This window comes from Chinchilla lanigera, unplaced genomic scaffold (assembly GCF_000276665.1).
Source record: "Chinchilla lanigera isolate Chin_1 unplaced genomic scaffold, ChiLan1.0 scaffold00114, whole genome shotgun sequence".
In the NCBI taxonomy this organism is placed as follows: Eukaryota; Metazoa; Chordata; class Mammalia; order Rodentia; family Chinchillidae; genus Chinchilla; species Chinchilla lanigera.
In genome coordinates this window covers 4,964,860-5,029,308 of record NW_004955515.1, presented here as the reverse complement: position 1 = coordinate 5,029,308, position 64,449 = coordinate 4,964,860, and the positions used below count along the sequence as shown (strand labels likewise).

At 51.0% G+C, this 64,449-nt stretch overlaps 1 protein-coding gene across 7 annotated transcripts; it reads left to right on the top strand.

The window, feature by feature from the left end:
- The first annotated feature begins 3,704 nt into the window (after window positions 1-3,704).
- Fgd3 (FYVE, RhoGEF and PH domain containing 3) lies at window positions 3,705-61,447 on the top strand. 7 transcript variants are annotated; one of them, XM_013506894.1, is made up of 19 exons: window positions 3,705-3,978; window positions 20,321-20,477; window positions 22,108-22,606; window positions 32,725-32,814; window positions 33,498-33,634; window positions 36,037-36,193; window positions 40,234-40,372; window positions 41,155-41,213; window positions 42,761-42,907; window positions 43,813-43,905; window positions 45,647-45,726; window positions 46,611-46,641; window positions 47,218-47,325; window positions 48,457-48,555; window positions 48,923-48,985; window positions 56,127-56,249; window positions 58,448-58,588; window positions 59,833-59,970; window positions 60,554-61,447. In XM_013506894.1, the coding sequence occupies exons 3-19, from the start codon at window positions 22,157-22,159 to the stop codon at window positions 60,803-60,805; spliced, it is 2,307 nt and encodes a 768-aa protein (XP_013362348.1). In that variant the 5' UTR covers window positions 3,705-3,978; window positions 20,321-20,477; window positions 22,108-22,156; the 3' UTR covers window positions 60,806-61,447. The 7 variants fall into 7 exon arrangements, with proteins under 7 accessions (XP_013362348.1, XP_013362346.1, XP_013362353.1 ...); XM_013506892.1 differs by lacking the exon at window positions 3,705-3,978 and adding an exon at window positions 11,729-11,858; XM_013506898.1 differs by lacking the exon at window positions 3,705-3,978 and adding an exon at window positions 13,305-13,673.
- The last annotated feature ends 3,002 nt before the right edge of the window (window positions 61,448-64,449 follow it).

Sequence of the window (64,449 nt, the reverse complement as noted above, 5' to 3'; positions counted from 1 at the left end):
TTTTTGGTTTTTCTCCGGTACCGGGAACCAAACTCATGACTTTGCGCTTGCCAGGCTGGCGCTTTGCCACTGAGCTAAATCCCCAGCCCTACCACCTTCTTTTTCTCCAGGAATCAGATCTGAGGATGGGGACCAGCAGACAAGGGCTTGAGACTCCATGTGCTGGGGCCACAGAAAATTCCCATGTATGCTATAACATCATGTCAAAAGCATTTGGGCAACTGCTATGGAGAAAGGAGAGTGTGTCTGGCTTTTGGCATGAGGTATTTTGGCCTTTGTTCCCCTCTGTAGTAAAGGAGAACCATCCCATGGTAGCCACTGGGACATCTTTAAATCGTTATAAAGCTTGCAGTTTAAGTGTTTCTGACATTTTTGTGTGTGTGGTAGGGAAACACACACTGCTCATATCTCAAGCAGAGACACTTTTCTTTGTTGGGGTTTCAGAATAGAAAGTCCACTATGGCTGAGCGTGATGGTGCAGGCCTGTAATTCCAGCACTTGGGAAGCTGAGGCGGGAGGATCGTTGTGAGTTTGAGACCAGCCTGGGCTACAAGGTGAGCTCAAGGCCAGCCTGAACTGCATAGCGAGACCTTGTCTCAAAAAAAACCAAAACAAAACAACAACAACAACAACAACAAAAGTCCACTATGGAGCTGAGTTCCTTGTGGCAGTGTAGCCAGGCTCACACGTGGCTGGCACCTCAGGGGGAAGCTTCCTTTGGGATGAACTGTGGAAATGCGGAGGTGCTCCCTTCCCCTTGGTGTTTTAGGAGATGAAGTGACCTTTTTCTGAGGGAACGTTAAATGTTTGTTGTAGGTAAAAGGGCTGGATTTGGACAGTTAAATGAAGGTGCCTATGGACACAGTGTAGAATGTAATAAACGCTCTGAAAAATGAAGGAAATTCCCCTCTTTCTTCATTTTAGTATACTACACGTTTCATCCCAAGGGGAAAAAAGTGGACATTTGTACACAGCCCGGCATATGCTCTGTCCCTGCCCCCACACTTGCAGAGATCCTTTTTGCCAAGTGGTAACCACAGCTTCTAAGATCCTGTCTTTTTTCTCTCTCAATGTTTCCCCTGCATAACCCTCCTGGCTGTTTTGGAGGCCACATAACCCTTGGTGCCTCAGCTCTTCAGGAGCAGAAGGGCTCTTCAGGAGACAAAGGCATTTATCCCAGACCACAAGTCCATGCTTTTATTTGCAGAGATTTTCCTGGCACAGCAAAGGCCAGATGGGGACATTTAGAACTATGAACTAGCTGTCTCTAGGGAAAGGAATGAGAAGCAAGCGTTTCCCTGGTGCCAGGCGCCTCCCCTGGGGGTGGCCTCTCTCTCCTGATTCTGTTGCCTACAGTGACTGTGACAGCAGCCCTAGGGGGTTGGCACCATGGCAATCAAGGCACAGGCCACTGGGCCACACTGTCCCTGCTTCAGCAGCACAAGGCTCCAGAACAAGTCAGAAATGTGGGCCTGCCGGGGGTCTCCAGCTCTGTGCACCACTCTAGGGGTCTAAAGAACATGGAACCTGGGGGCTGGGGATTTAGCTCAGCAGCAAAGCACCTGCCTGGCAAGCTCAAGGTTGTGAGTTTGGTTCCCGGTACCGGAGAAAAACCAAAAAACAAAAACAAACAAACAAACAAACAAGAACATGGAACCTGGAGGGGGCTATGAGGCATAATTTTTAACATGGGGTGTAACTATAAAAATGAGCCCAGGGCAGAAGCTAGGTGGGTAGGGTCCACGGCCCAGTGCTGAAGAAGAGAGAGGTGCCCCTTTGAGAAGGGAGAAAGTGCTTAATCGTTAGCTTTCACCCATTTTCACCTCTTGTCAGGGGCTGAAGGTTCGAAGGGTGGAGAAGCCCTAGGACAGGAGTGGGAGCCAGGACTGGGAGAAGGACTGGGTGAGATCGATCTCCTGGCTGAAGCAGAATAGCTGTCTTACTTTTCTCTTGTTGCTGAGACAAAGTACCAGACACCCAAAGTTAAAAGGGAAAAGATTTATTTAACTCGCAGTTTGTGGAGATCTCAGTCCGTAGTTGGCTGGCTCCAAGGCAGGGTGGCACATGGCAGTGGGGCAACTCTTCATGGGGGGGTAGGCAGTAAAAAGCAATGAGAGAGAGAGGGAGGGGGCAAGCCTCTTTCTGTCCCTTATATTGTATGCAGATGTCCCACCCTAGGGCGGGTGTAGCACTCACACCCTTATGCTCAGCCTTGAACCATAAATTAATCACAAACTCTAGATTCAGCCACCTCTAAAAAAAAGCCTGCCCCTCATAACCGCCTGAGGTTTTGTGGGGGACATCCAGACACAAACCATAACAGTTACTAATTGGGGAAAGTTTGCAGTAGGGTGCAGAGTAAGGGAAATGTGTCTAAAACAACACGTATGGTACATTCTGTACCATAAATAAAGAGCACATGTGGATGTGGAATCCTACAGCAATGGCAGCTAGTGTTAACTGGGCAGTGAACTGGGCCTGCACCAGAACCAGGTACCTTAGTATCCCACAGAATCCTTCAGCAACAAGGGAGTCCCCGCCTGGAGATCTCTGCTTCCCAGAGGAGGATGAGGACCCTTGCTGAAGGTGGAGGCTGAGGTTCAGACCCCTGCTTTTCCTGCACTTAGGGAAATCCTTTTTCTTTAAAGTGTTTTCCCTCCATTGCACTTACTTTTAACTTTGCAGGTAACGTATTAGCCGTGCCTTGGTGTTTTGGAGACAGGATCTTGCTGTGCAGCCCAGGCTGGGTTAGGACCTTCAATTCTCCTTCGTCAGCCACCTGAGTGCTGGGATTACAGGTGACTGCCACCATGCCCAGCTAGTGCATTCTCTTCAAAACCCTCTGTCTCTCTCTCTGTCTCTGTCTCTCTGTCTCTCTCTCTCTGTCTCTCCGTGTGTGTGTGTGTGTGTGTGTGTGTGTGTGTGTGTGTGTGTGTGTGTCTCTCTCTCTCTCTCTCTCTCTCTCTCTCTCTCTCTCCATAAGCCAGCGTAAGAAGCGAAGATTTGGAGTTTCTCACCTCCTCTATGTCCTGTCAGCAACCTTGTGGAGGGCACTACATTGCTGTTGTTAGTCTTTGGGCATTTCCTTAATAAATTTCAGATGTTCAGTGAGTTGGTGGGTGTCTGGATGAATGGATGATAACCTGAAGCTCTGGGCTTGGCTGGACAGTGCTGGCTACCACAGCTGACATTTCCTGTTGACGTCCCATCAGCTGGCAAGCCCCAGGGGATGTGGGTCCCTGTGGGGGGACTAAGCCCACAGTAGTGGTAGAACCATCTGGGCTGTTCACACATCCTCTTCCATACACGCGTACACACACACACACACACACACAGTTTTCACACAAAGATCTCCTTCAGCAAACACACATTTCCCACTATAGTCTCCCTGTGTATGGAGTAAGTGTCCACGCACCATAAAAAAGGGTGTCCTGCAGTATTAGAGTATTTAAAGGTCCTTGAAGCCAGAGGTGATGGGTGGGACACTGATGTCCAGAAAAATAAGTAGCCTTCCCTCCTGGGCCCTCCCTGAGCCCAAAGCTGCAGGGACCCCATCTGCTGCCCCAGACACCCGGCTCTGAGCTCACCACCAGCCCAGTGCCTGCCGGGTTGCCATGGGGACCAGTCTATGGCATCCCAGATTGAGCCCGGTCCCTCCTCCTTCGCACTCCACGTGCAGGCTTTGTCAGAGTGCAGTGTGTCCCTGCAGCTGTAGCCAGCAGAAGGCAAAAGGCTGCCAGGGAGCCAGGACCACTCTGCAGGACCCCAGTTGGCTTCCGCCCTGGGCTGACTGGCGCCGGCATGCACGGCTCTGCTTGTTGTGTCCCTGAGGAGACCTCCCTGTGAACCACCCAGGGCTCCTCCAGAAGCTGGCCCTGGATAGGAGCCCTCGAAAGCCTCAAGTTTGCCTACTTGGGGCTGTGCAGAGCCACTGACTCTTCCTGTTCTCAAAATGGTTTTTGTCCTCTAGGGAAGATGGTGAGTACGTGGGGTTTCAGGTGGCTTTGGGGTCCTGTGGGGATGATTTTCCCTGCTGCTGCCTGCTGATTTTCCAGGGGGTGGAGCCAGCTGGACCCTTCCCTAGGAGGAGGATGCCGTCTGGTTTGCAACTAGACGAGGGGATTTAATCAGCCCCCTGCCCCTTCCTAAGCACATCTGAGTGAGGCTAGGCTGTTAGGAGACTGCTGTAGCTGTCTGTAATACAGTTCTGGGGGTTTCTGGTTCTTAAACAGAATTGTCTGGGTATTTTTTTTGGTTGTTTTTTTGGTTGTTTTTTTTGAGACAGGGTCGAGTAATATAGTTCAGGCTGGTCTTGAACTTGCTTATGTAGCCCAGGCTGGCCTCAGACTCAAGGCAATCCTCCTGCCTCAGCCTCCCCAGTGCTGGGATTACCGGTGTGCGCTACCACAGCCCACTTGTCTGGGTATTTATTCAACAATCTCTACTAGGTTGAATGCTATGATGAGACCTGGTTTATTTCCAGATTTCCCCACCTTCTCCCTACTTTTTCTTTTTTGTTTTTTCTTTCAAATGCTTGGGAAGGCAAAAGAGTACGCTTTAAAAAAATATTGCCTTTGAGATTTCCCATGACAATGGGACCCCGTGTCAGATGCTAGGATTTTCTTTTCTTTTCTTTGTTTCTTCTTGCTAGTGTTATAGTTGCTGTTCAACATCTCCCCTAAATGTCACCACTTTTAAGGGAGAAAAGAAGCCAGAGTGAAAGGGATCTTTGGTGTGGCTTTGGGGAAATTTGAGGTTCATTAAAGAAACCAGCGTTTTGGATGAACGCAGATGAGAACTTTATAGAAAGGCTGTATGGCCTTGGCACTCCAGGCTGTCCTGGGCTCCTGGTGTTTCTTTCTTTTTCTTTTTCCTTTTGTCTTTTTGAGACAGGGTCTTGCTATGCAGTTCAGGCTGGCTTTGAACTCACGTGGTAGCCCAGGCTGGACTCAAACTCACAGTGATCCTCCTGCCCCGGCCTCTCAAGTGCTGGGATTACAGGTGTGTACCACCACACCTGGCCTTCCTGGTATGTTTCTTAGGCTCCATGTCCATCCATGAATTAGGAGAGCTAGACTGTGGTCATTTTTCCAACAGTTGGGAATACAGGCTTGGTAGCCTGAAATCAGTTTGAAGTATAAAAAAACGATGCGTGTGCTCATCGGTGCTGGTGTGGGTAGAATCTGTGTGGACTCCGAAGACAGGAACAAACTGCAGCCCCAGTGAGTTTGCCACAGGTTTGACCTTGGACAGAAAAGCTAAGGGTCTTCTTTTTTGTATAATTTAATTTTTTAGTACAAGTTTGTAATGTATAGTGTTTCATTCATTGTGGGGACTAGGTACATGTGCCTAACATATCTTAATTGTTTTTATTCCCCTTCCCCCACAACCCCACTCCATCTCTAGAACCCCTTCCCATTTCTGAAGGATCTTCCCCTGTTTCCTGTTGTCTATCTTTTCTTTTGCTCTTTAAATTATTTGTGCTTTGGGCTTCTCACATGAGAGAAACCGTGAGATATTTAAGCTTGTGTGTCTAAAATTAAGTGTCTTCCTCCTGGCAGTGACCCCTGGCTACCGTCTGGCCATGGCCTGTGGCTCTTCCTTCTCAGGCCCATGTGCTGGGGCAGGGGTGAGCCACAGGAGGTCAGCTGGCTTGGGGGCCCAAGGCCTAGAGCTCCTGCCTCTCACCCAGAGCCGGGGACTCACTCCCACTCTGTGTGCTCCAGGGTCAGTCTGGGTCTCAGAGGTGCCTCCTCATCTTCAGGCCTCCAGAAACTGGGCCCGGGCCAGAAACCTCTGTGTGCTCACAGGTAAGGGGCTCATCACTCTAGTCTCGTGAGGTTCCCGGATAACTGCTGGCTTCGTCAAGGTTGTCATGAGCCCGGCACAGATCTGGGGGCCCACGGGACAGAATCACACGTGATATGGAGGGTCAGTGAAATGCCTACCTGCCACTGTGGGCACGGATCACGGAGGGTGAGGGCTGTCCCGGGAAAAGGGAGAGCTGTGAAGAGAAGTCTGGCTTCACCCTGCCACGGGATCACATTCCCTCAGCTGTAAAGGGGGTCTCCTATGACACCCATTGGCAGCTTTCTGTGGGGTGGAGGGGCTGAGGGTGCATTTGTGCCATGAATGGCTGGCAGCAGAAACCTCCCCTCCATAGCAACCCCCCACTGTGGGGGAGACCGTGTCCCCTCCCCAAGCTGGTGGGCAGAGTCGTCTAGTCCTATATCTTTAGGTCAGCTCTGGGGGCATCCACATTCTCCAGAGCATCCCAAGCATGGGACACCCCAGGGACTGTGTGGGGACCTCAGGGATGAGACGGCTTGGGGTGGAGCCTTGGCTCAACATTTCCGAGCTGCCTGTGCCACCAGGGTGCACCCCCAGTCCAGCATATGTCTGTGTGGCCAGTGGTCCCGGGACAGGCTAGGTACTCACATGCAGAGATGTGCCCGGGAAGGCAGATGCCCCACGTGCTGCCCTCCCCTGTCCTGCATGTGCTGGTGAAGGCACGGTTACCTCTCCTACCGTGGTCTGCTGAGGAGCTTTCACTGTCTCCATGACGGAGGAGCCTGCTGCAGGGGCTCAGCTTACTGACTAGCCAACTTCAGACCAGCTAACCAACTAATTAATCAACTTCCTTTGCCCTCCCTTCCTCCCTCCTGCTCTCCCTGCCTCAGGACATTGCTGCTGTGGGCATCCTTAGGTGCCCTTAATTCTGTCCTTTCTGGTTCCTTCTCCCCCAGTACCCTCAGCTCAGCAGCACGCCCTTAAAGGGACCTTCTAAATCCATGTGCTGTTGGAACAGCCTTTGGTTACTGAGAAGCTGAGCCTGGGGACTAACTAGTGAAGTGTGGAACCCAGTCATGGTGAAAACACTCCTCGGCAGGATTTCATGCCTCCCTGGGACTGGGTAACGCAGGACGGACCCTGTGCCGGCACCAGACTTCCAAGGGCTCCTACTCCTGCCTGACGCTGCGCAGCTGCCTCACAACAATGCTGGAATTATCTGCTATTCAGTTGCTGATGAGGGGTGTGGCCACCCCCTTAATGCCTTAGTTTTTATGTATCACTCTCTATTTACACATGGATAATTTTTTTCTTACACTGTTTAAAAAAAAAACCACGACAAATCAGCATAGCCTTTCTATAAGGGTAGACACAGCAGAGCTTTTTGTTAAAGACCCAGAACAATGGCTTCCACTTCAGGCCCAAATGTTCCCCTGCTAGACACTGGACCCACCCTGTAATTACACCTCTTGTCTAGGAAGCTCTCAAAATGTCACTTCCTCTAAGTGTTAGGGAGCTGGGATTGCCTCCTCAGTTCAATGCTAAAGGCTCCTTTGGCTAAGATGACTAAACCATCAAGTTTTGGTTTTTTGTTTGTTTGGTTTTTTGTTTTGTACCGGGAATTGAACTGAAGACCTCGTGTTTGCCGGGCTGGTTTGCTGTGCCGCTGAACTATATCCCTGGCCCCAACCATCAAGTATTTTTAAAGCAATTCCTTTTTCTAAAAAATAGAGTAAAGTGAGGGGTGATGAATCAGCTAGTTCCTCCCTGCACTTTGTATTCACTTCCCCAGGGAGTCTCTATGCTTCAGGTTCAATGCTATTTTCCCCCTTTTAGGGGGAAAGAGTCACCCAAAGTCACTTAACTTGGCTGAATTTGCACATGGGTCTCACAGGTTCCAGATCTGGGTTTGTCTACCTTCCAGTTGCACAGAAGAGATAGCAAGTGAAGATATAGCCTGTATCAAAGTTTTAAAAATACTGTTTATATGTAAACCAAATGTAATTTTAGTTTAACACAACCTAGAAAACTTCTGGCAAAATAAAAAATGTACTTTCAGAAAGCAAAATTACACTCAGCATTTATTGCTTTTTGGTTTCTTGACCACATTTTTCCTTAGAGAGATTTAGGACAGCTAAGTAGAAATTAAAATTTCCATCCGTAAACAGCGGCGAGGCCAGCTGTCTTTCATTGTGCAAGAGTGCTGGGCTGGGACTCTTGGATGAGCAATGAGCGGCTTTCATTCTCTGATTTCTAAGCAGAATGACTCTTCTGCCAAATGTAAAGATGATAAATGCTCTTTGTATAAATGTGTATGCTCTGGAGAAGCGTTGGGAAGAAAATGAGAGTTCTTAGGAGCTCGGTACCCAAAGATAGCCACTTAAGTAGCTCACACCGCCTCGGGGGAGCTTTTGTTTCCTGGGGTCTGTCTATCATTAGGTGGGATGTTCAGCAGGAGCTGCCTTGGAGCCTAGAAGCCAACAAAAGTGCCCCCTGCCCAAGCCCGTTGGAAATAACCGCCAACGTCCCCACCCCTTTCCTGCCCTGCTATTTCCCTTGTCTTGATGAAAAGACAAGAATAATTTAGACCTTTTGTCTCATGTTTGGAGACTGAAGGGTTCTAGGAAGGACGTGGGACTTGTGGCTGTCAGTTCCATGCAAATAGGACGGTGATCGCAGAAGCAGCTCGACTCTGAGCGCTGGGTCCTGTGGATGGAGTAACTTGCTGTCACGCTAAAAAGGAGACACAGGGCCACTCAGTCTTGCTCCAGAGGAATACAGACATGGGACCACTGTGAGTTTCCTGCGGGAACTGCCTTGAGAGCCTGCTGTATGTTCTTCTGTATCTGGTAGGTACCCCGCAAATGGCTGTTAACTGACTGTGCAAAGGCATCTGATTTCTGTTAAACTCAGTTGCAGACTTCCTCCTAGTGAGTGAACGCTGCACCCCAGCCCCAGGGCACTGTCTCCTGCAAAATGGATGCTTTCCCCTAGTTGACAGGTCTCTGCCCTCCAGCTCTCTCCATCCTGGCCTCTCTGTAACCACATCTTTAGACCTCATTGACCTTTGCCCTGAGCCTGGGCCAGAATCCTGGGCTCCCCCAAGTCATTGAGGCTTTCCTGTTAGGCAGGGCTAGGGGTGTTCCTTGGACAAACCAAGGGCCCGGATGACCACCTCCCTCATTAGAACTGCCCTCCTTGCAGAAAGCTGCTTGTGGGGGCGGGGTAGAAGCATGTCCCTGGGGAGCAAGCTGAGGGGACAAAGAGAGGCCTATGGCTTTCCTCTGAAGGGTCTGTGATCTGGGAAATTATTTAGGATCCTTGAGAATTTTCGGCACAAATGCACCTTCCCCATGACCCCGCAGGAGTCTTCTGTGGTCACCAGGAGCCCTGAAGGTTGAGGGCCCTTCAGGACACTGATGAAACAAACAGAAACAGGAAGTACTGTATGCTCTTACTTCCTGGTGGACGCTGTGCTCAGGGCTGATCCTTCCTTTTTTCAATCTCAGGTCGCCCCTTGTTCTTTTTCCTGATGAAAATACTTACCATTTAGCTATTGCTGTGTAACAAATCACCCCAAACTTAGTAGTTTAAAGCCACAGTAGATACTCAGTTTGCTGGCTCAGGAATGTGGGTGATTTGTCTCTGCCCCAGGTCTCTTGTGGGATTGCAGTCAGATGGTGGCCAGACTTGTCTGAAGTCCTGACTGAGGCCAAGAAGCCACGTCCAAGGTGACTTGTTCATGGCTGGTGGCCAGGGGACTCAGACCCTCCCTTCTCCTCAGGGCTGCCTGAGGGTCCTCAGCACGGGGTGGCTGTTCGTCCCCCTGAGGGCACCATCTAGGAGGGGAAGCCCAAAGCTCAGTGTCGTGTTGGATCTGGTCTTGGAAGTCATCCTCGTCATTTCTAGTTTCCACAGGTCAGCCTTATTGGTGGTGGGAGGGGCTACATGAGAGCATGGGCCACTATGGGGTCCTTTGTAGGTGGTGTCGCCCCCAGGTGGAGGCACCCCTTCCTTCTCCCACCCCGTTTGGAGAGGAAGAGATGCTTTGCCTTGGTTCAGCTTTTGAGTCACTGATCCCCTCCCACTCTTTTTTAGTCAGTCACCTGCCACGACCCTGACCTTTCATATCTCACATGTGACCTGCCAACGTGCTTGTTGACAGTGTTCATCCTGACTTCCTTAGGCCAGTTCTGTGCTCCTGGTGGGCCTGGGCCTATGTCTCCAGTCCTGATAGGATCCTGCTGCCGGCCTTCTACCTCAGGATGTATCAGCAGGGGGGATGGTGTTCTGAGCAGTCGAGGCAGGCCCACCTCCTTCCTGGCCTGGGCTGGAAACATGAGAAAGAGAAGTTAAGACTTCAAGGCCAAGCCCAGGACAGCATAGCACTGGCAGTTTAGATGACAGCCGCTGACAGTTCCTGAGCACCTGCCACAGGCTAGGCTCTTGCTCCTCACCACCCCACCAAATGCGGCCCATGTTTTCTCCATTTTAAGGAGGAACAGTTGAACCTCTGAGAAGCTCTGTGGTGTGCTCACGGTCACGCCACCTGTGAGCCAGGCATTAGCCTTCTGAGATCCCAGCCACCCGTCCCTGTCACTGCTGGACATAGCAGCGCTGTATCCTCAGATGGGTGCCCAGCAGGGCCAGGAGGAACTTGGGAACAACCTCAGCATCACTAGGCCTGCAGCGTCCTGGAGGGGGATGTATCAGTGTGTCTGAGAGTTCCATGCTGAGGCTCCAGGGTCAGTACAACATGGCCCTCTCTGCCATGAATGCGTGCTCCATCACTGAGCCACTGTAGCACGCTTCCAATTTTCATGTTCTAAATGAAAGGACACTTGGAAAGCAAAAGGTGTGGTATCCCCCAAACTAGCACCAGGAGCTGAGCTGGGGAGTGAGACCCCATTTTCAGCTGGAATAGACATCATTTGGGAACTCACGGAGTAAGCCTCTGCCTCACACTTTGTGGAAGTGCTCAGGGAAGTCACTGTGGGTTGCAGAAATCGTCCTGTGCTCCCTTTGTCGCTTTCTGCCCCTGCAGCTTTATTTTATTTTATTTTTTGCTGGGTATCTAAACCAGGCCCTTGTGCACGCTAAGCAAGTGCTCTACCACTGAGCTACATCACTATCCCCAGTGATTTTAGTTTGTCTCACACCTGCATGACATTTTCCCTGTCTCTAATGCTGGTGCTAGTGCTGTCATGGTGGCTGCTTTGGGGAGTTCCTCATGCCTCTGCCAGGGACTATCACTCCCCCCATGACAAAGAGGAGAAAGACCCACAGAAATTGCTTGGTTTTCTTTTTTAAAAATTATTATTATTATTTAGGGCTGGATTAAAAAGGCATTATTATTACTGAGTCAGACTTTTCAGGACCAGTCTTTTAGGACTGCATGTCATTATTTATTGACTCTCTCCCTAAAACAAGGAGGGAGCCTTCTGGAGGGCCTGGTTAGAGGGTCGGGGTGTTGGGTGCCACTAGAGCAGTCCTCATGAGCCTGGTCGCCTGGGGTTTTGCCTAGGTCCCCTGGGATACCTCGAAGTAATGTGTTTGTGGCAGGGCCTCTCCACTTTCCAGCCTTCTGTGGCCATTTCACTGTTTCCACCCATTGAGGTCTGAGCAAGACTGCCGGGACTTGTGAGCCTATCTGGTCTAGGCCAGCCTCTGCAGACGCTGCCTCTCTGAAGATCGCTGTTGCACAGGTCTACTCAGAGAAGTCCACCAAAGCAAGGGGAGGCTGGTCGTGGGGGTCCTTGCCCAGAGTGCCCTGGGCCCCTGAGAGTAGCCTGTTAAACTTGAACCCAGCCCAGGCAGCTGCCGCTGCGCCAGGGGCCTGCTGTGGCTGTGGCTGAGGACTACATTTTTGAGGTCACCCCCTCCACCCTGCAAGAGAGGCCCCTGCACAGCCACAAGCCAAACTCCTCTCACGCTGCGTAATGGCACGGAAATGCAAATACGCCATCGTTTTGTGACCCATATTGTGAAAATGAGAAAAAGGAAGTTGTGTTTTGCTGTCGAGTGAGGCTCAGCCCTGGAGGAGATATACGCTGGCTGGCCAGAAAACAGTGAGTGGAGATTAGCTCCTAGGATTCTTGCAGAGCCTGACTGTCTGGTTTTGGGAGGGGGACTTTGGGAGGGTGGGGGTTCTTGAAGCAGAGCAGGAGTTATTTGAGGGAGACGGATGTTTTCAAGACAGGAAGCTGCCCGCGGTGTGGAGTGGTACCTTGTATCATCCTGTTGTCTGTCTTTCTGTAAGCTCCTCTGGCATTATTGCTGAAAGGTCAGCGTTATCGTGAGCACTAAACTGGAAGGGTGAGAAGCTTTTGTAAACTGTGGAGCGCTGGACAGTGCTGGCTGTTGTCAGGGGGCAGCTCAGACTCATATGATGGAGAGTGACTCCTACACCCCCCAGAAAGCCTAGAGGGGCACAGGTCCAGAATGACCTCACGTAGGGCTGACTCCATGCTGGGCCCAGGCCCTTCTCAGGTCGCCCAGGCTTGGGGAAAATGCAAGTCTTCCTCTGCCTGAGCTGAGGAAGTAGTCCCAGACATATTCCTCAGGGTCTGGGTTGTCCCACTCCCTATGACTCTGAGGGCAGGGTCACAGTAGCAGTGGCTGTACAATCTGATACTTGTGCTTTTGTGCAGAGGTATGCTGGGCTCTGGGCCTTGCGGGATTTGCCAGGGGGTGAGGGATGGGAGTAAAGGGAAGGGTGGAGTGAGGGAGGTGGAGAAGGTTGGTCCTGTCCTTTTTCTGGGGTTGGTGAGTGGCCTTTGCCAGTTATCCTTTTTTTTTTTTGTTTCTTTTTGGTCTTTTTGAGACAGTGTCTTGCTATGCAGTTCAGGCTGGCCTTGAGCTCACTTTGTAGCCCAGGCTGGCCTTGAACTCACAACGATCCTCCTGCCTCAGCCTCCCAAGTGCTGGGATTACAGGCATGCGCCACTACGCCTGGCTTGCCAGTTATTCTTGCAGGAGAGGAAACAGAGGCAAAGGACTTCTGCCAGCTTGCCCCAGCCTTCCCCCCTCAGTCCTATTTGTCCACCACCCCCTACTCTCCATTTCTGAGCAGCGGACTTGCGCAGCGGACTTGCACAGCGGCCTAGGGGTCGGGTGGGGCCACTATGGGAGGAAGTGGTTTGTCCCAGCCGGGGGTTGCAGGCAGCCAGAGGCCTGGGTTCCGCTCTTGGGGGTGGGGGCTCTGATGCTCGTGTCTGCTTATATCCTGATTGTGCAGGGACCCTCAGAGAGTGCTGGCCTGCATCCTCTGCAAGGGAGTGGTGCCCCAAGTTGTTCTGAGGTTAGAGTGGAAATGGCTTAGTCTGAGAGGCCTCACCACTGTTCAAGAGCCTGAGGCCATGCCTGCCTCTGCTGCCATGTGTTCCTGAGGGTGGTCCATGGGCAAGAATGTGACCTTGGGAATTTCATGATAGGAGCTTCCACTGCTCCAGCTGGGACCATAACGATCCCTATTTATAGATGAGAAAACCGAGGCTCCTTGGTGAAGGGAGTGGGTACGGGGGTCAGATGCAGTGCTGGGCAGATGAGTAACTGGCTGAGAATAGGTCTATGGGATGTCAGTGGTTCCAGAGAGATTCAAGGATGAGCATGTGCTGAAAACAATGAACAAGGACATAAGAAAGAACAGAACTGGTGACTGAAGTGACAGCCTGTCCCTGCCTGGCCCCGGACACGGTGACTGACAGCGGCTAGGGGCCAAGCCAGTCCAGGAAGAAAACAAGAGATGAGGGTGCCCTTCATCCACCGCTGACATTTCCTGCTGGGTGTTGGAGCCGTGGCTCTGCAGATATTTGTGGGTTCTGTAGGTGACGAAGAAGCCAGTGTCCTGTGCGAGAGACGGGCTGAAGGCCAGCCCCGGATGGGTATGTGCAGGCAGCAAGGAAAGGGGTGGAAGCAGACCGGGCGTGAAAGGGGGCAGCCTCCTGACAGGACCATGACCAGGGACACACCCTGTCGGGGAGGCAAACCCTTGGTCTCTCTGCATTTTCTCTTCCCTCAGGGCCCTGACTCAGACACTAGGACAGCTTCCTCTGCCATGGCCAACAGGTAGTCTGGGTGGCTTCCTCCTCACTTTCCTTTAAAACCAAAATGGGACTCACCTTCCTGGCTGCTGGCCGCTGGAGATCCATCCTGGCCCTCCCTCTGGGGGCTTCCACCTAGGAAGCTGTAGTCCACATGCCTGTCCCCTCCCTCTGCCCCTCTTCGTGCACCTCCTGCTGCCTTTCCCTTGGTCTGAGCCCACTGAGAGATGAAGGAGGAGTGAACACTCAGGTCCTGCCAGGTGGGGTGGCCTGGTCCCCCAGGTCCTGTGAGGTGGAGCGGCCTCACTTTGGCTCTGTGTTGGGTCTGAGGATGGACCTCTATAACTGCGCAGGATCTTGGGGGTCTCCCTCATTTATTTCTTGAGAGGTGTGAGTGTGGGTGAACTGGCAATGTCAGTTTGCTATCTGGGCCTTCCGGACTCAGTTGTCACCTCAAATTGTCACATGCTGTTGTCACCTGCTGTTAGATAAAGTGATGTGATGGGACAGACCTCTTGAGGACTGCTTTGGTGGTGGGATTTGAGATTCCATGATTTCAATTTGGATTTTATATTTTCAAAATTTGGACTTGATCAAGGCACATTTTTGTTTATGTGAAAGCACACATTACAAAGGATGTAAAAATTCCTTGCAAGACAGATTCAAGTTCATTCATTTACTTAACTCACCAACAATACTGAGGCCCGGGTAACAGGAAGAGATGTGCCTCCTTTGTCCTTTAACGGGGGGGAGGAGCCTAAAAGCAGGAAGTGGGGGCGGGAGGTCTGGGTAAGGTCAAGGTGAAGGGCCTGGGGAGGGAGGAGAGCAGAGCAGAGAGAACGGAGGGCGTGTACCGTACTCTAGGGAAGGCCTGCCTGGAAAGAGAGCTGGGTAGGGCGGGGAGTGCAGAGGGAAGGGCTGTGCAAAGGGCCTAAGTGGCTCCTGGGAGAAAGACAGAGCAAGGGAGGGAGGTGGAGGGAGAGGTGGGAGTGGACAGTGATGTGGAAGTTTCAACAAGAAGTTCTTGTCTATTTGTTTTGTTTTATCATTTTTAAAAACAGATAATGTCAGACATAATCAAAAGTGGGAAGAATTCTATAATGAACCCAGGGCGCTCGTTGGGGTGAGGGTGAGCCTGGGCTCAGAGATTCTTTCTCAATAGCAGCCTGAGGATCTTAGAGCTGCAGATTAAAGTGTTTTCTCCTAGTACTTTATTAGAAAGTCTTCCAAAGGAGCCTCCAGGCTCAAGTCAGGTCACAGTGAGCACCTGTGCAGCCACCCCAAGGTCCTCCCGGCTTCACTGCACACCCAGCTGTTGTGCAGGGAAGGAGTCTGTTTTATTTTAAAGATTGAAGTTTTTTAAATTGCTTTTTATGCCTAACAACAAACAGTGATGTTTCATCATGACTCTATGTTTGTGTTCCTTCTTGGTGAAAGAAATAAAAGTGAAAACAAAATAGGAAAGAAGTAGACAAAAATAAATCAATTTAGAAAGTGTAAAGGCAGAACAGAAAAATAGGGGGTTGGGGATTTAGCTCAGCGGCATAGACCTGCCTGGCAAGCACAAGGTTGTGAGTTTGATCCCCAGTACTGGAAAAAACAAACAAACAAAAAAAGAAAAGAAAAATAGAAAGCAAACAGAAAATATTAAGTAAACAAAGCCAGGCATGGTGACACATGCCTGTGGCCATAGATACTAGGGAGGCTGAGGCAGGAGGATCACTTGAGCTCAGCAGGTAGAAGCCAGCCTGAACAACATAGTGATACTCTATCTCAAAAAAAAAAAAAAAAAAAAAAATCCACTAAACTTATAAGTGAAAAGATTAAGTAGAAATGGTAACACTGTTTTGCTTCCCAGATGTAACAGCGCTGTGTGAGAGGTGGTCCTGCCTGTAAGGTGCTAGCACTTCTTGCTATAGCTCTGTGCGCTGATGCCCATGCATTCCTGAGGTTGCTATCTGTGAGTTTCTGCTAACCCAACCTAGAGCAAAAATCATCAGTACTGTGACTGCCCCTTGATTTTCCGTGTCCTGCTGGACATAGAGCCCTCCAGTGTGACAGAGTGCAAACTGGTGTTCCAGGGATCTAGGTTTTAAGCTCCTTTGAATCACCCCAGAAACCCTCCTCATCCCTATCCCCCCTCACAACCCGTACCTGTTCCTGATGCCAACAAGCTTGGGCCCCACTGCTCAGGCCCCAGGCAGCTATCAGATGGATGAGGTATCCTGCTCATATTTATCACTGCTGCAGGCTCTGGGAATCTTTGTAGAACTACAACTATGTTCTTTTTACAGACAGGGGAACTAAGGCTAGAGGGTGTTAAGTTTCTCCTTGGTGGTCTGGACAGTCCGGGGTAGAAATAGGGTCATGCTAGATGCAAGTGCTTGGGGTCCACTGTGTCCATACTGCCTTCAAGTTTGAGTCTGCCAGACCACAGCCAGTCCACGGGGGCTGTTAGTCTCCAGGGAGCTCCCAAGGGTTAGGCCTGGGGCTGAGCAGGGAGGAGTCTGGCCAGGACCTCCTCCTAGGCTGGGACTGTGGGAACCTCCGGTTAACCCTCCCGGGTGGGTGGGGAGCTCCAGCCCTCCCCTCCTTCACTCTGGGTTTGCCACTCAACGAGGGGTCTTTGGTCTCACATATGTAACCCACGAGAAAATCATTCCTACACTTCCTCTCGGTCACTCACAGGGCCTCGAATGACACCAGGGCCACCAGGACTGCACTCCTATGCTGTGAACATGTGCACTGCCCCTAGCGTCTTCCCAGGGGACAGGATGGGGGCTGCACAGCCTGCCACGACCCTGCAGGGGGATCGTGGGGAAAGAGGGCAGTGACACAGTGGTCAGGACTCTGAGCTGAGGCCTAGAGAGGGGCTGGTGACCGCCCCTGCATGGTCGCTTTCTCTGGGGGCCGTGTGCTACAGGTAGACACGTGAGAATGCGGCCCTGGGTACCCTGCACGGTCAGAAGTTTGGGTGATCAGCTGTCATCTTGCTGTGACTGCAGAACCTTTTCATCTTCCTAATAGAAACCCTGTCTATGCCCATTACCAGTAACTCCGCATTGCCTTCTCCCTCAGCCCTGGCAGCCGCCATTCTACCATTGTGAATCTGACCCCACTGGGGATCTCCTATAAGTGAAACAATACAGAATTTGTCATTTCATGACTGACTTATATCACTCAGTATAAGGTCTTCAAGATTCGTCCATGCTGAGGCAGGTGTCAGCATTTCCTTCCTTTTTAGGGCTAAATATGCCCCACTCTGTGGCTAGACCCTCTGTTGCTTATCCATTTGTGTTAGTTTCTGTTGCTGTAACAAATGCCTGAGATAAATTAACTTATAAGCAGGAAAGGTTTCTCTGTGCCCATAGTTTCAGAGACTTGCATGGAAGACATGTTTCACCTCATGGTGGCCAGGAAGCAAAGAAAGCAACAACAAGGGGCTGGGGTTCCAATATCCCCTCCAGGCACACCCCGATAACTTCTCCCCCTAGGCCCCACCCCTTCAATGTTCTACCGCCTCCCAGTAGGCCAGGGCTGATACGAACCTTTAACATAAGGGTCTTTAGGGGACTCTCCAGATTCAGTTTGTAACACCATTCACTCATGGGGATACTTGAGAAGCACCCGCATTGTGGTTATTACGAACACTGCTGCTGGGAACCTGGGTGTTATCAGTACCTGTTTGAGACCTTACTTTGAATTCTTGGGACTGGGGATATAGCTCGGAGGCACAGTGCCTGCCTGGCAAGCATAAGGTCCTGAGTTTGATTCCTGGTACCAAAAAAAAGTCAATTCTTTTGGGAGACCCATGTTCTTGAGGACACAGTAGGCTTACACTGGGAACTGCTGATGGAGAAAACATAGCTGCTCTAAGAGAAGCTGCAGCATGCCTGGGAGAATTAGACACTTCCACCCCTATCCCACATCCAGCCTGCCCAACCAGTCTACAGGCACAAGGCGTAAGGGTGACAGGTCGTGTTACTGCTTTTTGTTTTTCCACAATTTTGAAGTTTTCTAAAAAAAGAACTCTGTGTTAGTCAGCTTTCTGGCACTGTAACAAAATACCTGAGATAATTATAAAGAGAAAAAGGTTATTTTTCCTCACAGATTTGGAGATTTCCATCCATGATCCATAGGCTGCATTGGTTTGGGCCTGTGGCAAGGAAACACAGGGTAGGAGCATGTGGAGGGACACAACTGATCACTCATGGGTGGGATATAAAAGAGAGGCAGAGAAAGGGGCCAGGATCCCATCTCCATTTCAAAGACACACCTGCAGTGACCTAAAGACCTCTCATTAGGCCCTGCATCCTGAAGGATTCATTACCTGGAGGACCAAGCATTTAACGCATCCAGACGATAGAACACTAATAGTTTTAAACAGGACAAATGACTTTAGAGGTGGTAGTGTGAGCTGAATTTGCAAGTATCTGACTGTGATGTCCAAGCAGAAAGGCAGATACAATGTTAACTGTCTCCTTTTCTGCCCACTCAGCTTGTCCTCATTCCCTTAGGCTGCTCTGAGGTCCCACTGACCCCTACCCCAATTTCAAGGCATGAAACACTCCACTTTGTTCTCAGTGGAGAAGCCAGAGACTCCTGGCCACATCAGCAGGTGCCAAAGCATCCCCCAGCCTGAGACCCCAAGGCGAGTGCTCAGTGCTTCCAGTCATCTCGGGGTCACAAGGTGGTGTTAATTTGACCGGCTGTTGGTCCTCCTGCCTGGCCATGGCCAAGGTGCTCTGGGCCTTGCTCATTGTTTATATGGCCTTGATGGGGTTTGGATGTAAAGCCACCAAATTAACCCCGGGTGAAGCTGAGCAGGGTCAGCAGTGGCCTCTGGTCTGAAGCCATTCTTCTCATCATTCAAATCCAGGCAGAATAGCTATTCTAATGTTTCTTCCTGCTATATCTGTGTAGTTACACGTTAGTTTCAATAACTGAGGTTTTGGCTCCCCCCCATTATGGGTTGTATAATCCCTGGATGTTAGTCATTAGGTCATGTACCTTGCTGGGTGCTGGACAGTTTTTCATTCCTGTAAGTATCTGAGTTTTTTGGGTGGGATGCAGTAATCAGCTTGACCTTCCTTAAGATTCGTTAGGTGAGAGCGGAGCAAAGGTCTCTGTGGATCGCTCCCTCTGATGCTCTCAGGTGGTTCTCCATCCAGCCTGTCCTCATATGCATGCTGAGCGGTCCTGGGAGGTCCTCTGAAGGTCTCTGGATTCCTCCTCTGTGCAGACCTCTCCCCTCCAAAGCTCTATCTCCCTTGGTCTCCCAAACTGTCATCTGCATCTTCTCAATTTGAATAGCCCCCCCAAGAACCCCGTTCCCTGCTCCTTGGCCCAGAAATGGTCTCTAGGCAGTGAGCCAGGGCAACAGGAAGGCTTACTCCCTTTGTTCCCTTCTCTCAAGGATCTTGTGGCTTTGCTGTCCGGCATATAGCCTCTTGCAAACTCTTGCTTTTCTGGTGTGCAGTCTCATCCTTTCTGCATTGTCTCAGGTGAGAATAAATGAGGTTTCTGGTGAGTCTTGCTGAGCTGGGGCTGAGCCAGGCTCTGCCCCACCAGACAGCAGCCTCTGCACAAGCCAAGGCTGAGCTCGGCTCACATTTCACCCCATGTCTTCTAGAAATTTGAGTGTATCTCCCATGCTAACTTAAGAATGCTGCAAAACATGTATTTTCTGTTTGGAAATCTTAATATTTCTTTCCACTGAGTTTGTTAAGAATGTGATGGCAGCCAGTGATAAACGTCTCCCTGAAATGAGTGTGGCGTCATTGAAAGAAAGGTCTACTCAAAGGTACTTTTCCCTCGGGAAGTGCTCAGGACGAGCCCAGTGGCCCGGAGGAGCTCTGCCCAGGGGCCTGCCCACAACAGAGCCTCTGGGGATCCCGAGGGAGCAGCCCTCTGCCCTGGGGGGGAGGCAGCCAGGGGCAGGCCCTGAGACAGACAGTTCCTGCTTGTGCCTGTGAGTGTTCAAAGCCGGCTTCCGCCAAGATAGTTCTTTATAGTGCCTAGCAGTAAGGAAGGGGACACGCAAAGTCTCGGCCGGCAGAAGACTTCCTGTGAGTGTGTGTGTGAGCCAATGTAAGCGTGTATGTGTGGGTGTAAATGTGCCAGGGAGTTGTGTGTGTGTCCCGGTGAGGGTGTGGGTGTGGGCTGTGAGGCACCTCCGCTCCCCTCAAGTCGGGAGCTTCCCACACTTCTGCGGTGACCCTTCCTTCCTGGCTGTGGGGCTCTGCTCACCGAGGGGGCATGGCCACTGGTACTGCTTGCTCTTCTCAGGCTGCATGTATCGCCTCAGAGCCCAGGACGGGCTGAGCTGTGTTCTCCGTCCATCTGAAGATGCCTATGTCCTGCCTGTGGTTGGACGCACTGGGTGGGGCTCCATGCGGCCCTCCTCCCCTCCCTTCAGCACTGCAGCCTTGCCTGCTCTGAAGACAGTTGGAGGAAGTGCTTTTCGTTCTCTTCTGCTGTTTCTCCAGGGCCTCCTAAACAGCCCCCTGCAAACCTGCTGGACAAGAGAGTCTCAGAGGATCCCTCCAGGTGCGACCGGCCAACCCCAGAGCACAGAAAAAAACTGGCACCTGGCTGTCAACCCTCAGCACCCACCACTGGAGAGGGGGACTGCATCGGGTGACGGTAAGTGACTACTGTCTGCTGCCTCTTGGTTCCTCTGCAGCAGCACGTTGGGGTCGAGAACACGATCTCAAGCATGCTATGGTCCTAGCACTCTTGGAAGCTGAGGCAGAAAGATCATAAGTTCAAGTCCAGCCTGAGCAACTTAGTGAGAAAATAAAAAATATGTATTTTCAAATTTAGCTCAGAATAAAATTAAAAAAAAGCTTAGGGATATAGCACAGTTGTGAAGGCCGTAGGTTCAACCCAGTATATTAAAAAATAAATAAACAAACAAGCAAATAAATAAATTTTTTTAAAAGACCATTTTGGAGACTGTCCACCTCCCTGTGGTCCAGTCTCATTTTTGAATTCCTTGGGCACCGAGGATCAACAACAGAATCAGATGTGGTGGCACACGCCTGTAATCCCAGCAGTCAGGAGGAGTCAGGAGGATCACCACAAGTTTGAGACCAGCCTGGACTCCAGAGTGAGTTCAAAGCCAGCCTGAACTACATGGCAAGACTCTAAAGGAAGAAAGAAAAAGAAAGACTTGACACTTGGATCTGGCTCCCATGGAGGGTGCCAGGAGAGGCTGGTGCTCAAGTGCAAAGTGGCTCCGGAGCCTTGGAGACGGGATTTGGAAGCAAGGGTCTCGGTCTCTGGCTTTGGGCAAGACCACCTGCTGACCAGGTGCACCCCAGGGAGACAGTGGGACAGTCTCGGCCGGTGGGCTCTGCAGCTGTTCCTGTTGCTGTCCAATGGGCCATGGTGATGGTGAGGAGGAAGAGGCCTGGCATCCTGAGTCCCCAGCCTCACCTCCTAGAAATATTGCAGGTGGGAAAGATATGTTACAAATAGAAACCCCAGTGCTCCTCATGGTTGTTATTATTATTTTGTACATATATTTTGAATTCACGAGCAGTAAGTAGCCTCACACTGTTCCACAGGATTACCTTTCTCCTCTTCCTCTTCTCCCCCTTCTTCGCCCTCCCCCTCCCCCTCCTCCTCCTTTCCCTTCTCCTCTTCTTCCTCCTCCTCCTTCTTTTAATATAGAGGCTGTTTTTGAGACAAGTTCTTGCTACATTGCCTAGGCTGGCCCTGAACTCATAATCCTCCTGCCTTAGCCTTCCAAGCACTGAGATTACAGGTGTGCACCTCCATGCCCAGCAAAATTTATTTTTAAAATAAAACATTTGCCATTCTCTGAAAGCGTTTAGCTAGGACCCAGCTAAAACTGACCTGGGTGCTGAGATTGTGAGCACAGCCCCAGCCTGCCTCCCCTAGACTTTCTTTGGTGGTGGTGTCTTAAATTAATTTCTCACTGCTGAGACAAAATACCCAACACCCACAAGTTAAAGGAAGAAAGGGCTCTTTTGGCTCACAGTTTGTAGAGGTTTAAGTCCACAGTCAGCTGGTTCCAAGGCAGGGTGGCATAGCAGAGCAAAACAACTGAGGAGAAACAGTCCATGGAAAAGCAGGCCGGAAGGGTAGAGAGGAGAGAGGCCACACCCACAGCGGCGCCCTCCACCATCCAATCACTTCCCAAAAGCCCCACCTATGAGGGATAGGGCTCTTGGGGGACATTTAGATATAAACTGTAACAGGTGGTTTTAGGGAGCTGCATTGAGCTGGTCTTGTTTCTCCCTCACAGGAAGCCCCCAGCCCGTCTCGAACAGAGCCCAGTGATTTCGGCTTTGAGGATGGAGTCCAGTGGAGGGTCCTCAGCACCCCGAGAAGGTGCTTCTCCTCTAGGGGAACCCAATGCTGGGCCTGGCAGCTCCCCGCTGGGGAAGCTGCGAGCTCTTCCTATTGGGCCTGGTGCCCACCAAGGAAATGCTGAAAGCCCTGCCCCAGCAGAGGACAGCCGCTCAGACACGGGCCCCCTGGGGGCTCCAAGCTGCATGAAGATCCCCAACCGGGACAGTGGGATCGACAGTCCATCCGCCAGCGTAGCCGGCGAGAACTTCCCCTGTGAAGACAGTGGTGAGGCCTCCCTGGGCCCTGCCGGCCTGGGGCTGCACCCTGAGACAGCTATGGGCAGCCAGGTCCCACAGGATGCCCCACGGGAAGAGGCCGACAGTGACATGGGTGAGGAGCCTGACTCAGAGAACAAGCCCTCGAGGGCTGATGAGGATGCCAGCCCTGCCCAGGTAGGCCTCCCCTCCTCGCCCCGCCCCATGGGAGGGCTTGAGGTCCGTGGTGGGCTCCACCTATCCCTGGTTCTCAAGAGGGAAGCATACAGTCTCCTCCTCACTAGGGGAGGATCCTGGGGCGGAGCCTGCTGGGGAAGGTCAGACCAGACCCAAATGACAGGTTGCAGGATGATCTGAGCCCAGTGTCCCTCCTTGTACTGTGGGAGGGAGGGGTGGTGGTCAGTTTGATGGCTGATGCCGCCCACAGCTGCCCGCTGCATTGTGTCTGCTGTCATCATCCCTTGAGGAAGGCAGTGTGAGCATCACTGGGGAAACTGAGGTACAGACTGCATGGTACCTCTCCAGGGTCACCCATGGGGTGTGGCTCGGGTGTGGCTCATGCTCCTCAGAATGTGGGCGTGCCACCAAGTGACTGGTGCAGGAGACAAGTGACTGGGCTGGGTTAGGCCTGCTGGCTCCTGGTGGTGAGGTTGCTGCTAATTCTGCAGGCTCAGGAGATAACAGACTTGGCAGGGAAGGGAAGCCAGGGCTTGGCCCTGTGAAGTGAACCAACTTGGCGGAGGGAAGCTTGGGTCGTGTTTCATACAGGTGCTATTATTCAGGCCTGGAGGGTCAACAGATCAGGTGACAACTGGCATACCACGCCATAGCAGCCACATAGGAGAGCCCTGGGTCAGTCAGGAAGCCGAGGAAGAAGGGGGAAGAAGGGGGAAGTGTGCGTGGGAGCCTTGTAGTGGTTTTTACAGGAAGGAACAGGAGAGGCCGGGTGAGCAAGCTCAGGATTGCTGGCTTGAATAATTTCAGCAGCTCTGGGGCCAAGGGCCTCTCCTTGGTTGTCTGGTATCTGGTCCAGGGGTGATGAGGGCAGGTGGATAATAGCTCAGAGGCTAAGGGCTCCACAGAGGAAATGGTGGTGTAAGATTAGGTTGTCTGGTGTCTTGGATACTTTCCTCATCACAGGGACAAAATATTGGACACTGCAACTTAGGCGAGGTTTATTTTGGCTCATGTTTCAGTTGGTTGGCCCTAAGGCAGGATGGCATGGCACAGGGGCATGGTGGAAGAATAAGTGCTAGCCTCATAGCAGCCAGGAAACAGAGAGTGAAAGGAGGAGCTGTAGGGTAGATAAACCCTTCCAAGTCATGCCCCCAGTCACTTGCCTGTTCCAACCAGGCCCTACCTCTTAACAGAATATTTAGCTATAAACCCATCAGTGGACTGATCCATAGATAAATATAGCACTGCCATGATCCATTCACCTCCTAAAAGCACTACCTATGGTTGATGAGGCTTTGGGGAACATCTAGACATAAACTGTAACATTCTGTCTCTGGCTCCCAGAAGGCTCATGTGGATCCCTTTATGAAAAATGCATTTAGTTTATCTCTAGGAGTTATCAAAGTTCTAACTGTCTTAGCATTGCTGAAAAGTCCAAGTCCAATGTCTCCTCTGAGACTTAAGGCAAACTCTTAGCTGTGAGCTCCTGTAAATATCAAAAAGATTTAACACTGCCTGTGTACAATGGTACAAGATAAACATTCCCATTCCAAAAGAGAGAATCAGAGGGATAATACCTATGGGACTAACTTAAGGCAGAAACCCAGCAAAGCAAACATTAAATCTTGTAGCTCTATGTCCAGCACCCATAGCAAATTGTGGTGAACTGCAAACTTCAATTAGCAATAATCATGCCTCAGCCGACAGTACTACCACTGTGCAAAGCTTAACAGCAAACTTCAAACAGCTTGGTCAGTCCTACCCCTGTGGTGTTGCTGGTGATTCTAACTCTCATGGAGTCTCTCTTGTGCTGGCTCTGACCACTGCCTTCGGTTTTTCAGCAGACATTATACTTTCCTGGCTTCTCCAACTTTTGGGAGTTTCCACTGCACTTTCAGCTTCATTCTCACAGCTTCAAGCACTGCCTTGTCAGTGCATGAAGCTTGCCAGGCATGAACTACATGGTCTCCCAGGCCTTCTGAAATCTGGATGAAAGCCCTCCTGACCCCACAACTCTTGCATTCTGCGTATATGTAAAAGCAGCACCATGCGAACAATGCCAAGGTCTGTTAAGCAATAGTCAGTCCTCCTTGAATCATGGCTGCAGCTGTCTTTTGCATGCCTGGATAGATGAGCACTGTGAATCAAATCTCTACACAGCAGAGTACCCTAGTGCTCTCTTCTCAAGGCAGTCTTTCACTTTTGCAGCTTTGACCCTGCATACCATAACAGTTGGTTTGCATTTGAAAAATATGACCAGAGGTGAGTCTTTTATTATCTCTATGAGTTGGCTGGCCTTGGGAGAGAAGGGATGTCTCTGCAGGGCCAGCAAGGCCCAAATGTCAAAGTATCAGACTATAGACATCATACTACATAGTAATGCATGCATACTTATGTTTATAGCAGCACAACTCATACTAGCTAAGTATTGGAAGCAGCCTATATGTCTACCAACAAATTAATAGATAAAGAAAATGTGGTATTTACATACAATAGAGTACTACTCAATCATAAAAAAGAATAAACATGAGTCATCTGTAGGAAAATGGATGCACCCTAAAACCATAATGTTAAGTGAAATAAATCAGACACAGAAGCACAAATATCGCATGGTTTCTCTTATGTGAGAAGCCTAAAGTATAAATAATTTAAAGAGCAAAATAAAAGATAAGTAATACAAAACAAAGGAATAGATCCCCTACAAATGGGAAGGAGAACCAGAGATAGAAGGAGAGGGGAGGGACAGGAGGGCTAGTAAAAAGAATTAAGATGTGTTATATACATGTACCAACTCCCCACAAGGAATGTAATCAGCATATACAGCAAATATGTACTAATAAATACAGACAGGTGTCAGAATATGGGAAAGAAATGACTGGAAAACTCTGGATCCCCAGGCTCACCCACTTAAGTCTGGGGAAGGTCTATGTCTGTAATAGGAAGACTTGGATGCTTGCATCACTAATGAGAAAAGGTTGTCTTCTCTACTTTGGGGTATAAAGTTAGGACACCTTTCACCACACACCAGGGGGTCCTTGGAGAAAGCATTGGTGCAGAAGCCCAGGGCACTGTGCCTCATCCTGTTTTAGTCAGCCTTCCATCATGACAACTATCCAAGATAATCAACTTACAAAGATAGGCAATTTCTTTTGGCTCACAATTCTAGAAGTTTCAGTCCATGACTAGTTGGTCCTATGGCTTTGGTCCTGTGGTGATGCATCTTGGCAGCAGTATGTGACAGAGTAAAATTACTCATCTCATGGCCAGGAATGGAAAGAGAGAAAGGAGAAGGGGCTGTATCCCTCAGTTCCCTCCAAGCTACACCCCACTGACCCAAAGACCTCCCACTAAGCTTCACCTTTTAAGGCTCTACCACCTCCCAGGAGTACCATGCTAGGTCCCAAGCCTTTAACACATAGCCTTTGGGGGATACTCCAGATCCAGTCTATTTTTGCTTGTTTTGCTTTTTGTGTTTTTGAGACAGGGTCTCACTATGCAGTTCAGGCTGGCCTTGAGCTCACTTTGTAGCCCAGACTGGTCTCGAACTCACAACAATCCTCTTGCCTCAGCCTCCTGAGTGCTGGGATGACAGGCGTGCACCACCACATCCGGCTCCAGATCCAATCTATATGAGGTAGATGAGGGATACTAATTTAGGGGTACACGCAGGTACATTATCAAGTCAGCAGATCCAGACTCTGCACCATGAAAAATTAGTTAGAAGAAAGCTGGAAATAATGAAGGGAAGGCACCATGGAAGTGTTAAGGATGTAATCCAGCACACTTCTTGGTCAGGAAGTCATCCATCTCTCAGAGAACACATGAGGTGCCCTAGGCCTGTCATGAAGCTCCCATTCCCACAGGGCCTATAGGGGCACTGGGCCAGGGAGAGGAGAAGGAGGGCTGGATCCACTCCTAGAAAGGAACTGCTCCTGGGCAGAATCTCCTTCCATCCTACTACAGACTCTGTCTTCATAAAAGGGGTTTAATAAAATATAACTGAGGCTGAATTAGACTTAAAACCTTTAGTACCTTTAGCGTCTGTGCTTGGTGCATGTGTGGGAAAGGCACTGAGAGTATTGGGGGCCACTACTGTTTCATGTGTCCTTTCAAGCTCATGCATGTGGGGCCTGGGAGCAGGGTCTCTTTTACAAATAGATAAACTGAGGCACAAAGTGCTGAATTAAGTGGCTGGGACCAGGCTGTTCCACTGAAGCTGAGCTCCTCACTTTCTCCCTGGTTCTCCTTCAGGCCAAACCATCCCAGGGCAGTTCTGTTTGAATCAGTCTGCACACCACTGGTTTGGGTGGTCCGTTCTGATGCCTGGTGTGGGGAGGACGTGGTTCCACCTGATGACGATCCACCACCCCAGGACATGAGCTCACCATGCCTCGTGTTGTCCCCTACCCTGTGGCAGCTGGGACTGTGGGCACAGCAGGGGTGAGCAGGCATCTCAGGAGACGTGTGGTCATCCTGTAGGAGACCGTTCCCCAGGAATTAGTGAGGCTTGGCTGATCTGGAGTCTTTAGGATTTTCTACCTATAAGATTAGGCCATCCAAGCTGACTTCATTTTACTACTTCCTTTCCAATTTGGAGAAGTTTTATTATTATTATTTTTCTTGCCTGATTGCTCTGTTTTGGATTCTAGTAGCATGTGAAATACATCTGGCAAAAGTAGGCATCTAACCTTGTCTCATTCATGACCTTAGAGGAAAAGCCTTCATCTTTCATTATTGAATGAGATACGAAAAGCTGTGGGCTTTTTATACATGGCCTTTATTACATTGAGACTGTTTACTTCTACTCCCAGTTTGTTGAGTGTTTTTATTTATTTGTTATTTTATTTTATCTTTTAAACATTTTATTTGTTTATTTATTTTGTACTGGGAATCAAACTCACGACCTTACTCTTGCCAGGCAGGCGCTTGTGCTGCTGAGCTATATCCCCTGTTGTGTGTTTTTAATCATGAAATGGTGTTCAATCTTGTCAGATGCACTTTTTGCGTCCATTGTGATTATGTCTTTTTTGTCCTTCATTCTGTTAAAGTGTGGTATACTGCATGAATTGATTTTTATATGTTGGACCATAGCTGCATTCTAAGAATAAATTGAACTTACTGATGGGGTTTAATCCTTTCAATATGCCATTAAATTTGGTTTTCTAGTATTTTGTTGAGGTTTTGAGGTCAATATCCATCAAGGATATTTGCTTGCATTTTTCTCTGCTTGTAGTGTTTTGTATGGTTTTGTATCAGGATAACATTAGTTTTATTTAATGAGCTTTCAAGTATTCCCTCCTCTTGAAATTGGGTATCAGGAAGATTTGTGTTAATTCTTCTTTAAATCTGTCATAGAATTCATCAGTGAAGCCATCTGGTCCTGAATTTTTCTTTGCTGGGAAGTTTTTGATTACTGATTCAACATCCTTATGTATTACTGATCTTTTCAGAGTTTCCATTTTTCATAATTCAGCCTTTACAGATTGCGTGTTTCTATGCATTTATTTATTTCTTGTAGGTGATATAATGCATTGGGATATGTTTATTCATGGTATCTCTTATAAATTTTCATTTCCATGGTGATAATTGTAATCTTCTCTCTTGCATTTCTTTTTTTTGAGACAGTGTCTCGCTATGCAGTTCAGGCTGGCCTTGAGCTCACTTTGTAGTCCAAACTGGCCTCAAACTCACAGTGATCATCCTGCCTCAGCCTCCTGAGTGCTGGGATTACGGGCATGGGCCACCATGCCCGGTTGGTTCCCTGTTGCATTTCTGATTTCAGTTATTCTCTCTTTTTGTAAGCTAATCTAGCTAAATGTTTGCCAGTTCTGTTGATCTTTTAAAAAACCCAACTTTTAATTTCATTGATTTTTTTCTCTATTGTTTTGCCATTCTGTTCCACTTATCTCTATTCTCATCTTTGCTGTTTGCTTCCTTTTGCTAGCTTTGGGTTTAACTTACTCTTCTTTTTCTGGCTTCTAGATATGTAAATTTAGAGTGGTGATTCAAGATCTTTTTTCTTTGAATGTGCATATTTATAGCTATAAATATCTTTCTTTGCATTACTTTTGCTGGATTTTATAAGAATATTGTAATTTCATTTAGTTTCAATGTATTTCTGATTTCACTTGTGATTTCTTCTTTTACCCATTGGTTGTTTAATGGTATATTATTTACTTTGTACATATTTGTGGATTTTCATTGTGTTATTGTTTTCTAGTTTCATCCCATTATGGCTAGAAAAATACTTGGATGATTTCAGTCCCCTTGAATTTGTTAAGACTTGTTTGATGCTTAACTCTGAAGAATATTCCATGTACCCAAGGACAATGTATATTATGGTATTGTTGGGCAGAGTGTTGTATATTTTTCTGTTAAGCATCATTGTTTATAGTGTTCTTCAAGTCTCCAATTTCCTTAATGAGCCTCTATATGGTTGTTTTATCCATCATTGAAAGTGAGGTGCTGCCAGGGGTGGTGGTGCATGTCTGTAATCCCAGCACTCGGGAGGCTGAGGCAGGAGGATCGTTGCGAGTTTGAGACCAGCTTAGGCTACAAAGTGAGCTCAAAGCCAGCCTGAATTACATAGTGAGACCCTGCCTCAAAAAAACAAAAAGAAAAAGTGAGGTATTATAATTTCCAACTTTTCATTTCTTGGTACCTATTTCTCCATTCAAATCTATCAAAATTTGCTCCATATATTTAGAATCTCTGAGGCTTGGTGCATAAATACTCATAATTATTATGTCTTCTTGGTGACTTGGCATTTTTATCATTTACAGTGTCCTTGCTGCTTGTAATACTTCTTCTTTTTTCTTTCTTTCTTTCTTTTGTTTTGGTACTGGGGATTGAACTCAGGGCCTTGTGCCTGCTACATAAACACTCTACCACTGAGCTACATCCCCTGCTTTTTCAATTAAAGTCTATTTTGTCTGCTACACACATGATCATTCTTGTTTTCTTTCGGATACCATTTGCGTGGAATAGCTCACTCTTTCCACTTTCAGTTCATGTATGTCTTCATACCCAAAGTGAGTAAGTTTCTTATACACAGCATATAGTTAGATACCACTCTTTTAGTTCATTCAGCCAATCTAAATCCATGTGTGTGGTGCTGGGGATCAAACCCTAGGACCTGTGTGTGCTAGGCAAATTCTTTACTACTGAGCAATACCCTCAGACCTTATGTATGTTTTTGTTTTTTTTTAATTGGGGCTGAAATAGAGTAAAATAAATTTAATCTATTTTAGTTAAGGCAATTATTGATGGAGAAGGACTTACAATTGCCACTCTATTGTTTTCTATGTCTTTTTCTTTTTGGTACAAGGACTTGAACTCCGGACTTGGAGCTTGCCAGGCGGGTGCTATGCTGCTGAGCTATATCCCTGGCCCTATTTTCTTTATGTCTTACACCTCTTTGTATCCCTGTTTTCATCTCTCACTGTCTTCCTTCTCTTTTCATTTTTTTGGCACTGATTATTTTGATTCCTTTTTCATTTCCATTTGTGCATATTCTATAGCTATTCTTGTAGCTACAACTGTGGTTACTTAAAATACCTTAAATTTATAGCATTTGATTTTATATGGATAACAACTTTAATAACTTCCTTTACAGTTAACTCTCCCTCACCCTGCTCTGCCATTGATGCTGCAAATTCATCTTTATATGTCGTATACCAACTAACATAGATTTAAAGTTTCCTTTATGTTCTTGTAATTTAACTCTTTGCATCAAAATTGTGATAGCATAGATTATTATATTTGTCCCTGTACTTACCTTTACTGAAGAATCTTACATTATCATGTGGTTTGTGTTGCCATTTGTCATCCTTTCATTTCAACCTGAAAGACTCCTTTCAAAAAATTTTTTTAGCAGATCTAATGGTAATAAAGTCCCTTCAGTTTTGTTTATCTGGGAAAGTCTTAATTTCTCTTCCCCCTCCCTGGCCTTTCCCCGCTCCCCATTTGCCTCCCACCCTCCTCCTTTTCTATTTTTTGGGGGGTGGGTACCTGGAGTCAAACTCAGGACTGTGCACTTGCCAGGCAGGTGCTTATGCCGCTGAGCTATATCCCTGGCCCCTTCCTTCTTTTTATGGTCTTTGGGATGAAACCCAGGACCTCCCACACGGTAGTCAAGCACTCTACCACAGAGCCATATCCCAGCCCTCTCCTTCAGGACAGTTTTGCCTAATACTGTGTTCTTGGTTGAGCTTTTTCTTTTTTCTTTTTTTGTAGTGGGAATTGAACTCAGGACCTCGTGCTTGCCAGGGAGGCACTGTACCACTGAGCCACATCCCCGGCAGCTGAGCTTTTCTTTTTCTTTCGACACTTCATCATCCCACTCCTTCCTGGCCTGGGAAATTTCCCCTGAGAAATCCTTAAGAACCTTATGGAAGTGCCTATGTATGAGACATTACTTCTGTCTTGCTGTTTTCGAGATTATCTTGGACTTTAGACAGTCTAATTATAGCTTATCTGTGTATAGTTTTCTGTTGATTTATTCGGTTGGAGTTCTTTGAGCTTCTTGAATTTGCATGTCCATTTCTTTCCTCAGATTTGGGGATTTTTCAGCCCTTATTTCTTCAAATAAATTCTCTGTCCCATTCTCTCCCTCATCCTTTGTGCCTCACACACGCATAGACTGGGTCATCTGACTGCACCCCATGAGTCCCGTGTGGCCTGTTTGCTTTTCTCCATTGTCTTGCTCCTCTGACTCTGTGATTTTTAATGACCACCCTTCAAGTTTTCTGATTCTTCTGTCTGATCAAATCTGCTGCTGAACTCCTTTTATGAATTTCTCAGGTCAGTTGTTGTATTTTGCAGCCCCAGAATGTGTTTCATTCTTTTTTGTAGTTTGGTTTTCTTGTGTTTTTGTTTTTTTGGGTTTTTTGGTATTAGTAATCAAGCTCAGAACCCTGCCCTTGCCAGGCAGGCGCTGTGCCACTGAGCTATATCCCCAGCCCTGCATAGTTTTTAATCTCTTAGTTGACACTTTTTGTTCATGCATCATTTCCTGACTGTGTGTAGTTATCTGTGTTCTCTTCTACCTCTTTCTGCAACTTTACAGAGTATCCAACTGTGCGGACTTTTTTTCTCAAGTAGTTCACAGATCTGGTTCTTTAGATTGGTTTGAGGGGAGTTTATTTTGTTCCTCTAATTGGACCATATTTCCTGTTTCGTGTATGCCTTGTGCTTTTTTTTTTTTGCGGGGGTGGGATCTGAGAAAACCACCTCTCCTAGTCTTTGTGCACCGGCTTCATGCAGAGGTAGAGCTTCCCACACAGGGGCAAGTATTCAAGATGTTGGGAAACAGAAACCTGGCCTTGATCACACACAAAAACTGCAGGTAGCACAGCCTTAGACTATTGTTTAACAACTACGCATTCTTAGGTATTCTATTATCTGCAGCACAGATGGACTAAGGCAGGCACACCAGATGTCGCCAGCTTTTCTTTGCCGGAGCTTCTCCTTGGGTTTGCAATCGTGGGTGCTGTAGCTTCCAATTGGTCTCTAGAATTCCGTTAGAGGTTTTCTGCTCCACGTATGGCTGTCAAACCCATGTCTTTGTGGAGAAGGAAGCCTGCTGTTTCCTAACCTGCCATCTTCCTTGCTGACATCACTGTTTTTTCATTTTGGTTTGGTTTTTTGATGGTGCTGGGATGGAACCCAGAGCCTCATGCATTCTGTGCAAGCAGTGTACCATTGAACAGCATCTCCAGCCCTGCAGTCAATTTTGATGTGTTTGCTGTAGCTGCTTTGCAGCAAAACTCCGAGGAGGCCGGGCATGGTGGCTCATGCCTGTAATCCCAGCACTTGGGAGGCTGAGGCAGGTGGATCACTGCAAGTTCGAGGCCAGCCTGAACTGCATAGTGAGACCCTGTCTCAAAAAGACAAAAAAAAAAAAAAACCTCTGAGAAGGTAGAATCATCTCTGGGCTGCAGTCACCTTGCCGTTCTGGCAGAAACAGAAATTGCATTTAAGAGAACTAAACAGCAAAGCCCAGGCCCAGTGAGCAACTTTGTCGATGGCCGCTGCTCATCCTGGGGCACAGAGGGAAGCCCAGGTTGGCTGCATTTCTCCAGCCCACCCCCAGTGACTTGCTGCCCTTCTCTCTGCAGTGCTCCAACCCCCAGAAGCTGCTCCACCTTGCCCAGGAGCTCCTGCACACCGAGGAGACCTACGTGAGGAGGCTACACCTGCTGGACCAGGTAGCAAAGTGCACACAGCTCGAGGCACCATCTTGGTCCACTTGTGGAGTTCCACTGGGCGAACACTGAGTTTCAGGGACAGATACACTACCTCTCAGCACAAGTTGGGCATTACAGTTGGGACGTGAATGGCTTTGATACTAAAACTCAGATAAATTTAAGTGTGGTCTAGAAAATTTTTTTTTTTTTTTTTGCTTTCAGTGCTTGTGGCTCTGGGACAAGGGTTTTGTCTGATCCTCTTGGGGATATTTCTTCTTGGTAGTTGCATTACCTGAGCACGTGGGTAGATGCTGGCCACTTTTCTGCATAACTAGCTGGGAACAGTGGGTGCTACTCATCCCCGTCTGCCAGGTAACACAGCACAGGAAATGAAGCATCTGTGGAAAGCAGGGTTTGACAGAGTGCGTTGCTCCCACTGCTATCTCGTGTGACAGAAAAGGAAATGTCAGCCTCCCAATGCTCCTGAGAGGGAGAAGAGGAAAGATGTCCTGCCCCTTCCCCAGGGCTGCCCCTGCCTCCCTCACTAGCTGTGTTAAGGCCATGAGGTTGTCTGATGACAAGGGAACACAATGGCACTGGCGTTCATTAAGAGAACATAGGTAGAGCCCTGCCCAGGTGCCCACCCTGTGTCACTGTCCACAGTGGACCTACTCAGTGACCGTGGTGGGCTTCTCTGTGCCCAGGTTTTCTGCACCCGGCTCACAGAAGCGGGGATCCCTCCAGAAGTTACAACTGGTATCTTCTCTAACATTTCCTCCATCTATCGCTTCCATGGGCAGTTCCTGCTGCCTGAGCTGCGGACGAGGATTACAGAGGAGTGGTGAGTAACGTCCACACCGCCTGACGCCCCTGGGGCCTCTAAGCTGGAGTTGCTTTGCCTGGGATTCCGGCAGGCACCTGGGGGACTATCTCATGGTGGGCTAGGCACGCACCTTCCTTCGCTGCCAGGAGCTGGGGCCAATCCCAGCCCCACCCCTTCCTGGTGGGTGCCCTTGACCAGCCTCTTAGTGTCTCCAAGTCTTAGCTTCACAGGAAGCTGATGAGGCAGAATGCATTTAGGTGATTTAAATAAATGCATGTTTATGTCTGGAAATACAAAACAGAACAAGAAGTGCTGGTTGGTTTTATTCCCCCCCCCCCAGCATGGAGGCCAGCTTTGCCTTGACAGTATACCGCAGAGCCTCCCTCCTTCTGCCCCTTCGCCCCTCTTGCCCATTAGCAGGGTGTAGCTAATTAGTGAAGCATCACCAGTTCTCTCTTCCTGGCCTGCTCCCATGCTGGGACACTGTCTCAGTCACTTTCTTCTCATTGCTGGGACAAAATACCTGACACCCAAAATTAAGAAAGGAAAGGTTTATTTAACTCGCAGTTTGTGGACGTTTCAGTCCATACTTGGCTGGCTCCAAGGCAAAGTGGCACATGGCAGAGGAGAACAGTTCAGGGCGGTGGAAAACAGCAAAAGCAACAAGAGCAAAAGCAGAACATAAGCCTCTTCTCCCATATATTGTATGCAAACTAATGCTCTAGGGGGAGTGTAGCACTCACATCCAAAATCCCAGCATTGGGGCTGGGGATTTAGCTCAGCAGCGCAGTGCCTGCCTGGCAAGTGCAAGGTTGTGAGTTCAATTCCTGGGACCAGGAAAAAAAAAATCCCTGCATTGGACCATGAATCGATCATAAACTCTAGAAGCCTGCCACATGACTGCAGGAGGCTTTCGGGGGACATCTAGACACAAATCATAACAGACATCCAGAGTTTGCTGAGGGTCCCTGCTGTCTGGTCCCTTATAGCCCTGGCTTCCCTGAGGTGTCCCCTGAGCCCAGAGCCAGGGAGCATGGCTGGGGCATCTTTGTCTGTAGGTAAGGTCTGGACTCGGTCACTTTGTGTATCTTCAGGACAGGATCCAACTGCAGAGCAGGTTGCGTGGTGTCCCCAAGGTGGTTGGGGCTGGGTATAAATCTTCGGGTTGATGAAGTCCACACCTGGAAGACACAAGCTATCTTCTTCCAGGCACTGGAGACTCAACCATAAATGTGTGTATGGCCTCCTTGGCTCCTTTTATGACAATGGCACAAGAGTCCAAGCCCTCACCCACCCTGCTCTGTTACTGGGCCTTTCAGTCAAAGGGTTGTGTGTACCATGGTAGGAATGTGTAGCAATGGCTTTGTGGGTATGGATTTTTTTTTCTTTGTTTTTACTTATTCACTTAGAGTAAATCTCCAATAAAATGTCCTAATGTAAAAGGCTATTAATGTTTTTCACTTCTCGGGACTTACTTATAAAGCCCTGTCTCAAAACATCAGTAAGTTTTATTATTAATATTGCAAAGTGTTACTCTTCCTGTGACCTTGACAACATTGGAGAGAATCATTGATTTTAATCTTTGTTCATTAAAGGATGCAAAATAAGCTGAGTGTGGTAGCACATGTTTGTAATCCCAGCCCTCCGGGAAGCTGAGACGGGATGACCCAAGTCCAAGCTCAGCCTGGGTAACATTGTGACTTAGCAGGAACTTGTCTCAAAGTTGAAAATTAAAAAAGGGCTGGGGATGTAGCTCAGTATGAAGGCCTCGGGTTCAAATCCTGATATCAGCAAAAGAAAGAAAGAAAAAGAAAGAAAAAGAAAGAAAGAAAAAGAAAGAAAGAAAGAAAGAAAGAAAGAAAGAAAGAAAGAAAGAAAGAAAGAAAGAAAGAAAGAAGAAAGGAAGGAAGGAAGGAAGAGAAGCAAGGCACAAAATGGTTATTCAGTGCTCCTCTTTGATAACTCACTGCCTTCTTCTTTGAGCAGTGGGTCTCAGTCTGCCCTGTTGAGGTGTTTAAAGATAGTTTCTTTTTTCCTTCTTCTTCTTTTTTGGGGGAGGGCATGCTGAGGACACTGACCCACATCTCATCTTTTTTTGAGACAGAGTCTTCCTAACTCACTGAATTACCTGGGTTGAGTCAAATTTGTGATTTTCCTGACTCAGCCTCTCAAAATACTAGAATTACAGGCATTGCACCACCAGGCCCGGCTGGCCTCCTATTCTTTAATCTCCTAGTAACATACTATGTTCTACCCTACATGACACAGAGGAGGAAATGGGCTCAGATAGAGTGACCAATGTGCCCACCGCCACACAGTGCCGGGAGTCAGGTGGTTGCCTCGTCCGTTCATGTCCCCTAACCTCAGGAGCTGTTCTCCCACCCAGGCTGTTTCTCTGATGATCTTTCTCCCCGACAAAGGGACACAAACCCCCGGCTTGGGGACATCCTGCAGAAGCTGGCCCCATTCTTGAAGATGTATGGGGAGTACGTGAAGAACTTTGACCGGGCGGTGGGGCTGGTGAGCTCATGGACCCAGCGCTCTCAGCCCTTTAAGGATGTTGTCCACAGCATCCAGGTAGGTGGCTGCGAGCAGGCAGCCTCAAAACACACGGGGCTGTGTGTGTGTGTGCGCGAGCACATGCACATGTGTGTGCATGCATGTGTAAAGTTGTATTTTTGCATCCCCAAAAGTAGTGGATGTGTTCATTGAAATTTGGGGGGCAATCAGTAAAATTGTGGGACGTGTCTGGATGCTGCATTGATGCTTTGACCTTCATCATGACTCCCAGGGACAAATGATCATTCCTCATTCACAGATGGGGAATGGGGGCTTAGCAGCACAAATTAGCATTTGTGGTTCACAGGGTATGAACCTCCAGCTCCACGTTCACTGGCTCAGCAGCTGCCGCAGGACTCGTGTCACCTGTCTGGGAGCCTATGCTGCCCACATCGTGGGGCCAGCTCCAGCCACGCACAGCTGTGGTGACAGCCAGGCCAGCGGGGCAGATGCGGACCCACCAAGTGGGTATCTGAGAGGACAGAGCCTGTGGGCCACACACGTGCTATGGTTCTGCACCCCTGCAGAGGAGACAAGGACAAAATGCTGCTTCTAGGACAGTTCCGGGTGTCTTTTCTTATAGTCTTTTGCCAGTGCATTGTAAATAATCAAGAGAGACCTCGGCTGGGGTCCCCAGTTTCCTCTGACTCTGGCCCCAATTGGCCTAGGTATCCTTCTCAGCCCTGAGACTGAAGCTTACTATTTTCCTTTTCTTCTCTTCCCCTACCGCCTCCTCCTCCGTCATCATTCTCACCATCATTGTTTTTGTCGTCATCCTCAGCAAAATGCTATCATTGAGGAAGGTGAACTCTGTCTAAATTTTCACTAGCCAATTGATATCTATTTTGATTGTTTTAAGGAAGAAAAGGGCAAAAAGGACATAATTAAGAGTCATTTGCTTTTCTTCTCACATTGCCCATCCAGCTGGGGAGGGTGTACTTTGGGGAGTTTGACTTCCTTTGGGGAGATGTTTTGACACTAAAATATTTACATGATCACATAGCATGGTGACATGTGTGTGCCATGGAGCTCCTCGAGCAGGTACCCCTGAGTAGTGAGACAGTGCTTGGCCCAGCATGGACTAGTTTTCCTATCCACACAGCACAGACCAAATTCTTGCAGTCCCTTAGGGGATGGGACACTTGTGAGACCAAGATGACAGACGGTTATCTGCAATGGCCACCCTGGCACTGTACTATACCAAGCAACATCTGCCTGGGGACACTTGTTACAGATACAGCCTATGGTCACAGGCTGGCTGCCATGTGTCTTGATAGCTGGGCAGACATCAGGTCCTGGGCACAGCAGGCCACCGTGGGAAGGCTCTGTGCCTCAGACTCAGCCCAGCACAGCCATTCTTTGCAGGGGACATTGCCCCAAAGACCTGGGCCCTGTCCGTAGACACTGGTGTTGCTCCGGCGGGAGCTGAGGATGCCCTGCAGCGCTCAGGATGGCCCACAGGAAAAAAGCCTCCACCCTTCATGTGTGTGGAACAAGACTGAAAAACCCCAGCACAGCCCAAATGGGATCAGGTCACGGTCAAGTTTCCCATGGTCTTGGAAGGTTTCCTTTGTTCAACCCAAAGCAAATTTTAAATTATTGAAACTTTTATTTTTAAATAATCTCTAACCTTTACTCAAGAGTTGCCAAACTGGCAAACTGTTAGATAACATTGTATCCTGCTCACATTTCTCTCTAAAGGCGTATATGTGATTATTTTTGAGTTTTTTGGCTTAGCTGCAGATACCGTAGCCCTTTATTGCTAAAAGTGGATGAGGATATTCTCCCATGTGACCACAGCATGGTGATCAAAATCAAGAATTTTGGCACCGATATCATATAGTTCTATTTATTCCACAGCCCACACTCAAATGTCACCAGTTGTCCCAATGACATTTTTTTGCTGGTCCATAACCAACCTAAAACCACCCATTGTGTTCATTATCTCACGTCTTCTTTCATCTAGGACAGGCCTCTGTCCTGGTCTCCCCCAGGAGAGCTTGGGCTCATCTGCTGATCATCCATGATCTGGCACAGGCTGTGTGTTCGAGTGCAGTGAGGTCGTGTTCTCACTGGGCCCTGCCTGGCCATGCACATCTTCCACTTGCCCCCTTTCTAGGAATTCTCACTTCATTAAGGGTGGCACAGGAAGTCAGGTTTTTCTCTCTCTATTCCTAAGCTTCTTGTGGGGAGAACTGTTAAGTCACGTGACTATTCTGTTCCTCATCATCACAAAGTTTGCAAAAAAGGCTGTTACTGGCCCTTCTGTATCCAGAGCAGTTCTGAGCTCACCTAAGCTGAGAGTTATTGGCCCTGGAGCAGATGAAAATGATTGGGATCCTCGAGATGCAGGGGGCGGATGGCAGAAGCTAGCGGGCGGTGGGACAGAAGCAGCGGGTCCTTACTTAGCCAAGATGTTTTGAGTGAGCATTGCCAGGGGAGGAGGAAATAAGGGGGCTCAGGAAACCCCAAGCGGAGCACAGCTGTGATGGGGTAATGGCTTTTGGTATGTGTGCAGTAGGAACAAAATATACGGTGAATGTTGACTTTTAAAAAACCACTTTGTTAAAGTGAAAGATACACTGTCATTAATCCTCCTCAAAGCACCCCCCTTGCTTTGGACACACTTCTATCATAGTTCTTGGTACTTTCTGAAGCCCTTCTGGAAGTCTTCTCTCATGAGTGTCTTTAGTTGAGCTTTCTTGGCCACTTCGATGTCTTCAGTTGATCCCAAACATTTACCTTTTGAGGTCGTTTGACTTAGGAGAAGAGGCAGAAGTCACATGGCATCAGATCCAGTGAATAAGGAGAGTGAGGACACACCGTAGTGTTTTTACCTGTCCCCACTTCCACTGGATGGCGCTCGTCAGCAGCGTCCACTGTATTTTTTATCACACCTCGTAAAGACATGAAAGAGAACTGCTGGGTGTGGTGGTGCACGCCTGTAATCCCAGCACTCGGGAGACTGAGGCAGGAGGATTGTTGCGAGTTTGAGGCCAGCCTGGGCTACAAAGTGAGCTCAAGAACAGCCTGAACTGCATAGCAAGACCCTGTCTCAAAAAGAAAGAAAGAAAGAAAGAAAGAAAGAAAGAAAGAAAGAAAGAAAGAAAGAAAGAAAGAAAGAAAGAAAGAAAGAAAACTTCCAGAACTGTCAAGAAGGGTGGGATAAGTGCACTGGAAAAGGGGGGAGCTTTTTTTTTTTGATACCAGGAATTGAACTCAGGACCTCAAGCTTGCCGGGCAGGCACTGTGCCGCTGAGCTGTACCCTCGACCTGGGGGAACTATTTTGAGGAGGATTAATGGCAATGTGTCTTTCACCATAATACACTTTTAGAATGTAAACACTCACTGTATATTTGGATCACCCCTTGTATGTATCTGGGGCTATGATGCTGGATTAAGGGTATAGGGGAGCAGCGAGTTGCTACTGGAGCTCTGGAAGAGGGAACTGTGAGTCAGAGAGAGGTGGGAGGTGCTGGGAGCTGCCAGCCGGGAGGGGCGGACCCTGGCCACCCGGGTCATGGCACCCTGCCTGTCCGCCCAAATGTCTACGTTTGTTTCTATAATGAGAGGTCTCTCAGGACAACTTCTGGGCATGAGGAGGGGCCCCACCTGATTTCTTGTAGGACACGTGGGGCAAAGCTCAGCAGAGAGGGAGAGGACCTCAGCTCCTGTCCATGGCGAGTGCAGCTGGGGACAGTAACTCTTGCGGGAAGAGGCAGTCTTGTTGCTGCATTATTTTTGCAATGAGAATGTGTATAAAGAGCAAGGTGTAGGGCCGGGGATATAGCTCAGCAGCAAAAGCACCTGCCTGGCAAGTGCAAGGTCCTGAGTTCGATTCTTAGCACCAAAAAAAAGGAACAAGCTGTGGGTCTAGAGTCAGGCACCTGGGTTCTGGTTATGGCGCCATGGTGCAGCTGCTCAAGCCTCAGTTCCCCAGTTGTAAATGGTGAACATGCTGGTTGGGTCTTAAAGAGCAGGCAGGCCTGGGCAACCCCCTGGGGGCTGTTTTGGCCATATGTGTCCTTAGGTGCCCACGCTGCCCTCCCTCTTGCAGAAGCAGGAGGTGTGCGGGAACCTGACGCTGCAGCACCACATGCTAGAGCCCGTCCAGAGGGTCCCCCGCTATGAGCTGCTGCTCAAGGACTACTTGAGGAGGCTCCCCGAGGATTCCCCAGACCGCAAGGATGCTGAGAGTGAGTAGAGGTGGCCACCAGGCTGAGGGGTCCTGAGAGGGGGTGGGGGTGCTGTGAACCCTGGGGTAGGGAAAAGGGAAGCAGGAAAGAGACACAGGCCACAGATGAGAGAGATAAAGGGAGAGACAGATAAAGAAAAACAGCGGAGGAAGGAGAGAGATTCAGAGAAAGATTGAGAAACAAGGGAGACAGAGACAAAGGGAGAGAGAGACAGACACAAAGAGATAGAAAAATAGAGGAGAGATAAGGAGAAAGAATCAGGAACAGAGAGACGGTGAAGGGAGAGAGAGATGCCAGGAGATAGAAACGCAAAGAGATAGAGAGAAGGAGGGGGAGGGAGAGAGATAAACAGAGGCAGAATCAGAGACACAGACAGAGACATTGAGAAAGAACAAAGAGAACCAGGCCCCAAACCAGGCCCACTTCCAGGTCAGGAAGTGACGTAGTGAGTCGGGTAAAGGAAAATCCCCCTTCCTGTCCTGGGACCAGGATGCTGGTTCTGGGGAAAGTGCTGCCCAAATGTCTCTGTCCAGCCATGGGTCCACAAGAAGGAGTCGGTGTAGGACAGTGGGGTCTCCCACATGGCGTTGACCCCAGCAAGTCCCCAGCAAGTGGGGCATATCTGCAGGGCCACAGGCATCACCCTGTCCCTGGGCCAGGTGTGAGGAAGAACCAGGACACTCTGAGAAAGGCCACATGCAGGGACAGCACCTCCCCACCAGGGGCAGCTGCCTGAGCTCCAGAGTCAGCCTGCCCAGCTGATGTGGGTCGTTCCCCTGCAGGGTCCCTGGAGCTCATCTCCACAGCCGCCAACCATTCCAACGCGGCCATTCGGAAAATGGTGAGTGCAGCTGCTGGAGGAGGGGTGTAGAGTGGAGCAGAGAGTACAAGGGTGGGTGAGCTGTGACACCTTCTCCCTGTCCGCCATGGGTCTCATCAGTGAGTACTTCCACACCCCTGTCGCCAGGGTGGTTAGGGGCTCTGTCTCAAGCTGGAGAGGCCGGGTCCTTATCAGATCTATAGTCTTTGGTTAGTTATTTCGCACCCTGTGTCTTGGTTTCCCCACCTTTGAAATAGGGGCCCTCGCAGACCTAGTCTCCTTGGGTTTCATGGGTATTAAAAGAATTACTATATATGGTGTGCTCTGAACAGGAGCAGGCATAATAAGTGTCAGCACTTGTTGTCATCATTCATTCATTCACCGGCAGTACAGAGTCCTTCTCATGTGCTGAGCCTGTGCATGCCCGCCCTGAAGTACGTGCCAGGTGTACCCCCAATCCCCAGCATTCATCAGAAGCTCGCCCAGTTCCCTCAGTACACACCAGGCACACACTTAGCTCCCCCAGTACACATTAGGTACACATCTGGTCCTCCTCCACTGCACACCAGGTGAACACCCAGCTCCCGTGGAACACATCAGGTGCACACCCAGTTCTCTCAGTACATGCCAGGACATTCTCAGCCTCCCTGTACATACCAGATGCATGCTCAGCACCTCCAGTACAAGCCAGGCATGTGGGTGCCAAGTCCCCCCAAAACAGGCTAGATGCACGCCCAAGTCCCCTGTACCTACCAGCTATAGGCACAGCCCCCTGGAACATGCCAGGTGTAAGCCAGCACACTGAGCTGTACATATGCCAGGTACCTGTTCATTCTCCCTCATTTCCACGAAGTCCTCAGCCCTGCCCTGTCAGTCCTGCTAGTGTCCCCCTGTAGCCTGTGCTATGCTGTTTGACACACTTGCATCTACCTACATCTGTGGCACAGACAGCAGGGCTACCCTGAACTACCTGCTTCCGGGTACACAGATTGCAGTTATTTGAGTCGAAGGGCAACAGCTTCTGAGGCACAGCAGGCCCAGGCCAGAGCATGCTGCTATTGTGGAGGTCCCAACAGGCTCAGTCCTACCTTTTGTTGTGCTAGCTCCCAGCTCAGGGCCAGGGCCATGAGCTGCTGTCCCTGTCCCTTCATACTATAGGGTGCTGGTTGGCCATGTGATCAACCAGTCACCCTAACCTGGGGAAGATGACTCTCAGATTAGCAGCACAGTCCAGATCACAGCCCCTCGATTGACCTCTTCATGCCTTAGTTTCTTTGTCTGTAAGTTGGGAATAATAATGGCATCCATCTCATAGAATTCAGTTGGTTAAAGCATATACCATGTACAGAATTGCACTTGACACATAGCAGTGGAAGCTGCTATTATTTATTATTATTCTCTCTGCATGGTGAACTTCTGTGCATCTTGCAATATCTGACTTGAGTGTGTCCCTCCGTTCTGTTGTTATAGGCTCATTTTCCTATTGGGGTTGGGGGTCGCAGTTTCAGGGCAAAGTCCCACTTGCCTTAGTCCCCAGCAACCCCTGTCTGACCCCACATCTCTTGCAGGAGAAAATGCACAAGCTCCTGGAAGTGTATGAGCAACTGGGTGGGGAGGAGGACATTGTCAACCCAGCCAACGAGCTGATCAAGGAGGGCCACATCCAGAAGCTCTCAGCCAAAAACGGCACAACCCAGGACCGCCACCTCTTCTTGGTGAGCCCAGCTGCCAGTCCAGCCCTGGAGCTCCCTTGCCTGCGCCTTCAGGCCCCGGCAGTGCTCCATGGCCCAAAGACAGGATCATCTGTGGACTTCCTCTCCTATTAGGACTGCTGGCACCATCTTTTGTCAGCAGCTCCACCCCATTTGCTGCAGTCATCTCAGGCTTTTAACTGTAGCAGCACATCTTGACTCCAACTATTCCAGAACCAGACCCTGGTTTGGAGGGAGGAGAAAAGACCTAAAGAAATTACAGTGAGAGGTGCTCTAAGCTCTCGGTATAGCTAGAAAAGACACGATTCTTACACTTCCCAAAGTCCCTTGTCCTGACCCTGTGTGGTCAAGTGCTACCCCCAGCCCCTGGCCACCACTGATCTGTTCTCTATTTCTGTAGTTTCACTTTTCCAGGGTGCCACATAAATGCCATGAGATGCATCTGGCTTCACTCAATTGGTCCATTTGTTTGTGAGTTCCATTCCTGCTTGTGCATTCATCAGTAGCTCATTCAAAAGGTTTGCTTCCTAGCCAGGTGTGGTGGCGCATGCCTGTAATCCCAGCATGTGGAGGCTGAGGCAGGAGGATTGTTGCAAATTTGAGACCAGCCTGGGCTACAAAGTGAGCTCAAGGCCAGCCTGAACTGCATAGTGAGACCCTGCCTCAAAAAAAAAGAGAGAAAAAAAAAGATTTGCTTCCTTATTACACAATTAGCCATATGCACGGTGGACAAGTCAGAAAATAAGAACTGGACAAAAATAAAGATATCCTCCACAGTCTCCTCCCTCAGAGAGGTAAACATAGATAAATGATTGTGCATATGTTTTTAAGGACGGTCTTAGAGGAGACCTTATAAGAGTCCCATGGGAGCAGCTCCCTGGCCCCTCACCACGCCACCCCTCTTGCAGTTCAACAGCATGGTCCTCTACTGTGTGCCCAAACTGCGGCTCATGGGACAGAAGTTCAGTGTTCGGGAGAAGATGGATATCTCTGGTCTCCAGGTGGGTGAGCCCTTTTCCCAAACCTTTCACCCACTGAAGGGGCATGAAGCAAGGTTGGGGATGTCAGGCTCTGGCCAACAGTTCTGTCTGTGACTGAGAGGCTGCCGGAACATTATCTTGGCCCTGGTGTGGGCAGAATTCTCCACTCTCTGGTTTAACCCATCTGCCAGGTCCCTAATGGCCTCATGTTGAAGGGTGGCTGGAGCTAGGAGGTTAATAGGGAAGTAAGTGTCCAGCTTTGGGGACCATAGGCAGTAGTGGTGCACAGTAGTAGAGGTTGGGAGTCAAGGCCCTAGTTAGAGACCCAAAGGTGATTTATTTTTCCAAAGGTGATGTTTGTGCATGGGGGCAAATTTGGATTGGGACATGGGGTGCTTAACCTGGCTGGATGCCAGGCTCAGAGCTCCCTCCTCTCCTGTTCTGGCTCAGAGCTAAAGAGGGCCCTTAAGCACCTGTGCATCCTTGCTACCTCCTATCCTGCAAGCCTGTTTTGTGTCTCCCAGCAGTAGGGGCTGGAATTTTATTCCCTGTGGGGAGAGCTTTGAATTCATAGGTGCTCCAAAAACATAGATGAAATCCAAGTATTTAATCACTTGAAAAAGTTAAAGTTTGCATAAATGACGCCTAAAGATACCTTCTGGGGATCCCTTGAAGTTCTCTGAATCTGGGTGAAGAAAAGCAATGACAAGCAATAACTAGAGAAAATAAAACCTTTCCCGTAGTTAGAAGAAACCATTTCTCAGTGTTTATAAGAATTAGTTTGGGGCCGGGGATGTAGCTCAGCGGCGCGGCACCTGCCTGGCAAGAGCAAGGTCCTAGGTTAATTCCTGGCACCCCCCCAAAAAAGAATTAGTTTTAAACCTGGCATGGTGGCACACACCTGTTATCCCAGTACTTGGGAGGCTGAGGTAGGAGGATTGCTGTGAGTTTGAGGCCATCCTGGGCTACAAAGTGAGCTCAAGACCAGCTGAACTGCACAGCGAGACCCTGTCTCAAAAAGACAAAAAAAGAATTAGTCTTGTTTTAATGACTTTGATACATCAGTACAATTCTTAACCTGAGGTTCAGAGAGTCCAGAGGTTCTGGGCACATCCAGAGCATGTATTTCCCTAAAGTCACTGACCAGCTGGCCGGTCAGGAGCTAGGGGTTCTGATAGAAGTCAGCCTGAGACCCCCAAGAACACCCCATCTGCCACTGTAGCCTGTGGGCTGGTGAAGAGGATGGAATCGGAGACTCCAGGGAGAAGTGCGCCTACTTCATTACTTCTCTGGACTTGAGTTTTCCTGTTTGTGTCTTTAAACCGAAGAGGTACCTGCCCACATACGCTCAGATGTTGCAGGGTGGCCGAGGCCCTCCTGGCTCTTCTCATAAGAACTTCTTCCTAGGGGATGCAGCTCCTGCAGAGAGGTGGTGCCTAGCAGTGCTGGTGGGGAAGGTAGGGGTGGGGCTGGCTGGGGCAACTTCTCGAGAAGGCCTGCTGGGCCGTGGGTTTGGTCAGCAGTGTACCAGGCACAGAGGATGAGGCGGTCCCAGCCTACCATCCCCCGTGGACCAGCTCACATTGTGGCCTCCGTCAGCCACCATGACCTTGAGCTTCAGGGTCCTCTCCCTGCAGACTTCAGAGCCTGCTGGGTCATGTCTGACACCTCCCCGGGGACAAACCTGCAAGTCAGAGAACACGAGGCCGGTGTTCAGGAAGAGCTAATGTGCCGGCTTGTGTGTTTGTGTTTTGTTCTTCAGGTGCAGGATATCGTGAAGCCAAACACAGCACATACGTTCATCCTGACGGGAAGAAAGCGGTGCCTGGAGCTTCAGACTCGGTATGGTGCAGGCCGCACGAGTGTTGCTGCTGTGTGAACATCGCAGATGTGTATATTTTGTTTTTTGTTTTTGTTTTTCTTCTGGTACCAGGAGTCAAACTCATGACCTTGCGCTTGCCAGGCAGGTGCTTGGCCGCTGAGCTCAATCCGCAGCCCCAACAGATGTGTGTATATATCATACATATATCACATTGCAAGTGGCTGCTGCTGTACAGCCTGTGTCTGCATCTTGCTTTTTTCATCAGACTTGTCAGGAATCATTCCATAGCCTTGCACCAGTTCTTAGAGCAGTGCAATTCTCCCTCATGATCATGAACCAGTTCCCACAGACAGGCATTTAGGCTCCTCCTGGGTCCTGATATTGCAAGTGGTGCTGCTAGTTGTGTTCTCATACTTCGGTTTTTGTGCACGTGTCGAGGTGCCCACTGGATACATTTGACAGAATTGCTGATCAAGATTGCTGCCTTAAATTTGGCGGCTATGGTCACTGTACCCTGTGAGGCCAGGCTCTGACTGGCAGTGTATGGAAGGTCCGGCCTTCCCCATCAATGACACGAGCACCTGGGAGTTACCTGCTGGGGGCCCACGAGGCACTGATTTACATCGCTGCAGGGAGTCTGCAGAGCAAGCCAGTGTCCACTGGCCAAACTCTCAAACTCTCAGGTGAATTAGGTTAGGTGTCAGCTCAAGACTGAGAGGGAAAAAAAGCAAGCAAACAAAAAAGCCTGGTGATATAGCTCAGCTGCACAGCGCCTGCCCGACAAATGTCCTGAGTTCAATTCCCAGTACCAAAAAAAAAAAAGCAAACAAAGACTGAGAGGAAGCTGGGAGTTTATAGATGACATCCAAGACCAGATTCAAAAATACTGTTTTTGTTTTTATAGGACAGAAGAGGAGAAGAAAGAATGGATTCAGGTAGGTAAATTATCTGAAGTCTTGAAGTAACCAAATCCCCAAGTTATTGAGCCGTATGGCCATTTCACATTGGAGCAAAGAGAAGCGATGGCCCCGTCCCTCCACCAGCCCTGTCTGGCCCCGTGTCCTGCCCTGATGAGAGGCCATGACCAGGGTTGCCTTTATATGCACCTTCGGATGACATAAGCCTTTTGCTGTATTTGCCAGTTTGGTCCCTCCCCACGCATACATCTGTAGAAATGAATGAGCCTTAAGTGGGAGGCTCAGGAAAGAAGACCACAAGTTCAAGGCCAGCCTGAGTAACTTAGTGAGACCTTGTCTAAAAATAAAATTAAAATAATGATGGAGAACTAAATGAACCAGGAGGGGGCATGCTGGAGGTATCCTCTCTCTAAAGCGGTCTTGTCAATCTGGAAGGCTCCAAGGCAGAGCCTGTATAATTAGTTAGAAGAGATATGATGGTCAGGGGCCTGGGCCATGTTTCATGCACTCCTAGACCCCACAGAGCCAGGCATATCCCCCTGCAGGGTTGAGGTCCTCCTGGCTCTGACAATCCTGTGGCTTTGCTGTGTCCAGGTCATTCAGGCCACCATCGAGAAGCACAAGCAGAACAGTGAGACCTTCAGGGCCTTCGGCAGCACCTGGAGCCAGGAGGAGGACCCCAGCCCATCTCCAGAGTCACCTGTGAGTCAGTGCCTGGGTCAGGAGCGGGGATGACTGCCTGCGGGGGTGGGAGCTCCCAGGTGCATTCACACGCACGCACCCACGCACGCTTGCACACGCACACACTCACCCCACTACTGAGAGCCCACTGCAGCCTGCTGGGTCCCGCGGTCTTGCAGGTCTGTGTCTACATGGAGCAGAGAGAAGGGGTGGCCTAGTGCCTCCCCAGCACTACCTGGCCCCATGTCCTGCTCTGATGCGAGGCCATGACTATGGTGCGCTCATGTGCTCTCTCATCGCTTCTGCACCGCCACCCTGAGTCTCACAGAAGCTCAGTGATGCATCCAGGCCATGGCAGGGAAACCGTGGTCACTGAGCCAGGGCACTCCTGTATCTCAAGAGTATTTCAGTAACTGCAGACCTCAGTTGGGCATGGTGGCTCACACCCGTAATCCCAGCACTCAGGGAGGCTGAGGCAGGAGAATTATAAGTTCCAGCCCAGCCTGGGCAATTTGACAATTTAGCAGGACTCTGTGTCAACATAAAAAATAAAAAGGGGGGATATAGTTCCATGTGAAGGCCCTGAGATAATGCCAAAAACAATGCCAAAAAACAAAGCAGAACAAACAAACAAAAACACCACCCACCCTGCAGACGTGCTTTTGAGTTGTATTTTCTCCCCCACTCTGGGAGATACGGGCTTAGACCATGGAGGTGGGGTGGCAGCTCATGCCCCCACCCCTTGGGGAGTTGCCCTTGGGCTCAGGGGGCAGAGTCTATATGGAGGTTTGGGTTGTGCAAGAGGCAGGCTGTGGAGGGCCCGCTGAGTAACCAGACAGGGAAGACAGGGCTGTGGCTCGGGACCAAGCCGGCCGTCCCTCCTGCCTGTGTTTCCACGGAGGCAGGGACAGAGCCTTGAACATGGGGGCCGATCTGTCTCCTGCAAGGAACGCCCTGGCAGGGCTCCTCCTGCAGTGTTTGGGGGGCACTGAGGTTACAACAAGGACACCTGGGGAGCGGTGCTCAGGAAAGGAGGTGCCCTCACCTTCAGCCTTTGTGGGGGCAGCGCATGGGGGACCACTGTTCCCAAGCCAGCACAGCGACCGCAGCCCACACCCAGGCTGCCCCCCACCATGTTCACTTTGTCTATAGATCACTTGGTTGCATCAAATCTGCTCGATATTTTCTGCTTCCTGGGTATATTTTGGAAGACAACTCTGCACCATTCCTGGAAAGGAAGATTCCTATGAGGTGACCTGGGGACAGAGGATGCAAAGTCAGCCGACCCTCCTAACATTAGAAAGTTGATGCTGTGGACTCTCCACAAGGAACCCCTCAGGACAAGGAGAGAATCCAAAGGGACGTCCTCCCTCTGTGACTTGGGTGATTTAGAGTCTCCTGATCTGGGTGGGCTGTGGAGCCACCATCTTTAGGTGTCTGCCACACTGTAGAATGCTAACTGTACCTCATAGATGCCTTCAGCCAGGGAGCAGCCTCCCCACGTCTGGCATTTGTCAGACAGCATGCCTTCCTCCTCTTGCGCCTGCCGCGATGCACAAAGGTGTGGGGTCCGAGGATGGGGAACCACCTCACACTCAGCCTGTCTGTTCCTTTGCAGATAGTAAGCGCAAGCTCCATGGAGCCCTTGGTGGTGACTGATGGCAGTGGAGGTGCCCCAGGGGTGAGTGATACACAACTTGTGCTCAGCAGGGGTCTTCTGGGAGTCCAGGAGAGTCAGACATGGGCCATCTGGAGGGAGTGGCAGGGGTCAGCCTGAACCCTGCTGTTTGCTTAGGGCCCAGGTGTATACAGGTATGTCTGAAGCCATGCGCTTATGGCTCAGATCCCCGAGATGGTCACTGTTGGGGCTCCTGGTGTGGGTGATGGGGGTGCCTACGGTGAGCACACAGCAGTGTGCGTGTGTAAGAATCCTCTGAGTGCTCCGTGAATACTTGTACTCTTGTATGCCATGATAAACCATGCAGCTACGAGATCCCTGGTCCTTGAAAGGATCCCAGTAATGCAAAGAAGGTGCATGCCTTCCCCTCTCACTCCGAGCTGGCATCAGGGAGACTTGGTCTGCCTACCCCTGTCCAGGTACATTCTTGTCCACCTTAGGACAGTGCCACTCCCAGAGGTGCAGCACAGGCCCAAGGACTCATCTGTGACCTTGGGGAGGTTCTGTCCCCCACCAAACCTGGGGACATTAAATGGGAACAGGCACGTATGTGCTTATGGCATAATTGAGCTGCGGTGCTAGCTGTGGGGCCCATGCTGTCCAGCACTGACGGTGACACACAGCCCAGGACCACCCTGGGTGGCCATTCTCTCCGCTCCTCACTGGCTCCCGCTGCTGTTCTGCCTCAGGCAGAGTAAGGGGACCACCTGGCTCGGCTCCAGGCCCACCCGAGACACAGTGCTTCCTCTCCCTGGGGTCTCCAGAGCCCTGGGCATAGCCCCTTCCTGTCACACATGCTTGACTCCTCCATGTGCTTGTCCTTTCTCTTTTCATCTCTGACTCATGTGTTCTGTTTGTCTCTCTCTCTCTGTTGCTCTCTCTCTCTGTCTCTCTCTCTCTCGATGCAGTAGGCCTCACTGCACCTGGGGTAGGTGTGGATGCCCAAGGAGCCTTAGACCAGCCAGTGACTCAGCCTGACTGGAAACGCTGACCACAGCTCTGGTGACCATGACCCTGTAGGGTTATCACTACTACTCGGCTTTCCTCACAGATAACTTGGTTCATAGGGGAGGTGGAGGGCCGTGAGGTGAAGCAGGGGAAAGGGGCTCGCCCTGGGAACAGGGACATCCTGGGCCATGAGGAGCAGGTCCCTAGCTCTTAGACAGGCTGACCCCCTGTCACTGTTCCCCCTCTGGAACAGTGTGGTGCCCTGCAGGGAGGGGTGAGGGCTCTGCCCAGGTGGCTTGGATAACGTTCCTGCCTGAGCTTTACCAGATGCATTGCACAACCTTGGGGAAGCTCGTGAGGCTTTGGAAGGCTGAAGCATTTGGGGAACATGACCAGAAGGAGGGAGAGATAAATACCTACTGGGCGAGAGGTGAGGCCCTTATTCAAGTTGCTGCCTGGCTCTGCAGAGCAGACACCTGCTGAGGGCAAATTTTGTTGAAACTGAAAGACAGAAAGTCTGAAACTCTCCAAGGCGGCCTGTGGGAGGTGTGATGATATCAGAAACATCTCAACTCCCAGAGTGGCTTCCTATTTGTGTGGCTGTGCTGGCTTCTTACACGTGCGCGCGCACACACACACACACACACACACACACTCACACACAGAGCTTCCTTGTGCTCCACCAGGCCCTTAGCCTGTGCACACATTGTCTGCTCTGCCCACCTCTGTGAAGCCCTGTGGCCTGCCCCAGGGGTCCTGAAATATGCTTCTCCCACCAGTCAGCTCCTCAGCAACTTTCCGAATTGCTAAATGTGCGTGTGTGAGGCTGACCAAGCCTAGACTCATGTGACTCTATGAATCCCTTTCTTGGGCATTCAGGAATGTGTGCACAGCAGCATGCACTTGTGCGGTGTGACTGCCCAGACTGTGCTGCCTGAGGAAGGCTCGTCATAGGGTCGAACAAGGACTGTGCGGCTCACATGTGTGTGTGGTGAGCTCCGTAGTCAGCCCCATGTCCCTTGGCAAGGGCCGGCATCCCTGACCACCTTCATGGTGACCCCCAGACTCTCCATGTTCCCCCATTACCCGGCCCTCAGCCCAGCACAGGACTGAGATAGACTCCAGTGCCCCAAGTTGTAGGGAAGCACAAGTGGCGGGACCGCGGGTGGGAAGCCGCAGGTGGGAAGGGCATGTGCTGTTTGGAAGAACAGCTGCACATAGAGCTGCCCAAGGGCCCTCAGCTTGGGGCGTTTGTATGTGAGCTAGAGCCCCAGGGTAGAGGGTAACTGGGGGACCAGTGCCCAGACCAGAGGTGTTCTAGCTGGAAGGAGCCTGAAAGCTATGCTTTAAAATGTTTTAGCCTACGGAAACACACATGCTGAACTGACCCTAGGCTGAGGCCTCCGGAACTTTTGCCCATCCCAGCCTCAGTTTCCCCTGGGCAGGGAGGTCAGGGAAGCTGTCAGTTACCTGACACAGGTGCTCCTCCTCCTGGCTGCCCACCTCCTCGGCTAATGAGGAGATCCCTGGGAGCCCCCAAAGTCAAGGCCTCAGTCTGTGTCCAGAGTCAGCCTGGTCAGGCTGTTGTCATCAGACCCGCAGGGGACACTGGCCCCAGTGGGCCAAGGGGATGCTCCACCTGCTCCGCTCCCCCGGCCTTCTACAGGTTTGCGGCCTTCATCCTACAGGAGTCAGCTGCTCGGTTCACAATTCCAGCTCTAGCTCCTTGTCGCTGTCCCTTCACCTGCACCAAGCCGCAGCAGCCCCTCCTTCAAAAACAGCCCCACAACAACAGTGCTGCTTGCGCTGAAGCTCCCTGCCCTGCAGTGCACACCCCGTGTTTCCTGTGGTATCTCCCCTGAGCAGCGAGGAGCCACACCGAACTTGGTGGGAACCAGGCTGGGTACATCTGTCAGGCTGCACCGAGCGAACAAGGCAGAGTGTATGTCCTCAGTGGACATTTACAAGGTGCTCAAAAGCAAGTTTTAGTTCTGACAGCAAGCAGTGATTTTGCTACAGGATATCAAACTCAACACTTTCTTCCCCCCCTTTTTTCCTTCTCTTCCCTTCCCTTTCCTTTTCCTCCCTCCCTTCCTCGCTCCCCTCCTTTCTCCCTCCTTCCCTCCCTCCCTTCCTGCCTTTTGGCCACACTGGGATTGAACCGAGAGCCTTTACACTGGGATATGTCCTCAGCCCTTTCCCTTTTATGATATTTTTTTAAATTTTGAGACAGATTCTCACTCAGTTTCTACATTGCCCTGGCTGGGCTCAAGACTTGATTCTCCTGCTACCTAGAATGCTGGAATTCAGGCATGTGCCACTGTGCCCAAATACGGTGTGATGGTATAATTCTCTGAATGGGGTGTCTTTAGACATACCATTTCTGCTTCTTTTTTTTTTTTCAATTCCGGGAATCGAACTCACAACCTTGTGCTTGCCAGGCAGGGGCTGTGCTGCTGAGCTAAATCCCCAGCCCCAAACATACCATTTCTGTAAGACCCTCTTTCCTAAGAAAAGTTAAATCCCAACCAAAATGTTTTGCAGGAGATCTTGCAGAATTCAAATTTCCTCATTCTGCAAAAGTCTAGTTGCTCTTAACAGAAGCCCAGAAATCTGAAAGCCACTGCCCCCAAGATCTACTATGGGTGACACACAGGCCCATCAAAGACACCAATGAGGCACCTGCTCTGGCCACTTTTGTGCCAGCAGCTCCCCCACAGTGCTGAAGGCTGCCTTCCTTTGCTCCAGGGCAAAGCTGCCCTGGGAGGAGCAGAGGAGCCAGGCCTGGCCTCTCCTGTGGCCCTGTATTTGTGGCTTGTGCCCACATGTACTCCCTGTTGTGCATCCCTTTGTCAGCTGGTAGAAGTGACATTTCCTCAGGTCTATTGATTGGGGTCCGAGTCTGTGCTACTGAACCGTCCTTCCGGTTTCCTAATGTACAGCTAACTCTGATGAAGAGGAAACTTGGAACGGTGTTGCTGGCCCTCAGTGGAGACCTCCTTCTGAGTCCACCTTAGCCCCTTTGGGGCCCCTGGCAGTGGAGTTGCTGCGTTGGTTATTGCAGAAGCCACCGTTCTCCAACATCCTGGGAAGACGTGGCCTGGCCTTTCTGATGCCGACGGCATCTGCAGAGACTTTGAGCCCCTGTCAGATACCTGACACAGGGCTCCTCCTCCTGGCCCCCGACCCCCTTTGGCTGGTGAGAGAATCCTTGGGAGCCCCTAAAGTCAAGGCCTCAATCAATGTCGAGTTGGCCTGGGTCAGGCTGTTGTCATCAGGCCTGCTGGGCACGATAGCCACGATGGGCCAACTCCTTTGGTCAACCTGCCCGATAACCCCATCCAAGATGGGAGTGCGGTTGGCCAGGAGACCTGTCCCGGGCATCCAGGTGGGCCCCTTGCCCCTTGGCCACCTGGACACCTGCAGGCTACACACCCAGCCAGACCTCTGTTTGGGGGTACTGATGTGGTCATGGGCAGAGCCACAGCAAGAGTGGGCCACAGAGGACTATAGTCCTCAGCTTCATGGGAGCCAGCGCAACTGGGTTCTTGTCCAAGCCCTTGGCCTGGCTCGCTGTCCTGACTGTGGGAGACCTCCAGGACCTGCCCCTTGCACCTGGGCTGGGACTGGCTTTCCACTGGTCCGAGCCTCCAGCCACAGACCCTGAGCTGTCACAGCCCCCACTGCTTCCTGCATTCTCAGCTACCATGTAGTGCTGCCTGGCGGTGCCTGGTGCTGCCATGGCAGTGGGCCCCTCCCAGGGTCTCTGAAAGCCACATGTCAGGGCTGCCAGGCTGCAAACCACCTGCACCCTCAGCTTCCTCACCTGAAAGTCAGGGATGTGGACATCCCGAAGTGGGGGTAGGTGGAGACTGCAGGGCCGTTGCAGGCCCCAGGATGGCTTCCTTCCCCTTTCCTATTATCTGCCTTCTCTCTGTCCCTTCCTTGCCCCAGAATCTCTCTCCTCACCTCAGTACATGTCTGCCCCCCACAGTCCTGAGAGGTGGTCCAAAGGAGAAGCCTGCAGGGGCTGAGAGCTGTTGGGGGGTGAGGCTGGCACCGGGAAAGCACAGGCAGTGGGGAGCCGGGATGATGCCAACTCCCACCTGCCCTCTCGCTTGTTGTCCTGGCCATGGTCCTGAGCGTGGGGTAAACCTCAGTGGAAGGCCACGGTCATTGCATACCTTTGTCCTTGGAGCAGTGGCTCCTGAGATGGAGACCTGGGGCTCAGCGTCAGGACTGTCTCTGTCACCTCAGAGATCCAGCCCTGCCCCTGGGCCCCTCATGCAGGTGGCTGGGCCCTGGCCTCCAGGTGATGGGACCTGCAGGCAGTGACAGTGATGGGGGTCATGTCTCGGATGGCACAGCCGGAGGTGCGGGGATGGATCTGGCACTGAGGAAATGCTGCTGGTTTGCTGAGGCTGCAGTAACAGATTCCCATGCGACTTGAACAACAGGTTCTAGAGGCTAAGCTCGAGGCCAAAGCGTTGTCAGTGATGGTTTCTCCTGAGGCCTTGCTGCTTGGCTGGTAGACGGCTTCTTCTCCCTTCATCCTCTGTATGTGTCTGTGTGCGTCTGTGTCTCCACAACCTTTTCTTAAAAGGACCGCAGTCATACACTACCACAAGGACACTTTACCCGAATATAGCCTTAAAGGGCCCTGTATGCAGATAGTCACATTCCGAAACACTGGTGACTGAGGCTTCAACATAAGAACCGGGGGAGGCCCAGTGAAGCCAATCACAGGCCCCAGTGCTCAGCCTGACACTGAGCGCTTTTTGGCTCCCCACACCCAAGCAGCTCAGCTCTTTCTCCCGAAGCCTCCACCCACCACTCTCAGGGTGTCCACGTCCCTGTCCCTCTTCTTGTCCCTACCCATGCAGGAAAGGAGCCCCTCCCTCCCCAGTCTCTAGAAACTTCCACTGCGTGCTGGCCTCAGTTTCTCTGCGGTCCACCCCTGCCACAGGCGCACTTTTTCAAATGTAGTATTTTTAAAACAAATCCCAGCAGAACTAGTAAGAGCTTATTTTTTTTAGGTGTTTTGTCTACAAACAAACAAAATGTCTCTAGGCCTCACTCTCCCCGTGTGTGCACAGAAAGGTTGAAGTAAACACGTCCAGGGCTGCTCCAGCTCTGGCATGCTGGGAATTTTATGAACATCTTTGGCATTTCTAAAAATCTTAACGATGCTGACTTCTGTGTCAGCAGTAAGAAGCCTCAAGGAGCCCTCCTTGCTCCCTGGAGAGGAAGTACCGGCACGTGTGTTGGGGGTATTCAAAAAGCACGGGAAGCTGCCCAGTGGCATTTCTGGGGTCCTTGTGACACGAGAGGATATCTGGGGACTTGCCTAATGCAGGCAGACATTTATGTATTGGAATGAGGTTCAGGAGCAGGGAGCAGTTATTCACCCCATCTTACAGATGAGGAAACTGGGGCTCAGAAGAGAGAAGGGACTTTCCAGAGTCTCCTAGGGCACAGCAGGAAGCTCGGGTCTGTCTCCAGCCTTGCGCTGCTGGTGGTGAGGGGGGGAAACCAAGGCCTGAGGCTCAGCTAGAGGCCGCAGGGGAGCCTGTTCTTGCCCTCAGCCCACTTTCCTCTGGGGGAGTTCAGGTGGCCTTGCTGGAGACAGAGGAGCGTGAGCCTTGGCTTCCTTGCATGCCATCCAGATGCTTCCCTGCTATTGGCAGATGTGCATTGGGCACACACGTGTGTCTGTGCATGTGCAGTGCCTGGAGGGTATGGACAGCCCCAAATGCCCAACACAGAGCAGGCATGTGTTGGGTGAAGGATGGTGCTAAGGATCTTGGGGCCCACGTGGCCCCGGGGCTACTGGCAGGGCCGCTCTGACCCCAGCAGTGTTCACTGTCTGTGCAGACTCCTGCCCATCCCAGCATACACAATCTTCCTCCCCTTGGCTCCCACAGAGATGTTTTCAAAGAAGCCATGGACCAAGTTCTCCCAGACATAAAGGTCCTCATCCACGGACTTTTACTCTATATGCTACACTGAGGGGTTGGCCCCTGGGGGAGGGGGCTGGAAGGGGGCTGTGGCTGGCTTGGCTCTACCTCGCCCTCTCTGCATAGTCTACTTTTGCCCTGATGTCAGGGCTCAGACATCAGTATGACTGCCCCCACCCCCAGAGGGATAAGGTGCACATGCTCTTCAGAACTGATGGCAGCTTCTTGCCTCCTTGTAGCTGGAGTCCAGAAAACTGTCCTCTAAGACCAAGCGTGACAAGGAGAAACAAAGCTGTAAGAGCTGCGGCGAGACCTTCAACTCCATCACCAAGAGGAAGCACCACTGCAAGCTGTGCGGGGTGGTGAGTGGGGGCAGCTCTGACAGGGGGCTGACAGCCACCCACCGGGTCCCCCAGGGGTAGCAGGTATTGCTTAAGACCCCCTGAGCACACATCGGTGGGCCCTTTGAGAACTACCCTGTGGCAACCAAATTTCTCTGCTTAGCTCCGGAGTCCAACAAATGTTCTTTGCAGCAGAAAAAGGGCTAGATTTGGAAGCACAGTGCCCCTGGCATGAAGGAGGAGTGGAAAAGCCCTCCTGCTGGCCTTTGCCTCCGCGCTCCAGCAATGACAAAGGTCTGGTGGCTTTGTGTGAGGAGCAGCCCCCAGCACACACCATCTACATTCCTCTTCAGTCATCTCCAGCACCCTGGCATCTGAGAATGGGCGGCTGAGTCATTGCTCAGTACTGAACTTCAAAGTAACCCAAGGAAGGAACTGGTGATCCAGTATTTTTAGGTTAAGCTATTAAAATTACATCTATATCAGCAAGTGGATCTTAGCAGAGAGCTGTCTGGGAGCTGTGTTACCAAAGGGTACCAGCACCTGTGCCTAGACTGGTGCTCCTTGTTGCACCTTTTCATAAAACCTTGTCATGCTGACCAGAGTTGGCAGAAGGGGAGAATAAATAGATGAGTCTTTGGATGGATGAATGGTTGTGTGGATAATGGATGGATTGGTGGGTGGCTAGATGGATGGGTGGTTGGATAGATAAATGAATGGTGGATGGATGGGTGGGTGGATGGATGGATGGATGGGTGGTAGATGGATGGTGGATGGACGGATAGATAGTGGATGGTTGGATGGATGGATGGATGGGAGTAGGTGGCTTGGTAGATGAGCAAAAGGGCATGGGGAGCACAGTCTCTTTCATAGGCTATGACTCATGCCTAAGATGTGTACAGGCTCAGGGAAACCAGCAAGGACAGGTAGAGGATTTGCGCAGTGGGTTCCAATGACCACGTGTAGGGTGCAGAGTGTACGGGAGAAGGCTGGAGGCTGCTGTCTTCAGTGAGCAAGGAATGGAAGGGTGGATGAGAGATGCAAGGGCTGCCTCGCCCAGCCCCAGTGCAGTGCTGGGAGAGAAGGGGAGCCTAGGCCAGCTGACCAATGCCAAGTGAAGAGACGGCCAGCATGTGCCAGTGCAGTGGCCAAGGGTGAAGACACTGGGAGACGGTGGTGCTCTCTGGGTTCCCCAGTGTTAATTAATGGGGTCAGGAGGGCATGGGAAACAGACCAGGGACAGGTAAGCAACTGAAGAGAGGAGGTCCATGTTACAAGGACCCATAGACTCTAGAATCAAAGTCATCCCTGCATTTGGCCATGAGGAGGCCAGGATGGGGTGACCAGGCAACACCTGCCAAGGGTGCCAGTGGCCAGGGTAAAGGAGAGGCTGAAGGGACGTGTGTGGATGGTGCTGAGACAGGAGAAAAGGTTTACGTGCAGGATGAAGATCCAGCACAAAGGGAATGTGAGACGAGAGAGAGAAGAGCACTGATAGCTCGAGAAGCAGCGGGGTCTGCCATGCCAGTGGGTGAGGCGGTGGGGATCAGGACTGCGAGAGTTGTGGACGCATCACTGGGGGCCTTTGGCTTCATTCCCATGTGCCACCCACCTGTCCAAACAATGCTCCCTGTGGTACGGCGATTTCTAGACTCATCCATCAGTGGACACTGGGGTTGCTTCACCTCCTGGGTCTTGTGGGTGGTGATGGTGTGGACACAGCTGGGCAGGATCTTCAGGATCCTGCATAGGTTGTTTTGAATACATACCTGGAAGTGCCATTGCTGGCTCTTACTGCGGGGTGGTTCTGTTTAAGTTTCTGAGGAACCGCTGCACCGTCTCCCACAGCAGCTGCCCCATTGTCCATCTCACCAGTAGCACAGGGTCCTCGCAATGCCTCTGGGTGCGTTTGCCTCTTGTTTTGGAGACTAGGCATTCTCAGGGTGTGAGGTTTTGATCTGTGTCTTCCTGATGACCGGGATGGGGTCATTCTGATGTGGGGTCTCCTTGTGTGCTTGGTGGTTCTTCCCACTCTTGCACACAGATCCTTGGACCTGGGTGTTGTGGTGGGGAGGGCAGGTCCTGGGCACTCAGGGGGACTGTCCTCGCTCTCTGCCTTCAGATGGGGCTCCGGAGAAGCCTTTACTTCACCCCACACTCTTAGGTCCCTCTTCTGCCGCTGACAAGACATGGGGTCATAAGTGCCGTCTGTCTTGTAGGTCATCTGTGGGAAGTGCTCTGAGTTCAAGGCTGAGAACAGCAGACAGAGCCGTGTCTGCAGAGGGTGTTTTCTGACTGAGCCTGTGGCCCCCACAATCCCCAGCACCGAGTCATCCACTGAGCCCAAGCAGAGCATGCAGGTGGGTAGTTTGGTTCCTGGGACCAGAACCGATGGGGAGGCTTCGCAGCAGGGTCCACAGGCCTGGAGCCGGGACAGCCACTTGGAGCAATCAGCAACGGAATGCAAAAGATGGCGCCCTGTGCACCTTGGGCTTCAGTCAGGGCTGCGGCTAAGGGACCATTTGCAGTCCAAAGTAGATGGGAATGGAACATGTGTCGGCTCCACTCCTGGTTTCCCTCCTTACTCACAGTGGGGTGGTGGGGTGGGCTGGGGTCAGGGTATTTTCAGAGCCCCTAGCTGTCCTGGCTCACTCACAGCTGCGGGGGACCCTGATCTGGGTCTGTCTAAGAAGTCAAGGAGGTAGGACTGTTAGGATCAGGGTAGAGTGGTCCCAGTGGTGAAGCCTCTTGCTGGGCTGTCTTATTCCTGCATTTCAACCCTGAGAGATGTCCTTGGAGTGCCAGGGTTGTGAGTAGTCTCAGTCCTGGAAGGAGTACCAGGTCCTAAGGGGCCCCATCCAGCAAGTGCTGTCAGAACCATGTCTGGATGGCTCAGGAAAACATGTCCTTATAACAGGTCTAAGATACCTCACAGAAGAGGGAGGGTCAAGCCAGACAGTGGTGCATGCCTATAATCCTCGCACTCTGGGAGGCTGAGGCATCAGAATCACTCAAAAGTCAGAGCCCATCCTGAGCAATTTAGTGACTTAGCAAGACCCCTGTCTCAAAATAAACTTTTTCAAAAGAGCTAGGATGTAGCTCAGACTGGCCCTGGGTTCAGTCCTAAGTACTAAAGAGACAGACAGACAGAGACAGGGAGAGGGAAAGGGAGAGAGACAGAGATGGAGAGATGGAGAGAGGTGTACACATGTGCATTCATGTGGTGTGTGTGTGTGTAATATGTGGTGTGTGGGGTGCACGTAGATTTGAGGCACACATAGTCTCTTCATTATGGGACTCACACCTGGGGACTTGCTGTTGGATTTCCCCTGGTGTATTGGTGATGTCCCAACCTGGCCAGTGGTCTCCCTCCCCTTAGAGGGTCAGGCTACAAACCCTGGCTGGGGCCACATGGCACCTGTACCCCTCAGTCTGGCCTCAAGTGGCCACAGGAGCAAGTGAGTCTGGGCCCAGCCTCTGTCCAGTGCTTACTGCATCTCAGGGGCCAGCTCCTTCCAAATAGGGGCTCTGGCCCTGCCTCCTGGAAAGGGACTGACCACTGCAGGTGAGACCACCTCTAAACTGTGTCTCTGTGTCTCGGAAGCTGTCCACCGCAGATCTCCAGCCCAGCGTGCTCTGCGGCCCCCTGCAGCTGTCGGAGGATGGTGTGGCCTGGAATGAGGTGTGGGCTGCCATCCCCACCTCAGCCCCTCAGGTGCTGCGGCTGCAGAGAAGTAGCCAGGTGTGTGTCTCATACCCCCTCCTACCCCCAGACCCTTGGCCCTATGCTGCCTGCTGCAGGTGTGGGCTGCACTGCTGGTGCCGACCCACATCCCGGCAATGTGCCCTGGAGCCTCAGTTTCTTTTTGTGCCTCTGCTCCTCACTCCAGGAAGACAGGAGCTCATGTCGGGACTCCAGATCCAGTCAGGGTTAGAGGTGGGGCAGGAAAAGGGCACAGGGCTGACCCCTCCTTTCCACATACATTCTTTCATTCACACATCCTGGGTGAGGTGGGAAGCTGCAGGACCTGACGCATGTAGCCCTGCCCCCATCTGGGACCCTTGCTCCATGCCTTTTGGTGCCAGATGCTCTACCCTGTGTCCCAGGTGCTGTCCTGCTCCTCCTCCTCTGGGTGGCAGTCCCACAGGGTCTGTGTCCAGTGAGATGTCATCCCTTAGGGAGAGCCCCTGGGCAGCCTGTCTTGTTAACAGAGGTGGGGCAGCCATGCCCACTAGGCCTACCTGGCTCAGTGTCCTCTTGGCACCATGGGCATCTGGGCATGGCTGCCTGAGGGGACTCGTTGAGCTTCTCTCTTGTGCTGCAGGATGGCCCGCTGCTGAACACCATCCATCTGCCCAGCTGCACCGTGCATGTGCCAGACCCCAAGGAGGCACAGGAGGCTGGACACACATGGAGGCTGCAGCAGGACCAGCAGACCTGGTACCTGAGTGCCTCCTCCTCAGAGCTACAGCGGCGCTGGCTGGAGGCTCTGAACACTGCTGCCCACAGGGATACAGCTCAGGACAGTGTGGACATCCTGCAACCCCAGGGCCTGGCAGGCACAGCCGCTCCATGAACAGTGCCTCCTGCTGCTCTTTACACTGCCGCACAGGGCCTGTGCTCTCCAGGGAGGTGACATCAGAGCCATGTGAACGAATGCGAGTCCTGGGATGCTGAAGATAGGCTGATGGCCTGGAGCTGGGTCATTTGGTCCCCAGGCATCTTCTGGAGGAAACTGAGGCCCAGAGAGGAACAACCTTGCCCAGGATGACCCAGCAAGTCCAAGGCAAGAGCTTGGCCTGCAGTTTCAGCCCCAGCTGTGTGCCCAGAGCAGGGAATATGGGCCGCTATCCAAATACCTGTCTTCTGAGCAGGCTGAGCTCCGGTGCCATCTCCAAAAGGCAGAAGACTGTGTGGGTGCTGCCCAGGGTTGGCAATGTCCCTCCTCGTCTGCAGTCACCGCTGGAGCTAGTAGGGCTGTCTGCACCCCATCCTCACCTCTCCCCTTGTCTTAGTTATTTTTCTTTTGTTACTGAGACAAAATACTCAACACCCACAGATAAAGGAGGAAAGGTTTATGTAGCTCACAGTTCGTACAGGTTTTAGTCCTTAATCGGCTGGCTCAGTGGAGCGGGTGTGGTATGGCAGACAGGCATTGCAGAGGAGAAACAGTTCGTGGTAGGCAGAAGGCCTAAGCAAAGCAAGCAAGGGAGAAGACCATCCCCTTTCTGTCCCTTATATTGTATCCAGGCTACCGGGATTAGGGTGGTGCTAAATCAGTGGACTGATTTAGTAATCACACACTCTTAACTCTAGCATCACATACTCTGGGTTCAGCCATCTCTGAAAAAACCCCACCTGTGTCCGCATGAGGCTTTGGGGGAACAGCTAAACACAGCCATCATACGCCTCCAGTCTGCACTGTGTGAGCTGCACTATGATCTGCTCCCCTTGGGCTCCAATCCCTTCTCTGCCCTCTGGCAAGGCTGAAGCCACCTGTGGAGGGATGAACGGTGGCCTCCCAGGCCACCCTGGATACATACTGCCTGACCCTAGTGGCAGCTATGGGATGTTGTGGCTGCCTCTTTGCAGGCAGATGCAGTGCTTCTCCACTTAAATAAATGCTGAGTGTCAGCAAGTGGGTACAGCCTCAGCATTCTCTCCTCCTCTCCTTGGTGGGGTCACTCACAAGGCGAACATCTGGGGGAGGAGTAGAGGACAAGTGACCAAGTCACTTCCAGGAGCAACTCTGAATCCCTGGTCCTGTGAGGGTTGGGCGCGTGGCTGTGCTGTACTGAGGGTAAGGGTCTTGTGTTCAAGATGTAGAGTGTCTTAGTAGCTTTCTCATTGCTGGGACAAAATATCCAGCACCCACAAATTAAAGGAGGCAGAGCTTGTAGTGGTTTCAGTCCATAATCAGCCCATTCCAAGGCAGGGCAGCATGGCAGAGGAGAAAGAGCTCATGGCATGGCAGCAGAAACCAGAGAGATCAAGGGAGGAGGAGGGAGTTAGACCCTTCCAGGTCATGTCCCCAGTGACCCACCTCTTCCAACCCGGCTTCACCTCCCAACATCACACCCAACCATAAACCCATCAGTGGACTAATCAGTGATAAGTATCCCACACCCACGACCCAGTCACCTCCTCAAAGCCCCACCTATGAGCACAGGAGGCTTTGGAAGGACACCTAGATATAAACCATGACATGGGCACATGAACAAAGTCATGGAGGTGGACATGATGTGTGCACCAAGCCCTGAGGACCTCTGGGAGAGGGAGAAGACTTAGAGGCTAGTGATGGGGCTCTGGGCTACAGGACCCCCAACCTCTAACACTCGCATAGCACCCTGTGGGGACAGCTACATGGAGGCTGAGGGAAGCAGGATATAGGAGCCAGAAAGAAGTGATCATCACAGGTGAGGCTGCAGAATCACAGATGTAGGGAGGCACAGGTGTGGTGGAGGGCACATGGGTATGGAATGAGGCAGAGGTAAGGAAGGCTGGGACACAGGTGAGGTGAGAGATACAGGTGGGCTGTATGGAAGCCCCCATATTCACCTGGGCCTCTGCCCTGTGTTCACCGCACTTTGCTGGATGCCCTGATCCTGTTTCACACTGAGGAAACAGGTTCAGAGAGGTGAAGCTACCGATGCGCTTCTGCACCGAATAGTGCCCACCTGGGAACCGGGCCAGGTCTGGGCAGCTGCTGCTGAAAGAATCGCACAGTCATCCCACTGGTCCCTTTCCTGGGCAGGGCAGGGCAGGGGTTGAGGAGGAGGGAGGGCGCCACCTACTGGTGGAAACTCTGCTGTGCGCCTCTCCTCTGAGCCACACTCTCCCCTCTCTTGTGACCACCTGCTCCAACCCTACCAGGGCTCTTTTAAAGCGCCAGACTCTAACCTCTACTGCCCCTGTTATCTCACCACTACCCGGAAATTCTCACCCTAGAGCTGAGGAAAAAGTCACACAGGGGAGGCTCCTGAGAGTCTCACGGAAGCAGGCACATGGGGCACAGCAACTCCAGCAGGGCATGCAGTCTGTGGGGGCCTAGAGTCTGCTGTGGGGTTCCCCAGGCCCCAGAAGTGACTCTGCAGGGACAAGGTGTCACCTCAGGCCTGGGGCAGGATGTGCCCCTCGACTGGATTGTCACCCGCCACAAGGATGTGCCAGACTCCAGTTGGCCCAGCTCTGAGCTCCTTTTGCTCTTGCGCTAGTGGCTGTTGCTGCTGTTCCTCTCCCGGACGGTGCAGCCAGCAAGAGGGCTGCAGAGGAGCAGCTGCCTGAGGTCTCCACACCTGTGCACCTGGGCTGCCCAGCCTTCTCCACACTGCCCACCTCTGGCCTTTCCCACACCCCAGGCACATGCCACCACCCATCTGGGGGGCAGTGACAGCGGCTGCATACCAGATGAACTGGCACTTGGCCTCTCCCCTCCTCCCATCCTCCCCACCCCAGGCCAGCCCTGACCTTCGCAGGTGGAGGAGACCACCCCAGGTTGGGAGGAAGGGACCCCCTGGGTGGGTTGGGGAGGGGTCCCTGCAGCAGATGCCTGATCGGCACTACAGTCAGGTCCTGCGTGGGGGATCTGCTGTGCCTGCCTGACTGCTGCCCACATGGCCTGCAGGCCGGGGCTCCTTGTGCCCCTCCACAGCAGGGCTTAGAGAACATCGGGTTAAACATCGGGTTTTGCGCAGGGGAAAAGGGAAGAAAGCGGAGGCGAGGAGCCTGGCTCCTCAAACGCTGCTGTAGAGCTCTCTGAACGGGGCCTGTGGGTCTCCACAGCAGCTGCTGACTGCCTCTCCTCCAAGCCCAGAGTGGGCTGCTGGCTGTCCCCACAGTCCTGCAAAGAGGAACGGCTGCAGGCTAAGCAGACCTCGCAACCACCTGAGAAGAGAATCATGACTCTGGTGGCATCTTAGAAGGGGTGAAACTGAGGCCCAGAGAGGGGTGTGCACTTGCCTGAGGTCGCACAGGGAGTTAGGGACCAGCTGGGCTTCACTCACTGTTCATGTGTTCATGCACCAGACCCTGCTGCTACTTGCTGTGAGCCTCGCTGCCTGAGTACCCAGCTCCCTGGGAGCAGATGCACTGAATGACTGTCTTGGTTACTTTTCTCTCATTGCTGAGACAAAATACCTGGCACCCAAAATTCAGGAAGGACAGGTTTATTTAGCTCACAGTTTATGGAGGTTTCAGTCCATACTCAGCTGTCTCCAAAGC

What these genes read in the sequence shown, in the direction of transcription:
- Fgd3 (XM_013506894.1), top strand. Translation starts at nt 22,157, where the DNA reads ATGGAGTCCAGTGGAGGGTCCTCAGCACCCCGAGAAGGTGCTTCTCCT. An exon ending in ATGTTGTCCACAGCATCCAG is followed by an intron (nt 36,194 to 40,233) that starts GTAGGTGGCTGC and finishes TCCCTCTTGCAG; the next exon opens with AAGCAGGAGGTGTGCGGGAA. An exon ending in GAAAGGAAGATTCCTATGAG is followed by an intron (nt 48,556 to 48,922) that starts GTGACCTGGGGA and finishes GTTCCTTTGCAG; the next exon opens with ATAGTAAGCGCAAGCTCCAT.